At 41.2% G+C, this 65,060-nt stretch overlaps 1 protein-coding gene across 1 annotated transcript; it reads right to left on the reverse strand.

Moving 5' to 3' along the window:
* Positions 1-5,539: 5,539 nt before the first annotated feature.
* LOC115860046 (protein argonaute-4) lies at positions 5,540-48,403 on the reverse strand. Its single transcript, XM_030869431.3, has 18 exons — positions 48,336-48,403; positions 41,897-42,062; positions 29,213-29,333; positions 27,246-27,427; positions 26,935-27,071; positions 26,707-26,841; positions 25,928-26,015; positions 23,595-23,742; positions 23,233-23,352; positions 22,957-23,085; positions 22,581-22,714; positions 21,294-21,478; positions 20,065-20,224; positions 16,434-16,749; positions 16,149-16,283; positions 9,210-9,311; positions 8,756-8,955; positions 5,540-6,673 (listed from the first exon to the last, which is right to left on the reverse strand). Exons 1-18 carry the CDS (start codon positions 48,352-48,354, stop codon positions 6,565-6,567), a joined length of 2,586 nt encoding a protein of 861 aa, XP_030725291.1. The 5' UTR covers positions 48,355-48,403; the 3' UTR covers positions 5,540-6,564.
* Between the last annotated feature and the right edge of the window lie 16,657 nt (positions 48,404-65,060).

The raw sequence follows: 65,060 nt of genomic DNA on the forward strand, positions 1-65,060 counted from the left end.
AGAAAGCCTGCACACAGCAACGAAGACCCAATGCAGCCAAATAAATAAATAAATAAAATTTAAAATCTTAAAATAAATAAATATTTTTTAAAAGACCCAATGTAGCCAAATAAATTTTTAAAATTTAAAAAAAAGGGTCTTCCCTGGTGGCGCAGTGGTTGAGAGTCCGCCTGCCGATGCAGGGGACATGGGTTCCTGCCCTGGTCTGGGAGGATCCCACATGCCGCGGAGCGGCTAGGCCCATAAGCCATGGCCGCTGAGCCTGCGCGTCCGGAGCCTGAGCTCTGCAACAGGAGAGGCCACAGCAGTGAGAGGCAAAAATAAATAAATAAATAAATAAAACAATTTGGGGGGGGAAGTTTTCTTCTGCTCCCTTTGCATGGTCTCTATTTTCTTTGAGTTATGTTTACTGTTTGTTTTGTTCTCTGACTTTTGTGTTGGGGAATTTCCTCAAATAATGATATTAGCTAACATTTATTGAACATCTACTATATGCCAGACCCTGTGTGCTGGTTTCACAAAGATGAATAAGACAAAGTTCTAAGCAGGATAAATATAAAGATTCCTAGGCCTATTAAAGTGTTGCAAATCAAAAACAAAGAGAAGATACTAAGAGCAGCCTGTACTGGTCAGTGTTCCCCAGAGAAACAGAACGAATAGGATATAGACATAGCTATAGTTAGATATATAGATATATATACTGATGGCTTCCAAATCCCCTTCTCCAGTCCATATATACCACCCTCAAATCAAATCCATCCAAAATTCAACTCACCACATTCCTACTTCCCACAAATCACAAATCTGCTTCTTCTGTGTTCATTTTCTCAGTGGCACTATTACCTCCCAGCTACCCAAGCCAGAAATCTGAGAGCCCTCCTAATGAGTCTTCCTTCCCTGCACTCTCTATATCCACTTTCCCCAAGTTCTGCTTCTTCTAAATTCTGAATATCTCGTGTTCATTCGTTCTCTCCAATTGCACTATCACTGCTCAAGTTCAAGCCTCATCATCTTTAGCTTGAGCTCCACAGTAAAACTCTCAGAACTTCAGCTTCAAACTACCCACAACACTACTGACAGCCTAAGTAACACAAATCAGACTGTGCTATTGTACCTGTGGACAAACTCTAAACTCCTTAGAATGCCATGCAAGTCCTGTCTGTCAGGAACTGATGCTTGCCTCTGTGGTTCAGCCTTATCATTTCCACTTCCCTTATAATCCAAGAGTACTGAAATTACTTGTAATTTTTCCCAACAAGTCATGATCTTTGTTTTCCTCTCTGTGCCTTTGCCCATGAAAAGAATCCTTAGAATGACTTCTTCCACCTTGTTCATTTATAAAACTCTTATTTATTCTTTTTTTTTTTTTTTTTTTTGCGGTACGCAGGCCTCTCACTGTTGTGGCCTCTCCCATTGCGGAGCACAGGCTCCGGACACGCAGGCTCAGCGGCCATGGCTCACGGGCCCAGCCGCTCCGCGGCATGTGGGATCTTCCCGGACCGGGACACGAACCTGCATCCCCTAGCATCGGCAGGCAGACTCCCAACCACTGCGCCACCAGGGAAGCCCTCTTATTTATTCTTTATAAGACATCTCAGTCATCATTTCTTCTAAGAAGCCTTCCTTGATCTCCCCAAGCTGGGTTAGCAGCCTCTCTAAGTGGTCCCATGGTTATGTGTATATATTTCTCATAATACTTAACCCTTAAAGCTACCTTGTTACATATGTGGCCCCCAAGTTTACAAGTGAACCTTTCAATGACCAGAACTTGTGTCTTTCATCTTTATATTTCTTAGCACATAATAGGAGCTCCAAAAATGTTTGTTAAACTAAAATAATTTCTTTCCTTCTCCAGTCAATTTGCAATATAGTTGCTAGTTTTCCCATCTGATTTTGTCCCTCTTCTCCTTAAAGATTTGCCAATAGCTTCTGGAGAATAAAGTCAACATAGAGGAAATCAGAGCCAAGAGATAGAGAAAAAGAGACGGAGGAGGAACATGCCTTGTTTGTGACATGCCTACTTGCTAGCCACTCCCTGACACAGGAGTCATTATGTGACACATCCCCCAGGGACTGATTCAAGGATGGACATGAACAGGACACAAATGGAGGGGGAAGAAGTGTGAGGAAGGCCATTTGGACTCACTTGAAACACACAAAATAATGGGGTTCCCGTAAGAAAGAGGGATTCTATCACCCAAAGAAGTAATAAAGGAAAGAATTGGAGTAGATAAAAATTATAGCTAATCTACTGTGAGGGAACGGTGTGTCTAGAATCCCCTTGTTCCCCACTTATCCACCTGGCAAAGTCTGACGTGTGCTTCATGATCTATCCCAAAATTCATGACTCTGTAGTGTTTCCTGACTCCCCATGACAAAAATTGTTTCCCTTTTTAAGTTCCTATAATTTCACCCTCAGTAGCAGGTATAATGAAGTTAGATAGGCCTGGCTTCAACTCTTCAAACTTTGACTCTGTGCTTTCACTGCCGAAGGTGTGGGTTCAATTCCTGGTTGAGAAACAAAGATCCCACAAGCTGTGCGGTGTGGCCAAAAAAAAAAAAAAAAGTAACCATGTGTATTGCTATTACAGTATACACTATATTTATTAGACAATTGACAAGAAAAACAATGTTTGGCACAAGAATGCCAATTTATTCTTTTATGGACACATAAACACAAAATATCCCTGCAGGCCAAAAAAAAATTGCAAAATTTAAACAACCATCATCTCATCTCAACTCGGAGATACCACCCCTCCCTTAATAGTTTAGAAAGTACCTCGTATTGCTAGAGACATACATCCAGTCCAAATTTAATAAAATACATTTTAGAACATTACAGGCCTAACAATATAGAAACAAAAATGACACCATTAGTCAAATGAACAAATGCAAACATTTTTCAGCTACTAGACATAGAAAGAGCATGAATATGTCAATAGCAAGTGGTACGAAAATGGTTAATCGATAACAAGATCTTCCCTTTAATTTTACAAGGAAAAATCCTTGGAGTTGAAGCAGTATTGATACAATGCCCTCAGCCTCCACTTTCTTAAAATGAAAGCAGAGCTACCACCTTGCTATTGAGCAAGAAAATCTTACAGCACATCCACAAAGGGTTGCTAGGGCAGGGCGGAGAGGGTGAGCCTGGTTAAACAGTGGATTACCTTTTCCCACAGGAAGGGTAGGTAGCTGAGCCAGGTAGGTAAGCTCTGATATAGGCTGGGCACCAGATCCTAAAATACAGACCATATAGAATATGTCTGCTTGTAAATCATCACCTTTGGAAGCAGCAAATAGAATTTACAGTAAGAATGAATATGTTCTGCCTGCCCAGACAGCTGGGCAGCTTGTTCACTCTACAGCTAACAACAACAACAAAACATAATTGGTTCAACATTTGGATTTTCACCACTCTTTTAATGTCCCCGTGCCTTATCCCAAAATTGTTAACTCTTTAGCATTGCTACATTTAAATCTTTCACACCACATGACAGTGCCTGAACAGGCTGCATTAAAAAAAAACCAAACAGCCTACACCTACTTCTAGAGAATGCACACCTCCCATTGATTGACACATGCATAATGATTCAGTCAGTCCCAAGGGGTTAACGTGTTCAAATTGTCAAGCCGAATTAAAACTATGCATTCAGACCTGCTTGCAATGAGTATTGCTGCAACTCGGATTCTGCAGTAATTACCTCTTAAAGATTCACCGCTCAGCAAGTTTTTTCCAACAATCCTAATTCTTCTATATTTCTTTCCTTTTGTCCAAAACGGCAGCATTAAACCCTCAAAGGTACTGTTTTCCTATAAAAATAGGCCTCCCGGCTTTTCCTCCACCACTACACTGATTTGCCCCAGTGTACTAGGACTGACTGAGGTCTTACAAACTACAGTTCAAGGTCAAGTGTATAGCCCATCTGCAAGCACGTCAGGGCTTCCTGGCACTCCGCCTTGCTCCCTGCTCCATACATGCCAGGAGATGGTGAGAAGTGACGCTTCTTCTGTGCATTGTTAACAAGCAAGTCCGAGGCACTCAAGTGCAGATGGGGTGCCCACTGGCCAGCCAGCCAGCCACTAAGAGTTCTTCACATCCTGGACTCCAGCAAGTCATCCTTTTCCTAGAGGAAACTTCCGTTTTTCCTCCTCTTGTATCCAGGGTGGCCAAGCTGAAGGGTATTTTCTGTGCTCTCCCTGAACAAGTGTGAATAAAAAGCAGCAGCCAGCCCCTCACCAACGTGTCCTGATTTGTGTGTCCAAGTGAGGTATTTGCAAAAAAGGAAAATCTTAAGAAATTAACATCTGCCATCTTCTTCACTCCTGCCTCTGTTGTGCCTCAATTACAGAGCTTGCTTTCATCCCACTCTATGAAGAGAACAAGGACGTCTGCACTTGTATCTTAATGAGCTTTAGGACTCCATATACATTATAAAACTCTCAGAGACCAGTCTCAGCAAACACTGGTGGCGCTGCTGATCAACAGCACATGGAAATGTAAACTTTAACGTATTTACAAGCTTGTTTACAAGACTGAAGAAAAACAGTGCTTTATATTGCTGGGATTTTGAGAAGGCTAGTTTAAGAGATTTGGACCAGCTAATGAGTTCAAGCAACATCCTTCACCATTAGATCCAGTGTTTCCCCCACCAGCAGTTTCCAGACAGAGGTGGCAAAACCGTTTTACCACACTGCATCTATCTCTTCCCCCAGCACCTTCCTCAGCCATGTGGAGTGGCTCTGGGCCTTTTATTCCTCCTTTCAGCTCTCACTCCTGAGGTTCCAGGACAGAGAATTCCAAGTCAGTAAAATTTGGGCTGGGAAACACTGGCTGGAACTATCAAGACTCTATGTAACTGTTGTCCATTCACAAAGTATTATCTACACTAAATACAAAATACCTTTTCCCCCACATTTTAACTGATGCTTGCTTTAGATCAACTCCCTTTGTTTGGACAAGAAAGGAATCCTCTCTCCCTGTGAACGCAATCCAGAATCTATTAAGAAAAAGCAACCTTTTCTATGCAGTTTTAGTTTAATAAAAGGAAGGAAACCCCACCAAGTACATTTCAGGTTGAAAGAGAAGCAAAAAATTTCCATTACAAGTAATTGTGTGAGTAACCTTGATTCCCAGGGAATAAAGTTTTAAATGCTGGTACATTTTTGCAAGTTGCAGCATCACTCAAGGTACCTTAAGGACTGGCAAAGCCTATTCAATAAGGAAGCATCCTGGTTCTAGCTTAGTTTAAAACAAAGTGACAGGACACCAACTGTGACTATAAAACAGATAAAAAGAATTCTTTAAAAAGGCATGGAGGGCTTCCCTGGTAGCGCAGTGGTTGAGAGTCCGCCTGCCGATGCAGGGGACACAGGTTCGTGCCCCGGTCTGGGAAGATCCCACATGCCGCGGAGCGGCTGGGCCCGTGAGCCATGGCCGCTGAGCCTGCGCGTCCGGAGCCTGTGCTCCGCAACGGGAGAGGCCACAACAGTGAGAGGCCCGCGTACTGCAAAAAAAAAAAAAAAAAAAAAAAAAAAAAAAAAAAGGCATGGAAATATATGCCTTTTCTGACCAGTTTCAAAAATTGTCAGATTATGATCTATAAGAAATAGCTGATAAAAATCATACCGAAATCTCATCTAAAAAACTACACTGTCAGGGGGAGGAAGAGGAGGGACTTTAAAAAATGTTTATTGCCAAAGTTAACTTGCTATGAGAAAAGTTAAAAAATCATTTAGATCTAACAAACCACACAGCAGCATAAAATGGGCATTTTTGAAAACTCTGAAAAATACTAAAAGCTAATTTTTTTCAAAGAGGGGGAAATATGAGTACTTTTTACCATGGCAGTGTTATCTGTCACCATGACATGCATCACATGTGTTACACATTCACAAAAGTCAACCAAATAAGAGAACTGCCTGTCTGAATCTGCAGCCAAATATAGTGCAATTGCCTGGCAGCCTGTACTTGCACCAGCACAAGTCTGTAGAGATCAATACATAAAGTAGTAAAACTAATAAAACTCTGTAAAACTTTCAAAAATTAATGCTCGTTAAAGGCATTTACAGTGGCGAAGTCAGAAATCTCCATTAAAAAGCCTATTGACCCACACAATTAAATAGTTACACTGAACTGAAGTAGATTGGTTTTTCTCTCCCATTTATGCATATACCCCACTCGACGAATACAGGAAAAAGGAATAAGCTTCTCTTGTAAGACTAGAGGGATGCGGTGAACACCACAGCTAGCAAAATAGTCCATAGAAACCTTTCTCATAAAGTCCTTTAGAAAGTTCAGGCTGATTAGCCTTTGCATGATGAGGTAAAAATTCAGTCCAGTGCATCAGAAAAGATAATCAATGAGTATCTATTACTTTAAAAAAATGGCTCAATTTTGTTGATGCATCAGACAGTGCTGCGAAGTATAGATTCAGTGCAACTATTCTGAGTTGCTGGTAGAGGACCACCTGAAGTCAACTTGGCTCTCTCTAGAGGCAGTAGGCGTTTGAAACATTTTGAGCCTGCATGGTGTGCCAAACTGGTTGAGTTCTTTTTCTGAGACTCTCAAGCAAAATACATCGTGTGCTGGGTATCATGGTGGATCTGCACAGCTTTAGCCAAGGCCTGAGGATCTCGGCCATTGCTCTGTCCTGACACATGACTGCCTTCCGCACTGTAAAGAAAAGAAAGCAAAAAAACCAAGAGTGACAAAAGACCACTTCAAACTCCACATGTTTCAAATAGCATGAATAGTACTAGAGTCAAGATCTTGGGCTCAAGGTGTGGCTCCTTAAATAATTTGTAACGTCTCTCTAAACACCAGTTTGCTCAACTGAAAATGCAATACAACTTATTTAATGGGCTGCTGCAATTAATTAGAATAATGTCTGCAAAGACCAAATCTTCAACAGTGCCTACACAAGGACTTCCATTTGTCTGCTATGTCTGGTTAATGCCTACTTGTCCTTTAGGCTTCAGTCAAATGTCATTTCCCCCAAAGAAATCTTCCCTGATTCTGAAGTTCAGGTCAGAGCCACCTGGAATATACTTTCACAGAATCCTCTACATTTATTTTATTTGAAAGATTATTATTTGGATAATTATTTATTTCCCTTACTGGGATGTAACCTCCAAGAAAGCAGCAACTTTGTCTGTCTTACTCACCACTAAATCCCTAGTGCCTGCCACATAGCATTGCCTCAATAACCATTTGTTGAATGGATGAATGAATGAATGAATGAATGTGCTTAGCACAGTGCTGCAACATAACAGATACTCAGCAAATGTTACTATGCCACCAGCCTTTCTTGTCTTTCCCTCACTAGCTATATGACCCTGGACAAGTAACAACTCCTCTGAACTTGATCTTTTAGGGTAACAGTAACAACTTCTGAACATACCTTTTAAGGGCACCATGTGATAAAAAGCTTAGTAAATAGGAAATCACCATCCCTCTTCTGACTTCTCTACTTAAATTATTATTACCCTTATCATCTAGGCTCAAAATCTTAGTCATTTTTTACTTCATCCCCTTCTCTGTCACTCACATCCAATTAACTGTTGAGTAATGTCTATTTTATCCCAGGATTAGCCTTTTACGTTAAACAAAGGTAATCTTGCTCTAACATATTCTTCCGGCTTCATGCCTGCTATTCCCCTTTCAAATGCTCCAACCAAAGAAAACTTGCTATTGTTCAAACATGTCACTTGTCTTCTCTTCTTTGTGTCCATTATTCCCTCTGCCTGGAAAATTCTTTTCTCTTCTTTGTAGAGCCAAATCCTACCCATCCAGCTATGAAATCTCTAACAGACTTTCCTCTGATGTCCAATTGCACTTTCATCTATACTGCTATGGGCTAATTGTCAGTTTTACGTTTGCGTGTATTGTATCCCATACTGAAGCATAAAATCCCAGGAAACATGTCTTCCTCAACTTACAGTTTTTAGTACCTAGTACAGTGTTGGGCACACAGGCAATACCTAGTAAATGTGTTGAATGAATATGTATATTACAGAATGGAAGGTACAAAGCCACAGATGGGCATTTTCCATCATAGCGTACTTTCAACCCGTACAGAAATAGACTTGCAGTGGAATGTCTACTATTTAGCAGCTGAATTCGGACTTGGGGAAGAGCCCAGAAACAACTACACTTCACAGATGGCCATTTGGGAAAAAAAATTTAACGCAGAAAGCTTGCTTAGTTATTTAATAGTAGCTCAATAACAGGTCAATATGTCTGATTCTCCTGAGATCCTTATTTGGGGGTGAGAATGGTCTGGTACCCTACCTGTTCCCGACACAAACCCAGGTTCCCTCTGATACATCCTCCAAGACTGTACTGAAAGTAAAGTGAACTGGTCAGGACTTCCCCCTTGCATGAAGTGGAATCCACAGACCTGTGACTGCTCTGACTGGAGCCAGGGCACTGGGCTGGACATCTTTTGAGGCTGCTTAGGACCTGAGCAGAACTGAAATGCATTTGGCTCTATGGGAAATCCACAGGCAGTTTCAAATGAGACTGCTTTTTGGGGCAGACTTTAGACACATCATACAAGTATGAACAAGCCTGGGCAATTTTTGGACCAAAAGTCACATTATCAGCTCTTAAAGGCATATGCAATTTTATCTGCTCCTTGAAATGTAAACCCTAAAAGGAAGTTTAACTCTTCCTAAAGGTTTTCTATAGTAGCTCATTTTTTTTAATATGCTGCTAAACACAGACAGAAAGATTTTATTTGCCTGAGAAACTTGCCTGTCATGATCTTTATCCACCAGATGATACCTTGCTCTGAATGCTACAAGGCGGGCATAATAGGCAGGGGCTGGAATAGAGACTGAGCGTGTGCACCGCACATAGGTATGACATAGCTGGTAAGTTAGTAACTGGAGCTCATCTGCGGTGAAGCAGTTGTCATCCCACAAGACCTGGTAATGTGAAGGACGGCTGGTTCCCTGGAGAAAGAGTTTTATGATTAATGTCTCTGACATGGGTTGATGACCTGAGAGAATTGAAACCTACTTAAATTCAGAAATATTCCTGCCTAGCACACCTACAAGCAGATACCTAGACCAAAAGATAACAGTTCTAGGATACAAGCATTAACAAAGTTATGTACAGTGTTTAATAACAAGTCTACTCAAGCTAGTTGCTGAATTTGCAAACACCTCCCTATCAAATCAAAGACCTGGACTAGCTTCCAAATTACCTGAATTCCTGCATGACTACAGAGGTAAAAGTCAAACTCAGATGGATGTGTGATGGTGCTATCCACGGTAGTGCCTGCTGGTACATTGCCACTTTTCCCCACCTTAAAAAAAAAAAAAAAAAAAGTGTCATTAGTCATCAAAGTGCTAAATTGAGCTCAAGCCATTAGTAAGAAGTTAGTATACTGCTCTTAAGGGAACTCTTGAAAATCAGTTTAATTCAAGATGTTGAATTTTCTGTAACTTTCCGTTAGCCCAACTATTTCAACCTTAGATATTTTCTCAAATATACTCCACTGCTTCTCTAAGGGAATCCAGACAAAGAATTATTTTACCTGTGGCTTTGGGCTACATTATTGTCATCTGTTTTACAGATGACACTTCGGTGTGTTCACAGAGGTGGAAAAGAAGACATTTAAGATGGATAAGCTTCCTGAGGGGGAAAAAAATCAGTTTTATTCCTTATTTGGAGTAAAAAAAAAAACAACCTACAACTTTCAGTAAAAGTTAAGATGAAGGGGCTTCCCTGGTGGCGCAGTGGTTGAGAGTCCGCCTGCCGATGCAGGGGACACGGGTTCGTGCCCCAGTCCGGGAGGATCCCACATGCTGCGGAGCGGCTGGGCCCATGAGCCATGGCCGCTGAGCCTGCGCGTCCGCAACGGGAGAGGCCACAACAGTGAGAGGCCCGCGTACCACAAAAAAAAAAAAAAAAAGTTAAGATGAAGGAATCTGTGAACTGGTTCACCAGGTTCAACAAAATTAATACTTTTACAGGATCAATAAAAGAATTCACTGGCACATGTATTGTCAGGAAGAGTGCATTGAAATGAGAATTAGGAAAGCCACAGTTTCTGTTCTAAGCCCAGCCTTGTAACTACATACCTTGAACAAAGCCTCAATCTAATCATCCATAAAATTAGGTGATGATTTCTGATACTTTTAAAATTCTAAAGTTCTTCTAGAGCCAAATTCTAAAATCAAACTTCTAGAAAAGCAGAGAGGAGAACTTCAAGGAAAGGAATTAAATCTTGCTATTTGGTCAGTTTTCATCCACTTCTGCTGTACACATGGGTTCCACACGAGGTAGTACATTTAGCATATTGGCACAGATTTGATGGGAATTTATTTGGCTCCATTCTAACTATTGTTAACTTCAGCTGAAGACCATGCACCAATGCATATAATAACAACATACATGAGTATAGAAAAGTCTCATTCCATGAAATTCATATGTGACCTGGGGTACTTAGCTGGACAAGAGGAAATGTAACTGAGCTACAATCATTCTAGTATTGTTTCCCAAAGTGTATGCTTTAGAAATATTAGTTCTGCAGGATGTGTTTAGGTGTTTCATGGTCAAATAAATTTGAGTGATATGGGGTTAAACCACAGTTGAAAGGTTTTTCTATTGTATGACTTCTCAGAACCTTTATCTAGTAACGTATAATCTTTAAGAGGGAGATGGAGTATACAGCACTTCCCAAACTTATTTGACCATAGAATCCCTTTTTAAAAATCTCTTGGAATCTACAGATGAGAACCTAAAGAGGTGCTGCCCTGGGGAAAAGGGGGTCCAGGCATGTTCATTTCAATAATTATTGCTTGAGCACCACGTGCAAGGCTCTGCAACAGATGCTGGGGATGAGAGACAGAGTCACAGAGAGAACTAAAGAACCTGCCCTCCTGCTCTTCATGAAAGTCACAGGCAATGCACTGCAATGCAATGTAATAAGGGCCTTATGGAAGGCACTGGGAAAAGCTGGTGGGAGGAAATGGTTGAGCCATGCCTTATAGGATAAGTACAGGTTGGATGGAGGGGATAGAATGAAAATGGAAACATTCCAATACCCCTTGCAGTCAGGAATGGATAAACAAACTGTGGTTCATCTACATCACAAAATACTACTCAGCAATAAAAAAGGAACAAACTACTGATACACACAATAACGTGGATGAATCCCAAATGCATTATGCTAAGTAAAAGAAGCCAGACCAAAGGCTATGACTTCTTTTCATATGACATACTGGGAAAAACAAAACTATAGGGACGGAATATACATCAGTGGTTGTCAGGGGCTGTAGGTAAGGGAAAGGGTTGACTACAAAAGGGCATAAGAGAGTTTTTATGTGTGACAGAATCATTCTATATATTAAGGTGGTAGTTTTACACAACTGTATGCATTTGTCAAGACATGCAGAACAGTATGCTAAAAATAGTGAATTTTACTGTGTCTATATTATATCTTATTATAAAAATAATGGGGAAAAAAAGGTGGGATGGATGTGGTCATTCCAGGGATAAAAATACACAATGTATATGGGAAATGGAAATAGTCACATTGCTAATGGAAGGTGTATGGGGGCATGGTGAAAGATCAAACTAAATGTGTTTTGGCTACCGTGGGAAAACACCGAGCACCATAAGGAAGCATCTGGTAGGCAACAGGGGTAACATGAAGATTTTTGAGCAGTGGAGTGGCAGGATAAGATCTGTATTTTAAAAACTTAGCCCTCAGAATGGCCATCATCAAAAAATCTAGAAACAATAAATGCTGGAGAGGGTGTGGAGAAAAGGGAACACTCTTGTACTGATGGTGGGAATGTAAATTGATACAGCCACTGTGGAGAACAGTATGGAGGTTCCTTTAAAAACTACAAATAGAACTACCATACGACCCAGGAATCCCACTACTGGGCATATACCCTGAGAAAACCATAATTCAAAAAGACACATGTACCACAATGTTCATTGCAGTTCTATTTACAATAGCCCGGAGATGGAAACAACCTAAGTGTCCATTATTGGATGAATGGATGAAGAAGATGTGGCACATATATACAATGGAATATTACTCAGCCATAAAAAGAAACGAAATTGAGCTATTTATAATATGGTGGATAGACCTAGAGTCTGTCATACAGAGTGAAGTAAGTCAGAAAGAGAAAGACAAATACCGTATGCTAACACATATATATGGAATTTAAGGAAAAAAAATGTCATGAAGAACCTAGGGGTAAGACAGGAATAAAGACACAGACCTACTAGAGAATGGACTTGAGGATATGGGGAGGGGGAAGGGTAAGCTGTGACAAAGCGAGAGAGAGGCATGGACATATATACACTACCAAACGTAAGGTAGATAGCTAGTGGGAAGCAGCTGCATAGCACAGGGAGATCAGGTCGGTGCTTTGTGACCGCCTGGAGGGGTGGGATAGGAAGGGTGGGAGGGAGGGAGACGCAAGAGGGAAAAAAAAAAAAAGAAAGATCTAATTTAAAACAAACAAACAAACAAACAAAAAAAACCTAGCCCTGACAGTAGGTGGAGGATGCATTTGTGAAGGAGGAATGGAGACAGGGAGACTGCGAGGAGTCTCCTGCAGTACTGAAGAGTTCTGCCTAGGGCAGATGGAACACACAAGAGGAAGAGTTGAGCCAAGAGATTTCAGGGCAGAACACAGAGAATTGTTTGACCCACTGAACATGGGAAGCGGGGACAGGAAGAGAGGAGAAGAATTTAAAGACAACTCTGAAGTTTCTCACTTGGCTGACTAATATATAGTGATGCCAAGCAATAGAAGAATAGTAAAATTGGGGGAGGAATAGCTTTTAGTTGTGGATAAAACAATAAGGAGAAGGTTTAGATGTGCTTTGCTTGAAATGCCTGTGGTAGATTGTATCACTGGTGCCAAATATTCCCATGCCCCTCCCTGGGTGAGGATTATACATCCCTACCCAATTAACTCAGAAGTGGCCATGTAACTTCCTTTGGCTAATAAAATGTGATGTGAAATGTGCTACTTCTGGGCAGAAGCTTTAACAGCCAGCATATGGCTTGTCATGTATCTTTTTTCCCCTCTACTACAATGACTGGTGAAGTTCCAGACAGATGCTTCCTCTCTGTCAGCCTAGGTTCCAGAGGGAGGACAGCGAGGTCCCAGCCGTAGCAGTGCCACAATGAATGTGTAATGTGAACAAGAAATAAATCTTAGTAAGCCACTAAGACTTTGGAGTCTTTTGTTACCACAGCATAGCCTAGCCTATCTTGACTGATACAATGCCTACAGAGCATCTAAGTAAACTGGTAGACAGAAGTGCAGATCAGGAGCTGCATAGAAAATCTGGGGCTGGAAATACAGATTTAGGAATCTATAAGCAAGTACGTGAATCTGGAAAAGTCGGTGAGACTAAGGGAGTTGAAATTGAGAAGAGAAGAGAGAAATATGAAATGCCAGGAAGCATCAATGTTTAATGGACAGAGGAAGAAGAGGAGTCAAAGAAAGCCTAATTACAGAGGTAGGTAGTGAGCCTGGAAAATCATATTGCTAAGGCCAAAGAAGGCAAACATCCATAAGTGCTTCAAAGAGGTCAGTGTGGGAATTTGACAAGATATCGCTGGATTCAAAATGAGCAAGTCATTGAGAGAACGACCTCAGTGGAGTCAGTGAAATAAAAGTCAGGCAACAGAGAACTGAAGTATTATGTGAGAAGATACAAAAAGAAAATCAAATCTTTTTTTCCTATAAGTTTGGTCATGAAAGGGAGGAAAGAAAAAATGGCAGGTAGATTGAGGGAGAAGGGAAGTTTTGAGAGAGACTGAGGAAGAGTTGAGAAACTTTAAAAGGTGAGGAGAGGGAAGCAACGGAATGGGGAAAACTGAAATTTTGAAAAAAAATGGATAATTGATGAAGTGAAGCTCTAAAGAAGGCAGAAAGCATTAAAAACAAAAGCATAGGTGGAGGGAAAAAAAGCATAGGTGGAGAGATTAGCCTCTGAGATTCAAGGAAGAAAATAAGAAAACACAGATTTAGCTAAATTTGAAAGTAAAGGGGAGGAAACCAAGAAAATTCATGCCTTCTCCATTTTGTTTTCTGGAGGAAACAGAAGGTTATTCTATTGTTGGCAATGTAAATTGTTGGCAACGAATGCTTCATGGATGGGGTTGGGGACTTGAGAAGAGTATAAAGGTTTAGAACAGATGTTATGGGGAATACGATAAATGAAAAGAAATTGCAGCATCAAAGGCCTGGCTGAGATTTGCTGTCAAGAACTTGTATTATGGTTCATTATTAAATAAATGACTTTTTTCCTCAGCAACCTCAATCAGCCTAAGACTAGCAGCAAAAGAAATGGGCAAGTACACTAATTCAGAGTTGGAGACTGGCAAGAGGCATGTTTAGAGAATTGAAGATGCTGGTGTCAGTGGTGCAAAGTAGACCAAGGATTGGGACTGTCAATCTTCAAAGGTCAGGAGTGACACTGGATGGTCAAGAACAAAGCTATGAGATAGCTTGGGGGTTTAGAAAGAGAGTCCAGGTCCTAAAGTTACATGATAGCAAGTCAACAGCGGGATGGGGTATGACTATGCAGTTAAGGAGGGGATGGCAGGATGTTTTGTGCCCAGAGCTCGGTCAAGAACTCAGAGAATTTGAATTAGCAGAATTTAAGAAGTATTACCAAGTCAGAGTTTGGCAATTTGGAAGACAGTATTTTGAATCTGAGCTGATTGGTGGACCTGTGGCCCAAGGGTAAAACCTTAGTTCTCTAATGATTCAGAAAACAAGAAGAAACAGCTCAGCCTTGGATTAGAGACAGAAACTCTAATGTGGGAGCATGTGGGACTTCCCTGGTGGTGCAGTGGTTAAGAATCCGCCTGCCAATGCAGGGGACACAGGTTTGAGCCCTAGTCCAGGAAGATCCCACATGCCGCGGAGCAACTAAGCCTGTGCGCCACAACTACTGAAGTCCGCGCACCTAGACCTCGTGTTCCGCAACAAGAGAAGCCACTGCAATGAGAAGCCCACACACTGCCACGAAGAGAAGCCCCCACTCACCGCAACTAGAGAGAACCCGCGTGCAGCAACAAAGACCCAACGCAGCCAAAAAGTAATTAATTAAAAAGAAAAATCTAATCCTTAAAAAAATAAAACAAACTAAGCGTGTACTAGAAAACAGTGGGAGTGACCCACAAGGCGACAAGATCAGGAAACAGAAAGAACTGGTCTCTCTGGGAGTGGATCAGGGAGGGCCTGAAAAAGTTGAAGTAATGTCATAGAAAAGATCATAGAAGTAAAGTCATCCAACACTGTGTACCTAAAATTTACCTAGTTTACACATTAATAACAGATTATAAAAAGGTTACACAAAATGCCTTTTATCAAATGCTGGAAATTGTACCCAAAATTAACATTCATTTACTAAGTTAATCCTTAACAACAACCCTGTGAAATAGGTATTGTTCTTACCACACTTTACAGTTAGAACATTACGGCTTAGAGAAGTTAACCTGCCCATGGTTAGTAAATGTGACATCACAGGCATTCAAAGTGTGTACCCTAAGAATCCCCTGCACTGATGTAAAATCATTTGGAAGAGAAATTTTCTTTATACCCTAGAACCATGCCTTAGGCGCTGGTAGCAAAAAATAGCAAATGGCAATAAAGTCCAAGTAGTAAACCTTCCCTTTGGAGGTTTCCTGTATCACCATAGTGTACATAGCTTTTTTTAACTTCTCCCTCTAAAAACTCCAGAAACCAGTATTGTTGTCACATAAGAGAAATATTCAGTCTTGAAACCTGTATCATTCAAAATTGCTCATCTAAGCTCAACTGGAGTTAGTATGCTTATTAAATTATTATTAGGCACTTCTGCTTTAAAAAAAAAAAACTATATGTATGCCTACTCAAAAACACATTCACAGGACTTCCCTGGTGGTCCAGTCAGTAAGACTCTGCGCTCCCAATGCAGGGGGGCTGGGTTCAATCCCTGGACGGGGAACTAGATCCTGCATGCATGTGCAACTAAGAGTTCGCATGCTGCAATGAAGATCCTGCATGCCGCAACAAAGATCCGGCACAGCCAAAATAAATAAATAAATATTTTTTAAAAACCGAAAACATATTCACTTGCATCAGATAATAAAGCTTATCCTATGTGTTCTTACCCTCTCTGTTTTATCTGCACAGAAGAGTCGTGTGTGATGTCTTTTCTGCACCACAATATAGGTTATTCCTGGCCGGTAATCTTCTTCCAAACTAATACATGCCTTTCGAATTGCTATTAGTTCTGGCCAAGCTACCTAGGAGTTAGAAATAAAATGATGTTTAATTGAGAACTTGCCAATCTCTCAGGCATCTCTCAGATCTGATTTACTTGGAGTGGCAGATGGGAGGAAACTCCATCAGATACCTAGAAGCCCCAGAAGGCAACTATGGGATTAAGAGAGTACCTGTTTCATCTGTCCCTCGGATACCCCTCCACGGTAATAGATGATTCGAGTGGGTTTGAAGCGTGTGGATTTGTAGAACTGGATCAGCAGCTCTCGAACCATGTTAGTAAGGTCCTGGATTACCTCCTGACTATAGAGGAGCTCCTGGGAGATCTCCTGGCGGGACGTCTGCACCCGCACAGTGGCACAGTACCGACTGGGGTGGCCGTCCATACTGCCAACGACAGCAGCAATGGAAGGCTTCTTCCCATCCCCTGCTGGGGGGTGCGTGACATCCGCTCCCAGGAAGATGACAGGCTGCTGGAACACCGAGGGCCTGCTCAGATTTAAGGAGACATTGCCACTCAGACATATGGATGAAAATGTTTTTGTTTAGCAAGATCACCAGACATAATCACAGGCATAATCTTATGAGAATAAAGACGTGCCCATTGGGAGAGAACTCTAATGCCCACTGAGTATCTGTGCCACCCAGTACAATGAATCTGAACTGACTAAAGAAGCCAACATGGTTCTTCTGCAATAGTGGGAAGGGTAGAGTCAAGAAGAGGATCCAACCCAAATTTAACAAAATCTCTATGTGTAAAGGGAAAACTTTCCCAGAACAGGCTTTCTCGGGATCCTGGGATTTCTACAATGGATACTGAATTGCACAATGTACATGGAACTGGGACAAACCCCCCAATATATGAGACTTAGGGAAGAGAATAAAGTCTATCTCCTTCCCTATTTTATTTTCTCCATGTATTTATCACTTTTACCACATATTTTACTTATTTATTTTATTTATTGTGTATACACACACACACACACATGTAAGCTCCATGAAGGCAGGAATTTTGTTTTGCTTTGTCTTGTTCACTGCTGTATCCCTGGTGCCTAAAACACTGCCTTGCTCACAGCTGGCACTCAACTAATATTTGCTAAAATAATGAATTCATTTATTTGGTACTAATTTATCTATGGAATTAAGGAGAAAAATATCATGCATATATTACTTCTCTGGTAAATTCTTTTTTTTTTTTTTTTTTTTTTTTGCGGTACGCAGGCCTCTCACTGTTGTGGCCTCTCCCGTTGCGGAGCACAGGCTCTGACGCGCAGGCTCAGCGGTCATGGCTCCTGGGCCCAGCCGCTCCGCGGCATGTGGGATCTTCCCGGATCGGGGCACGAACCCGTGTCCCCTGCATCGGCAGGCGGACTCTCAACCACTGCGCCACCAAGGAAGTCTGATTTTTAAAGTATATCTAGGAGGCATCCCAAATCTGACAATCTCATGTAATAGGTACTAAAGATGAGGTTCCATGTGGGCAGAGCCTGGGTTGTATTTCTCTCTATATATATCATCATACAACATGGGTTTGGCATAGTAGGGTATAAGAGCAAATGTATATACATAAGATACATACACAGAACATAATAACAGCTTACATATATTATGTACCAACCACTGTGCTAAGGACTTTACACGTATGAATTCATTTAGTCCTCACAACAATTCTATGAGGGTAGTACAATTATTATCTCAGATTTCCAGGTTTAAAAAATGAGATATAAGAGGATAAGGAACTTGCTCAAGATTACACAGTTAGGAAGTGATAAAGCTGGAATCCAAACCCAGGAAGCCAGACAAAAAGGTCTGTACTCTATGCCACTATGCTACATTGTTTGGGGTAAAATTAAATCATGCTTTAGGTTAACTTCCCCCATGGTCTGTATACCTCATCTACCAATGTTGCAGGAAGGATTTATTTACCTAGAAGTTTCATTCAAGGACAAAAATGAGAACTGTGATACAACTGTATAAGAGTAAAGCACTCAAATTCACCTTCTTCTCAAGTATGAAAATGACTAATATCACAGACAAAATTTAACTTCCCAAATCACTTCCACATACAGGTTTTCACATAAAAACATCGTAGAGTAGACAAGTCAGATATTATCTCAACAGACAAGGAAACTACAAATTAACAAGGAGCCGCCCAATCTAAGAAATGGGCAAAGGACTGAACAGGCCCATCACAAAAGAGGATGTCCACTTAGCCAATAAACATATGAAAATGTGCTTAACATGATTAGTCATCAGAGGATTGCAAATTAAAATCATCATGAGATACTATTACCCCCGGCCAAAATGGCTAAAATTAAAAGGACTGATACCACCAAGTGTTGGCAAGAATATGAGAACTAGAACTCTCAGTGGAAATATAAATTGGTATAACCACTTTGGAAAACTACAGTAGTCCCCCCTTATCTGCAGGGTATGTGTTCCAAGATGCCCAGTGGATATACCAAATCCTATATCTACTGGTTTTCTTTCCTATACTAATGGATGGGTAGCATAAACAGCCTAAATACACTGGACAAAGGGATAATTCATGTCCAGGGCTGGATGGAGAGGGAGAGTTCGAGATTTCATCGGGCTACGCAGAATGGCATGCAATTTAAAACTTAAGAATTGGGACTTCCCTGGTGGTGCAGTGGTTAAGAATCCACCTGCCAATGCAGGGGACACGGGTTTGAACCCTGGTCCAGGAAGATCCCACATGCCGTGGAGCAACCAAGCCCACGTGCCACAACTACTGAGCCTGTGCTCTAGAGCCCACGAGCCACAACTACGGAGCCCACGTGCCACAACTACTGAGCCCACGTGCCACAACTACTGAAGCCCGTGCACCTAGACCTCGTGTTCCACAAGAGAAGTCACTGCAATGAGAAGCCCACACACCACAATGAAGAGTAGCCCCTGCTCGCCGCAACTAGAGAAAGCCCATGCTCAGCAACGAAGACCCAACTCAGCCATAAATAAATAAATAAATAAATTAATTAATTAATTAATTAAAACTGAAGAATTGTTTATTTATGGAATTTTTCCACTTAATATTTTCGGACAGAGGTTGACTGCAGGTAACTGAAACCAGGGAAAGTGAAACTGCAGATAAGGGGGGACTACTGTATTTGATAGTATCTATCAATGCTAAATACATATATTTTCTATAAGTCAGCAATTCCACTCTTGCAAGAGAAAGAGTACTTAATTCCACCAAAAATGTAGAAGACTTGTATAATAAATGTATAAGAATATCTAAAATTTTGTAGTATATTCATAAAATGAAATAATACACAACAAAAAATAAACTTCTACTTAAAATAGCAACAGGAATGAATCTCATAGACATGATATTCAGCAAAAGAAGACAGACACAAAATAGTACATACTGTATGGTTCCATTTATATGAAGTTCAAAAACAGGCAAAACTAGGGAACTCCCTGGCGGACCAGTGGTTAGGACTCTGAGCTTTCACTGCCAAGGGCGCAGGTTCAATCCCTGCTCGGGGGAACTAAGATCCCACAAGCCGCGGGGTGTAGCCAGAAGAAAAACAGGCAAAACTAATCTATGATGCTGGAAGTCAGAACAGTCAGAACTTTTGGGGGTTATCTATTGGGAAGGGCCACGAGGAAGCCTGATGAGGTGCTGGATGTGTTCTATATTTAACCTGGGTGGTGGTTACATGAGTGCATACGTATATAAGAAAAAGTAACCAAGATGTATATTTGAGATTTGTGTGCTTTATTGTAAATTATGTAAGTTAGAGCTTAAGAAACATATGGAAAAAGAGTTCAGGATCTTACCTTTGATGAGGTACAAGCACGTTGTTAATTCCTCCGAGCTTTGCATTTATCTTCAGGCAAAGGTTGGAAAGGGTTTGAGGTGAGGTCTTCACTACATTTTTTACCTGGACACACTGTGTAGCCATACCCAGGAGGGTATCTCCAACACGTTTCACCTCCGCTACAAAAATAAGTTTATTAATTAATTTTAAAATGTTGATATATTCTCCTGATTACTAAAAGTAGAGGGAAACACCCCCCCACACACATTAACATTTACAGAGTGCCAACTATATACTGTACGTTGTGCTAGATGCTTTTCCTGTGTGGTCCTTTCATCTGCTAAACCCCCAGGGCAATTTTTTTGAGTTTGGAAGGCTCTCTCCCTACCCTTTTCTTCCCTCCTGCAGGCTTTGAAGCCAGTCCACTTCCTTTATTCTAACATGCAGCCTGCCACCACTCACCACTCACTCAAGTCCCTTGAGGTTCCTTTTCCCACAGGACTGGTCTGGCAAAGAAATCAATCTCCCCAGCTCCTCCCTCTCAGTACACACACCAGCCCTCTGAATTCTAAGGGATTTTTTTTTCCTTCCTTCCCCTCCTCCCCCAAACACTACAGATAAAGAGAAGCTAACAAAAGAAACAAATATAGAGAGGCTTGAAGGCATTTTACAAAGTTCAAATGGTTGGTCTACATAGTTTCCAAATCCTTCACTTAGATGATAGCCAAAAGAACTTTGTATCATTCTTCTTATAAGAGATACAAACTAAGCAGCTCCTATTCTGGAAGTGGTAGGCTCCCCCCACTCTGATATTCCTAAATGCTTTTCACCAGACATTCCAGTTCTCCCCGTTTTGGGGACGACGGTAAAATGGCACTACCCTCATTACCACTGCATTTCCTGCCCACCATCCCACTTCCCCCACATAGGTTGGGTGGGCCATATAGCTGGTTGTGACCAAGAAATTGCAGAAGTTAAGAACCCTCCAGGCTCTCTTTTCTCTCTGCCATGGAGCCAGCAACATTCCAAATAGTGACTGGGTTCCAGAGTGAAAATGATATGATGACATGGAGCAGAGGCTGCAGTCCACCCTCAATGGACACATAGCAAAAGCAAAAAATAAAACTTTGTTGCTTTGAGCCACTGAGAGTTCGGGATTGTTTGTGACTGCAGCATAACCTAGTTTATCCTGACTGCTACAACTACTACTTGAAATCATCCCTCATTCAACATTAAAGGGGTCCATACCATATACTGGCGTCTTCCCAGGCAAGATAACCACTATTAGCTGTAGGCCCACATATGTCATTTTCAGGTGTTTAAACATGGGCTCCACGCTGTCTGCACCTTGTGCATACTTGCAAAAACATGGCTGACCCTGGATGGGCATTCCTGCATCCTTAGAGATTTTACGGAGCTGGTCAGTGAAACTCCTGTTAAAATAGAACCGGTGGCACAGTGCTTTCATTTCAGGGCACATTCTTAGCATTTATTTCCCTCTAAGATATTTCTTTCAGTTCGGTAAATTCTTAGCCAAATTTAGAAACAAATAAACAAACAAACAAAAAAACCCCATCTTTAACTGGTTGCCAAAAATAGCCTGGAAGTTGTATCACTGTAATTATAAGGCAGAAGACTCTGTATTATTAAACTATCAGATTATCATTTTGAATTTTTAAATAATTGTGCCTCAGCTGGGCCTCAGGGCCTAGAATAGCATTCCTGTTCAAAGCTTTTTTTAAACATTCAAGTCAGTAATTCCAGACTGAAGAAAAAAGCAAGGTCAAAATTTCAGGTAACGTGTATTTTGGTAAGCCAGGTACAAGAATAGTTGGGTAAGCTTGTGTTCAACTGAGAACACAGAAACACACTGTCACAAAATCACCATATTTAGGATGACATTCAAACTTGTAATAGATTTGATTCAATAACAATGTCAAAAGAAATCATCACTTTAAGAAAAAGCAAAACTCATGGTCAAGTTTTAAATTTTGGATTTGTAGAAAGCTTTCAGAATGATTTGTTTTCTGCATTTGCCAATGTTTTGTAGGATTCCTTTCTTTCACCCCAGTTCCCTTTTCCCGTCGTGATTTTTCCACCCTTTTCACTAACTTCCTGTATATAGATAACTGCATCTGTAAGATGTGAACAAATGATCTTAGTCAGTGACCCTGCAGTAAAACAAGCTCTCTAGTACACTGTAATGATTAAAAATGAACTAGTTTTTATCTTAGCTGAAAAGATACAATTAACCCCAAAGGAAGCTTCTCTAAGAACTCAAGAATTTGCCAATCGGCACTGCTTCAGCCTTGTTAGTCACAAATTTCTGCTCTAAATGTAGGAAGCTGAGTCAGATTCTTAACATAATTCCCAAGTCTGCGATTTACTATAAGAACAAGGTCTTTTTCCTATAGCCAGATGGTGTCACTATAGGAGTCTGGGATTCAGTGCCAGTGTACACAGCACATTCACATAAAGATGATATTTTCATATCTGGAAGGGATATTACTAAGCTGAAAATATGAAGATACTCACTTTAGTAAATCTTCCCTACATTGTTTCTGAGGCGCAAAACAAGCAACTGCCCAAACTTTAATTTCAATGCCAGCATAAAACTGCTTTCCTCGCATGTCCCAGACACCCTGGTTGGGTGTGGCTACCGTTTTATTCTTTAAAAAAAAAAACACACAAAAAAAGAAACAAAAGAAAAGAGAAAAGACATTACAATCTAAGGCCATTTTAAAGTTGATGAGGGGATAAACAAAACTCTATTTGATATTAGCCAAAAGACAAAAAGCAGTAATGAGCAAAGCTATGAGTAAATTCAGTGTGGTGTAGTGGAAAAACCCTGGATTCATCCCTTTTTGATTGGTTGTTGGAAGAAGCTTGCTGAATAAAATAAAAAGCTTACCCGGCCTCCGTATTGCAGCATTGGTGCTGGAAGTACCCTGCCTGTGAGCTCAGTCATTTCATTGTGGACAACAATACCAAATTCTTTAAGATATGGATCAGGTCCGCCCACCATGCTGTTACTCTTCACCTAAAGAACAGGAAAGCCTGCATATATAAAAACCAAAGAGTAACTGTGTCCCATCAGGCATTTTCTATTGTTTTTTTTGTTTTGTTTTGTTTTTTGTTTTTTTCCCATCTGAAAGCTAGCTTATCTTAAAGACCATGCCTTACTGACCAGTCTACTGATTTCTTCTTGTCTGTCAGGAGCAGATCTTGCTGTGGCTTTGATCATCGTGGAAGTCTGATTGTCTGTGAGCTTCTTTATACATCGTTGTCCTGCCACTATATTACAAACCTACCAAGAGGCAAAGAGGAATTAGTTTGTGTAACGGGCTTCTACATCTTAAGCCTTTGCTGAACTGTACCTTACATCTTGCATTCCCAAAAAAATGAAAATTCTGTTATATGGTGAAGTTATCTGTCCAAAGTATTTTAGAGATTAATATTAAATTCTATCACTAGTTTAGAACATTTCTTTTTTAAAACACACATTCAAGAGATTGGCAGATTGGCAAAAGAAAATTTAGTTTAGCTTACCTCAAGTGGCAAGTATGTATGCTTTTGTTCTTGTCCCACCTGGAGACAGGGAAGATGGGGGTATTTCAGTTGCAGACTATACTTTTGCTTAAAATATTGAGCTACTGTACATTCCATTGCTTGCCCATTTTCTAGCTGTAAGGGAAAACTATAAAAGAGAATGTCTTTTTAGAAATTTCTTCAAGTTCTTTGTGTTTTTTTTCAAATAAGCAAACAAACAAAAGCCTACTAACATTTTCTACCTTGACCAGTCACTTAAAAAAAAAGGTCAATCTTTATTTGGCCATTTTCACTTAAGGGTTTAATCAGGATAGCGATTTTGTTGGAATTTTACATGTTTGTTTGTTGAAGCTAAGATGAGAAAATTTTTAATTAAAATGGAAAAAGAATTTAAATCAAGAAGAAGCCGCAGAACCAGAAAATACACAGACTTACTAGAGAGGTCAGTTAACACCTACAGATACAAATACAATCTCTTGCTGGCTTCTTAGAGATGAGTAAATTCAAATAAGGTCCTGGGTCATCCACAGATGATAACTTACGATAACTTTTGATAAAATGAATGTAGCACAGTTACTGGGGCCACATCTTCAGATCCCCAAACCAGGACAAACATATGTGGATTTGGAGGTCACAAGACCAGATACATGAACTTGAGACTGTGTCAAGATATTTGGTATAAACTGGGGAGCATGATTTAAGAGACTCTCCTGATTTCGCTCTTCCAGTGGACAAATTATCTCAAACACTTGGCACAATAATTACTTTAATCTTGCTTTCTTAGCTGTTAATGGCCCACAAAGTAATAATGCAGTGAGGATCACATATGTGATATTTAAATCTATGTGCTTTTAATTTTCATGCAAAGATTATATAGTTCTATAAGTCTAGTTATTCTTACAGGGTACTGTGAAGTAATTAAATAATGAGAAAGATAGTTCTTTTTGAAACAAATGCTATAATTCTCAACAGTGACTTCACTTTTTTCCTTAGAGAATGAAGTCAATGGTATAACATGAGGAGTATATGGAACACCACTTTACAAGTCAAGAAATTCATGTGATGTGTACATGAGTTCATACTGAAGAATTCATCCAAATCAGACTGAATTTATATACTACATTTATCCAGAGGCCACCCCAAATTTTCAGTTATCTAGAACAAAGCGCTCCAGGTGATTCTGATGTACACTTGTTTGAAAAAGTCTTCTGAGTGAGGAAAATAATGTAAAGTTAATATAGTTAAGTTTATGCTCTTTACTTAGAAAAGCCAATATTCATATTTATGTCAGACATGAGTTTAATGATCTTGATTACAAGAATAAAACTTACATATATGGTAATTTAAAAAGTACTTTAATATATATTTTCTCATTAGGTATAGCTCACAGTGGACTACAAGCTGGGTGATTAGAAAACTGAGATTGCGTAAGCATAAATAAATGTGCTGCTGGAGGCATACCATACACACTGACAGCTGGAAGAAGTGACAGCTAGCTACAAAAGGGGGGAGAAAAATCCACATAAAGCACAAGGCAATATGTATCTTCCCATGACAGCTTTCATGACTTACAGGCCTTAATAGATCCTTCAGGCCATGCATTGAGAATTACAACACTATAATAAATGATGTTCATAATGATGACTCTGCATCATTATATAAAAGTTGATCTATGTTTAGCATACTCTGTTTAATAGGTGAAATGACTTCCCTGGTGGCACAGTGGATAAGACTCTGTGCTCCCGATGCAGGGGGCCCAGGTTCGATCCTTGGTTAGGGAACTAGATCCCACATGCATGCCACAACTAAGAGTTCACAGGCCACAACTAAGGAGCCCGTGTGCCACAACTAAAGAAGCCGGCGAGCTGCAACTAAGACCCGATGCAACCAAATAGAGAAATAAATATTTTTTAAAAAAAAGAAAGAAAAATTGGCTGGATCATAATTACATTTACAAAAAAAAAAAAAGAGGTGAAATGAATTAAAGGCATGAAATATGTTTTATAAATATTTCTATCAAAAATATTTAAAACATTTTCTATTTTTTTTATTTTTTATTTTATTGACCGCGCTGTGTGTGGCAGGTGGCATGCAGGCTCTTAGTTCCTTGACCAGAGATTGAACCTGAGATCCCTGCAGTGGAAGCGTGGAGTCTTAACCAATGGACCACCAGGGAAGTCCCTTAAAACATTTTTAAAGCTTCGGTGCTTTAAAGTGAAGATCTAGGTGATTTTTTTAAATTACAATATGGGATGCCAATTTCTCAAATTATTATAGTAGCTTCCTTTGTTACAAAAAATATAATGGTACAATTTTAGATGTGGTTAACATACGTCTGATGACTGGCTGGCCGCCTAGTCACATTACACACTCGATATTTTCGTTTCATCTGTCCACAGTGGGTCACCTCAACTTTAAGACCTGAAGTCAAAACAGTCAAAAGAGCAGTATTAATTAAAATCACAGTGACAAGAAAATACTCGAAGGTTGTCTTCAGAAAGGCATAGCATTGTACAGGACAAAAGTTGCAAGGATATGGGAACAATTTCATCATGCATAGGCAAAAAAGCCTCAGCCAAGCAGAAAAAATTAGAACCCAGACGACTTAAGACTTGCAACCTACTTTGATGTATTACTTCATTCAATAAGTATCTATCAAGCATCAACTACGTTTTGGTGCTTATTCTTGGGTCTGGAGATAGCCCTAATGAAGCTTCTGGTATAATGAGAGAAGATAGCTAACAACAGGTAAAGAAGCAAAGAAATTCTGATAATAAATGAACTTGTGTTATTTTATTAAAATGGAAGTTTTCAAGTAAGTAAAAGTAACAGTTACTAAGTTCCTGACATGTACCAGGTACTGTGCTACTGTATAAAGAAGATTTATACACTTAGTTGCATTTAATTCTCACAACAATCTTACAAGATACACATTATCTTTATCTTAGAGATGAATAAACTAAGGCTCACAGTGGTTAAATAACTTGCCCAAGGTCCCAATGATAGAACTGGCAGGAATGGGATGGAAGCCCAGGTGTGTCTGACTGCAAGACCGTGCTCCTTGCACCATGCTGAGCTGCCTCTCCAAGACCACAGTAATGCAAATACCTACCTCTGATTTCTTTGGTAAACTTGACACGCTGGGAGTCTGTTAGGGGTTTGGTCTGTTCATTGATGTTCTGAATGTCTAAAACCTCACACATGAACTCAATGATAGGCTGAGCCCGGTAGAAAGCAGTTGCAGACACTAACAAACAGAGAAGGATACTTAGCTTCAGGGAAAGAGGAAAGACCAAAAAACCAGCCAAAAGAGTAAAGGGTAAAGAGAGTTCCACCTTACCATCAATATTCAGCATCATATTCCACATGGCAGGTCTCACAGACTGATGAAAGCCAAACCAAACCTCCCTTCCCCCTCCCAGAGGGTGATAGTAACCTTCAGGAGGTGAGAAAAAGGAGCGACCCACTGGAGTGTACCTGAAGAAACAAGAGTTTGCATGTTTCACAGTAAAAACTTGAGTCTTTCATTTCACTCTCAATTTTGTAAACTGAAACCAAGTTTGAACTATGACTTGTGCAGAAACCTTTCAATGTCTCCAATGCAACCTAGCAAAAAAAGTCTGACATTTGTGGCAAGGAATTCAAACTAACCTCATGGAGGGAAGGTGTCTTGTGATAACATCAAGTGCTTGAACTGAGTCATCTGGGACTTCATTCAAGTGCCCGGCCAAAGCTTCTAAAAGCAACTGAAGGCTCACAACTGATACCCACTGAACAGACACTTTAAAGGTCTGGTCTTTACCCTCACCTGGAAGGGTCACTTCCATATCAACCTAAGGAAAAATACATAAAATACATACACATACATATTTACAAAGGCTGAGACATCCCAGGAATATTCATATGGTATATGCATAAGGATGTTTAACACTTTCTATAATTGCAAAACACTGGAAACAACCTATGTTCCATCAGTAGGGGAATAATTTAATATTGAATATTATGTAATAGTTAAAAATAAGGTAGATGCTACAACATGGATGAACCTTGAAAACATTATGCTAAGTGAAATAAATAGCCAGACATAAAATGACAAATACTATATGATTCCACTTATATGAGGTACCTAGAATAGTTAAATTCATAAATACAGAAAGTAGAATAGTGGTTACCAGGGATAGGGGAGGAGAAAATGGGGAGTAATTGTTTAATGGGCACAGAGTTTGAGTTTGGGATGATGAAAAGTTCTAGAGATGGCTAGTGGTCACAGTTGCATAACAATGTGAATATATTTAATGCCATTGAATTGTACACTTAAAAATGGTTAAAATAGTAAATTTTATGTTATATATATTTTACCACAATAAAAAAATTGAATTAAAAAAATAAGGTAGGGCTTCCCTGGTGGCTCAGTTGTTGAGAGTCCGCCTGCCGATGCAGGGGACACAGGTTCACGCCCCGGTCCGGGAAGATCCCACATGCTGCGGAGCGGCTAGGCCCGTGAGCCATGGCCGGTGAGCCTGCGCGTCCGGAGTCTGTGCTCCGCAATGGGAGAGGCCACAACAGCGAGAGGCCCGCGTAACGCAAAAAAATAAAAAATAAAAAATAAGGTAGACTTAAATGTACAGAAATGGAAAGATCTCCCAGACATATTGTTAAATGAAAAAATAAATCATAGAACAATATCAAACAAATAAGAATATATATAGGGGACTTCCCTGGTGGCGCAGTGGTTAAGAATCCGCCTGCCAATGCAGGGGACATGGGTTCGAGCCCTGGTCCGGGAAGACCCCACATGCCATGGAGCAACCAAGCCCATGCACCACAACTACTGAGCCTGCACTCTAGAGCCCGCAAGCCACAACTACTGAGCCCGAGTGCCACAACTACTGAAGCCCACATGCCTAGAGCCCATGCTCTGCAACAAGAGAAGCCACCACAATGAGAAGCCCACACACCAAAACGAAGAGTAGCCCCAGCTCACTGCAACTAGAGAAAGCCCGCGCACAGCCAAAAACATAAATAAATAAATATTTTTTTTTAAAAAAAAGAATATATATAAATATGCATAAATAGCTAAGGCACAAAAAAAATATGAAAGGATATATACTGAACTATTATAGCAGTTTCCTCGGAAAGTGAAAATGGGATTGAGGGTACAGGCAAGTTGGGAGGCGGGAAACCATAGCATTTCTAGATTGTCTGAATAAGGTTATAATGAGTATATATTTATGTATTGCTTTTAAATTTTTAAAACAAATGTCTTAGGTTATTGTGGTATTAAAAATATTTTCATAAGTGGGTGTTATATAATATTCTACAAGTTGGCAGGCAAATTCGACAAGTTATAAAAATTCCACTCTTCAGATTCAGGTGGCACTTTAACACTGTGAGAAATCTGGAATATATGTAAAGATGACATAATCAACCTAAATTCTAATGCTCAGTTATTGGTTAACTAAGGGACAAGAGAATATGGACAGAATAACAAATCTATCATCAGCATGAGAAACAACTTTAAGTGTTGAATTGTTATTAGAAAGGGAAACACTGTTGTCCTATGTAATTACTACTAAATGACATAAGTCTAATCAATATTTCTTGCCGTTAACACTTACCCTCTCCCGTCCAATTGGCAGTGGATGTGCTGTGTACATGTTTCTTTTGCCATCATAGCCAGGCTGCCGATCACCAAATACCTGCATCTTGAAGTGCCGCACCATTGTATCTACTACGTCCCTTAACAGTAATGGAGATAGTGTAGGTTAGCTCTGAGAAGCGGTGGTGAACAGTAAGGAAACTATCACCATACCTTAATCAACTAAATTCAGTTCAAAACTCCTTGGAAAAAATAAGAGTTAAAGTTACAACTGACTCAAGTAATTAGAAAAATAGTTAACTAAAGAAAGGTAGGCAAGTGAACAAAAGCAATCATGAGATGACAACAAAAAGGAGGGAATAAAAGGAAAAAGAGCATAAACTATAGCATCCTCTCAAATTCTTGCTTTCCAAAATCCTCTCCTATGATAAATAGAGGCTTATAAGAATAACCTGTCTTAGGTATCTAAGTTTGGCATGTTCATAACTGAACAATGATAAGTGTGTTATCAAATAAACATCCTTATTCAAGTATACTGGTTTTGGAAAAGAGAGTGAGCAGAATTCAGAAATCTGGGGATCAATAAATCTAAGATGCATCAAAATCAAAGGACTAAGTCAACCCCTTTGATAATGCTAGAAATTTATTATTCTTCATACTGTCTTGTTATATTCCAAACTGCTTCCAAGCAGTAGAGAAAAGGGAATGTCGTAAAATGTCCTCATTCTGTAAAGATTACCAATGTAGTTTCTTTCTGTTTAGAAAGAAAGTCTTTCTCTCAATAGAGCATGAATAGCTTTATTTAAATGTTTCTTCATATACGCCGGATCACACTGTATGCAGGCTCTGAAACAAATGCAGCTGTGGGGGAACCAGAGTCTACAGTTTAAGATGGACAGATCTGGGTCTGTGCGATTTTGGAATGCTAGCGTCAATGAAAAGTCAGGTGCTATGTCTTACCAACATTACTGAGCCCCATGTAGGGGAACTGTACCTTAAAATACATCACAACAAAGTTCTTTATCAAATAAATATACCCATGTTTCTATAAAAAAAAAATACATCACAACTCGCTAAGGCATTAATATTACTACAAATGAAATCTGTGGGAAAGTCATATGTTTTCAAACCAAATCATGCAACTGAAAAAAACTGATGGAGAAATACAGTCTCATACATTCCCAATTTTAAAAAGCTGACTTAAGAACAGTATATTTGGGGCTTCCCTGATGGCGCAGTGGTTGAGAATCTGCCTGCCAATGTAGGGGACACGGGTTCGAGCCCTGGTCTGGGAAGATCCCACATGCCGCGAAGCAACTGGACCCGTGAGCCACAACTACTGAGCCTGGGCGTCTGGAGCCTATGGTCCACAACAAGAGAGGCTGCGACAGTGAGAGGCCCGCGCACCGCGATGAAGAGTGGCCCACACTTGCCGCAACTAGAGAAAGCCCTCGCACAGAAACGAAGACCCAATACAGCCAAAAATAATAAATAAATAAATATTTAATAAATAAATACGGGCTGTTGTTAACTCACAAGAGGCTTGTGCTTATTTATTAAAAAAAAAAAAAGAACAGTATATTTTCAGACTGGAAGGGTAATTTCTTATCTTACTTTCTTAAAATGTAACCATAAAGTTTTACAGTAAAAAACATATTTTCACCTCTATTCTCACTTAACCTTCAAAACAACCTTGTGAGACAAGCAGGGCAATAATTATTGAATTCAGAATGGGCAAGTAAACTGCCCCTGGTCACACAATGATTAAGTGGCAGAGCTGTATGACGTTGGACAAGTTACTTAATCTCTCACATCTGTTTCTTCATTTGTAAAATTATGGTAATCATAACACCCACCACAAAAGTTGTCATATTAAGTGAATAAATAGACACAGAATATTTAGAACAGTGCTTGTCATGCAATAAGCCTACTGCTTGCAGGACATTTGGTCCTGTCCAAAACATTCATAAGACATTTGGTCCATCCTAAAAGGTCCTCGATATTTGGTGATATTTGGTCATATTTGGTCCTGTCCAAAACGTCCATAGGGACATTTGGTCCACACCAAAAGGTCCTTGATATTCACTTCTGTCCAAAACAAAAATTTGGCATGGGCCAAATACGCTCATGGACGTTTTGAATAGGACCAAATTTCAGGGACCTTTTGACTTAGACCAAATGTCTTGTGGATGCTCTGGACAAGACTAAATGGCTGCTAACTAGCCTGCTTAACTCTGGTATGCTCAAGGATAACACTCCAGGAATCTTCCTCTCTCCTGAATCATCAAATTTTTCCACTATACTGAATTACTGCCTTCAGCAAATAAATATGCTATAATTTCTTCATCTTAAAAAAAATTTGAAATTTCCTGATCCCACTTCCTCCTCGTCTGAACATTCCATTTCTCTGCTCCCCATTGCATCAAAATCCCTTGACAGAGCTGTCTCTAATTGCTCTTCTCCTTTCTCTCTTCAATATTCTCTAGTGAGGCTTTTCCTCCACCAAAGCTACTCTTATCAAGGTCCCCAGTGAGCTCCACATTGCGAAATTCAATGCTCCTCGAACATTAGACGATCAATTCTTTCAGCTTAAAACATCTTCTTCCCTTGCCTCCTCACTCTGCCCTGGTTATCTCTCATCCCAGTGGCCTCTCCATGCCAGTCTCCTTGCTGATCCTTCCTCATCTCCCCATTTATAAGTATTGAGTTACCTCAGGACTCAGTCTTGAAATCTTATTTTCTTTAACCACTCACTTCCTACATGATCTCACCCGGTCTCATGGCTTTACCACCAATATGCTGATGACTTTCAAATGTTTGTCTCCAGCCTGGACCTTTCTGCTGAGTCCAACCTCATGTATCCCATTTCCTGCTCAACATCTTCACTGGGATGTCCAATAGACATCTCAATCCTAACATGGCCAAAAAACAGATCTCCTGATCTGTCAACCCTGTTGGCCTCTCCCATAGTTTTCCCCATCCCGATAAATGGCAACTCCATCTTTCCATCCACTCAGGACAAAAACCCTGGAATCAATGATGATTCATTTCTTTCATACCTCCTGTTCAATCCATCAACAAATCTTGCTGACACTACCTTTAAAATATTTGTAGTATCTGACCAGTTTTTTTTTTTTTTTTTTTTGGCGGTACGCGGGCCTCTCACTGTGTGGCCTCTCCCGTTGCGGAGCACAGGCTCCGGACGCGCAGGCTCAGCGGCCATGGCTCGCGGGCCCAGCCGTTCTGCGGCATGTGGGATCTTCCCGGACCGGGGCACAAACCCGTGTCCCCTGCATCGGCAGGCGGACTCTCAACCACTGTGCCACCAGGGAAGCCCTCTGACCAGTTTTTAATCACTATCACTTTTACTACCCAAGTTCAAGCCACCATCATTTTTCACCTGAATCATTACACATGCCTCCTAATTGATTTCCCTGCTTTTCACCCTTACCTGCTAGGGTTCGTTTTCAACACAGCAGCCAAAATGATCCATTAAAAATCTAAGTTAGGGCTTCCCTGGTGGCGCAGTGGTTGAGAGTCCGCCTTCCGATGCAGGGGACACGGGTTCGTGCCCCGGTCCGAGAGGAGCCCACATGCCGCGGAGCGGCTGGGCCCGTGAGCCATGGCCGCTGAGCCTGCGCGTCCGGAGCCTGTGCTCCGCAACAGGAGAGGCCACAACAGTGAGAGGCCCGCGTACCGCAATAAAAAAAAAAAAAGATCAAAAATCTAAGTTAATCATACCAAATGTCTACTCAAACCCCATCTAATCAGAGTAAACACTAAAGTTCTATGACCACCTACAAGACTCTGCATGATAGGGTCCTTTGGAGTTTCTCTATCACTCTCCCCCTCACTCACTCCAGCAATACAGGCTTTATCTGCTATTCCTTGAATATACCATGCAAGCTGCTGCCTCTGCCTGGGACTCTCGTCATGTAGATATCCCTCACCTCCTCTAGGTTTCTCCTCAAATGTCACTTTTCAGTGAGCTCTTCCCTAACTATACTATTAAAATATTACATTATGTGTGTGCGCATACCCATATATATACACACATGTGCGTTCACACAAACATCTTACATAATATATATGTAACATATACACAAAATATATACGTATTTACAGTATACATAAATACTATATATACTATATGTATATGTGTGTGTGTGTGTATATATATACATATATATGTAAAATCAGTGGCCCATCCTCCATCCCTATCTTCGATCCCTGTTTTATTTTTCTTCACAACAGTTATCATCAACTAACAAATAATATGTTTTCTTTGCTTATTCATTTATTTTTGGACTTTTCCCCCATTAGAATATAAGTTCCTCAAGGGTAGGAGCTTTTGCCTGTTTGTTCATGTTGTATTCCCAGAACATAGAACAATACCTGATACACAATGAGCACCCAACAGAATATATGTCAAATGGATCAATATTAGCCATTGCCACCGCTTCTGTTATTATTGATTTCAGTTATACAACAGCCAAACAATTAAGGGCTTGCAGGAGACTGAACTACACCAGAAAGCCAAATAATTGATCTATAATGAGAAAAAAACCCAAGCCACAAAGAAATACTTCACTTTACAGCAAAAGCATCCTTGGAAAGGCAAGAACTATAATATTAAGGACTGCCTGAATATCACAGCGTGAAAACAGAGAAAAGTAAAGTGGGTGATCTCAGCACACTGTAAAAATATCTGCTATAGGGCTATATTCACTATTAGTAAATTCCTGTCATACAGACAACAATGCTTAAATCATCTTATCTAGACCCCTCCTGGATAATGCTAGAATTAAACAGAGCTTCTCAGTTTATGTTCTTCAATACCCCAAGATGATTCTTCTGTCTTTACACTTATATTTTTCTCATGTCCAATACCAACACATGATAATAAAATTTGAATTTCCACATAGTTCTATTTTCCATAGACACCAGTGGCTTCACCTATTTTTACAAATTTCTGCTACCTTTGGACAGTGAAAAAGTGACCTTTCTTCTTCATTCATTAAGTATTTACTGACTGAACAATGATGTATCCTGCATTCTGCTAGAATCTGTGGAGGACAACCAAGTATGAGACAGCAAACCTGCTATCAAGAAACTTAACATCTTAGAGAAAAAAAAAAGGCTACATGTTAAAAGAGTTTAGAGAACAATACGATTCATGATAAACAAAATACATGTATTTAAATGTATAAGAGGGGACAAGGGGAAGATGGCGGAAGAGTAAGACGCGGAGATCACCTGCCTCCCAACAGATACACCAGAAATACATCTACACGTGGAACAACTCGTACAGAACACCTACTGAACGCTAGCAGAAGACCTCAGACCTCCCCAAAGGCAAGAAACTCCCCACGTACCTGGGTAGGGCAAAAGAAAAAAGAATAAAAAGAGACAAAAGGATAGGGACGTGTCCTGCACCAGTGGGAGGGAGCTGTGAAGGAGGAAAGGTTTCCACACACTAGGAAGCCCCTTCGCGGGCGGAGACTGCGGGTGGCGGAAGGGGGAAGCTTCGGAGCCACGGAGGAGAACGCAGCCACTGGGGTGCGGAGGGCAAAGCGGAGAGATTCCCGCACAGAGGATCCGTGCCGACCGGCACTCACCAGCCCGAGAGGCTTGTCTGCTCACCCGCCGGGGCGGGCGGGGCTGGGAGCTGAAGCTCGGGCTTCGGTTGGAGCGCAGGGAGAGGACTGGGGTTGGCGTGAACACAGCCTGCAGGGGGTTAGTGCACCACGGCTGTCTGGGAGGGAGTCCGGGAAAAGTCTGGACATGCCGAAGAGGCAAGAGACTTTTTCTTCCCTCTTTGTTTCCTGGTGCGCGACAAGAGGGGATTAAGAGCGCTGCTTAAAGGAGCTCCAGAGACGGGCGCGAGCCGCGACCCCAGAGACGGGCTTGAGACGCTAAAGCTGCTGCTGCCGCCACCAAGAAGCCTGTGTGCGAGCACAGGTTACTATCCACACCCCCCTTCCGGGGAGCCTGTGCAGCCCGCCACTGCCAGGGTCCCGGGATCCAGGGACAACTTCCCCGGGAGAACGCACGGCGCGCCTCAGGCTGGTGCAACGTCACGCCAGCCTCTGCAGCCGCAGGCCCACCCCGCACTCCGTGCCCCTCCCTCCCCCCCACCCCCGGCCTGAGTTAGTCAGAGTCCCCGAAGCAGCTGCTCCTTTAACCCCGTCCTGTCTGAGCGGAAAAACAGACGCCCTCCAGCGACCTACACGCAGAGGCGGGGCCAAATCCAAAACTGAGCACCTGGGAGCTGTGAGACCAAAGAAGAGAAAGGGAAATCTCTCCCAGCAGCCTCAGAAGCAGCGGATTAAAGCTCCACAATCAACTTGACGTACCCTGCATCTGTGGAATACCTGAATAGACAACGAATCATCCCAAAATTGACGAGGTGGACTTCGAGAGCAAAATCTATGATTTTTTTCCCCTTTTCCTCTTTTTGTGAATGTGTATGTGTATGCTTCTGTGTGAGATCTTGTCTGTATAGCTTTGCTTCCACCATTTGTCCTAGGGGTCTATCCGTCCATTGTTTTTTTTAAATTTTTTTCTTAATAATTAATTTTAATAACTTTATTATACTTTACCTTCGTTCTTTCTTTCTTTCTTTCCTTCCTTCCCTCCTTTAGACAACGAATCATCCCAAATTGAGGAGGTGGACTTTGAGTGCAAGATTTATGATTTTTTCCCCTTTACCTCTTTTTGTGAGGGTGTATGTGTAAGCTTCTGTGTCAGATTTTGTCTGTATAGCTTTGCTTCTAACATTTGTCCTAAGGTACTATCCGTCCCTTTATTTTTTCTAAATAATTATTTTTTAATTCAATAACTTTATTATACTTTATTTTACTGTATCTTCTTTCTTTCTGTCTTTTTTCCTTCCTTCCTTCCTCCCTCCCTCCCTCCTTTCTTTCCTTCTTGCCTTCTTTCCTTCTTTTCTTCTTTCTTTCTTCCTTCCTTCCTTCCCTCCTTTCTTTCTTTCTTTCTTTCTTCATACTTCTACTAATTCTTTCTTTCTACTTTTTCTCCCTTTTACTCTGAGCCATGTGGATGAAAGGCTCTTGGTGCTACAGCCAGGAGTCAGTGCTGTGCCTCTGAGGTGGGAGAGCCAACTTCAGGACACTGGTCCACAAGAGACCTCCCAGATTCACATAATATCAAATGGCGAAAATCTCCCAGAGATCTCCATCTCAACACCAGCACCCAACTTCACTCAACGACCAGCGAGCTACAGTGCTGGACACCCTATGCCAAACAGCTAGCAAGACAGGAACACAACCCCACCCATTAGCAGAGAGGCTGCCTAAAATCATAATAAGTCCACAACACCCCAAAACACCACCAGACGTGGACCTGCCCACCAGAAAGACAAGATTCAGCCTCATCCACCAGAACACAGGCACTAGTCCCCTCCACCAGGAAGCCTACACAACCCACTGAACCAACTTTAGCCCCTGGGGACAGACACCAAAAACAATGGGAACTACGAACCTGCAGCCTGCAAAAAGGAGACCCTAAACACAGTAAGATAAGCAAAATGAGAAGACAGAAAAACACACAGCAGATGAAGGAGCAAGATAAAAACCCACCAGACCTAACAAATGAAGAGGAAATAGGCAGTCTATCTGAAAAAGAATTCAGAATAATGATAGTAAACATGATCCAAAATCTTGGAAATAGAATGGACAAAATGCAAGAAACATTTAACAAGGACCTAGAAGAACTAAAGATGAAACAAGCAACGATGAACAACACAATAAATGAAATTAAAAAGACTCTAGATGGGATCAATAGCAGAATAACTGAGGCAGAAGAATGGATAAGTGACCTGGAAGATAAAATAGTGGAAATAACTACTGCAGAGCAGAATAAAGAAAAAAGAATGAAAAGAACTGAGGACAGTCTCAGAGACCTCTGGGACAACATTAAACACACCAACATTCGAATTATAGGGGTTCCAGAAGAAGAAGAGAAAAAGAAAGAGACTGAGAAAATATTTGAAGAGATTATAGTTGAAAACTTCCCTAATATGGGAAAGGAAATAGTTAATCAAGTCCAGGAAGCACAGAGAGTCCCATACAGGATAAATCCAAGGAGAAATATGCCAAGACACATATTAATCAAACTGTCAAAAATTAAATACAAAGAAAACATATTAAAAGCAGCAAGGGAAAAACAACAAATAACATACAAGGGAATCCCCATAAGGTTAACAGCTGATCTTTCAGCAGAAACTCTGCAAGCCAGAAGGGACTGGCAGGACATATTTAAAGTGCTGAAGGAGAAAAATCTGCAACCAAGATTACTCTACTCAGCAAGGATCTCATTCAGATTTGATGGAGAAATTAAAACCTTTACAGACAAGCAAAAGCTGAGAGAGTTCAGCACCACCAAACCAGCTTTACAACAAATGCTAAAGGAACTTCTCTAGGCAAGAAACACAAGAGAAGGAAAAGACCTACAATAACAAACCCAAAACAATTAAGAAAATGGGAATAGGAACATACATATCGATAATTACCTTAAATGTAAATGGACTAAATGCTCCCACCAAAAGACACAGATTGGCTGAATGGATACAAAAACAAGACCAATATATATGCTGTCTACAAGAGACCCACTTCGGACCTAGAGACACATACAGACTGAAAGTAAGGGGATGGAAAAAGATTCCATGCAGATGGAAACCAAAAGAAAGCTGGAGTAGCAATTCTCATATCAGACAAAATAGACTTTAAAATAAAGACTATTAGAAGAGACAAAGAAGGACACTACATAATGATCAAGGGATCGATCCAAGAAGAATATATAACAATTGTAAATATTTATGCACCCAACATAGGAGCACCTCAATACATAAGGCAAATACTAACAGCCATAAAAGGGGAAATCGACAGTAACACATTCATAGTAGGGGACTTTAACACCCCACTTACACCCATGGACAGATCATCCAAAATGAAAATCAATAAGGAAACACAAGCTTTAAATAATACATTAAACAAGATGCACTTAATTGATATTTATAGGACATTCCATCCAAAAACAACAGAATACACATTTTTCTCAAGTGCTCATGGAACATTCTCCAGGATAGATCATATCTTGGGTCACAAATCAAGCCTTGGTAAATTTAAGACAATTGAAATTGTATCAAGTATCTTTTCCGACCACAACGCTATGTGACTAGATATCAATTACAGGAAAAGATCTGTAAAAAATACAAACACATGGAGGCTAAACAATACACTACTTAATAACGAAGTGATCACTGAAGAAATCAAAGAGGAAATAAAAAAATACCTGGAAACAAATGACAATGGAGACACGACGACCCAAAACCTATGGGATGCAGCAAAAGCAGTTCTAAGAGGGAAGTTTATAGCAATACAATCCTACCTTAAGAAACAGGAAACATCTCGAATAAACAACCTAACCTTGCACCTAAAGGAATTAGAGAAAGAAGAACAAAAAAAAACCCAAAGTTATCAGAAGGAAAGAAATCATAAAAATCAGATCAGAAATAAATGAAAAAGAAATGAAGGAAATGATAGCAAAGATCAATAAAACTAAAAGCTGGTTCTTTGAGAAGATAAACAAAATTGATAAACCATTATCCAGACTCATCAAGAAAAAAAGGGAGAAGACTCAAATCAATATAATTAGAAATGAAAAAGGAGAAGTAACAACTGACACTGCAGAAATACAAAAGATCATGAGAGATTACTACAAGCAACTCTATGCCAATAAAATGGACAAACTGGAAGAAATGGACAAATTCTTAGAAAGGCACAACCTGCCAAGACTGAATCAGGAAGAAATAGAAAATATGAACAGACCAATCACAAGCACTGAAATTGAAACTGTGATTAAAAATCTTCCAACAAACAAAAGCCCAGGACCAGATGGCTTCACAGGCGAATTCTATCAAACATTTAGAGAAGAGCTAACACCTATCCTTCTCAAACTCTTCCAAAATGTAGCAGAGGGAGGAACACTCCCAAACTCATTCTACGAGGCCGCCATCACCCTGATACCAAAACCAGGCAAGGATGTCACAAAGAAAGAAAATTACAGGCCAATATCACTGATGAACATAGATGCAAAATTCCTCAACAAAATACTAGCAAACAGAATCCAACAGCACATTAAAAGGATCATACACCATGATCAAGTGGGGTTTATTCCAGGAATGCAAGGATTCTTCAATATACGCAAATCAATCAACATGATACACCATATTAACAAATTGAAGGAGAAAAACCATATGATCAACTCAATAGATGCAGAGAAAGCTTTCGACAAAATTCAACACCCATTTATGATAAAAACCCTGCAGAAAGTAGGCACAGAGGGAACTTTCCTCAACATAATAAAGGCCATATAAGACAAACCCACAGCCAACATTGTCCTCAATGGTGAAAAACTGAAAGCATTTCCATTAAGATCAGGAACAAGACAAGGTTGCCCACTCTCACCACTCTTATTCAACATAGTTTTGGAAGTTTTAGCCACAGCAATCAGAGAACAAAAGGAAATAAAAGGAATCCAAATTGGAAAAGAAGAAGTAAAGCTGTCACTGTTTGCAGATGACATGATACTATACATAGAGAATCCTAAAGATGCTACCAGAAAACTACTAGAGCTAATCAATGAATTTGGTAAAGTAGCAGGATACAAAATTAATGCACAGAAATCTTTGACATTCCTATACACTAATGATGAAAAATCTGAAAATGAAATCAAGAAAACACTCCCATTTACCACTGCAACAACAACAAAAAAATATCTAGGAATAAACCTACCTAAGGAGACAAAAGACCTGTATGCAGAAAATTATAAGACACTGATGAAAGAAATTAAAGATAATACAAATAGATGGAGAGATATACCATGTTCTTGGATTGGAAGAATCAACATTGTGAAAATGACTCTACTACCCAAAGCAATCTACAGATTCAATGCAATCCCTATCAAACTACCACTGGCATTTTTCACAGAACTAGAACAAAAAATTTCACAATTTGTATGGAAACACAAAAGACCCCAAATAGCCAAAGCAATCTTGAGAACGAAAAACGGAGCTGGAGGAATCAGGCTCCCTGACTTCAGACTATACTACAAAGCTACAGTAATCAAGACAGTATGGTACTGGCACAAAAACAGAAAGATAGATCAATGGAACAGGATAGAAAGCCCAGATATAAACCCACGCACATATGGTCACCTTATCTTTGATAAAGGAGGCAGGAATGTACAGTGGAGAAAGGACAGCCTCTTCAATAAGTGGTGCTGGGAAAACTGGACAGGTACATGTAAAAGTATGAGACAGATCACTCCCTAACACCATACACAAAAATAAGCTCAAAATGGATTAAAGACCTAAATGTAAGGCCAGAAACTATCAAACTCTTAGAGGAAAACAAAGGCAGAACACTCTATGACATAAATCACAGCGAGATCCTTTTTGACCCACCTCCTAGAGAAATGGAAATAAAAACAAAAATAAACAAATGGGACCTAATGAAACTTCAAAGCTTTTGCACAGCAAAGGAGACCATAAACAAGACCAAAAGACAACCCTCAGAATGGGAGAAAATAATTGCAAATGAAGCAACTGACAAAGGATTAATCTCCAAAATTTATAAGCAGCTCATGCAACCCAATTCAAAAATGGTCAGAAGACCTAAATAGACATTTCTCCAAAGAAGATATACAGACTGCCAACAAACACATGAAAGAATGCTCAACATCATTAATCATTAGAGAAATGCAAATCAAAACTACAATGAGACATCACCTCACACCAGTCAGAATGGCCATCATCAAAAAATCTAGAAACAATAAATGCTGGAGAGGGTGTGGAGAAAAGGGAACCCTCTTGCACTGCTGGTGGGAATGTGAATTGGTGCAGCCACTATGGAGAACAGTATGGAGGTTCCATAAAAAACTACAAATAGAACTACCATATGACCCAGCAATCCCACTACTGGGCATATACCCTGAGAAAACCATAATTCAAAAAGAGTCATGTACCAAAATGTTCATTGCAGCTCTATTTACAATAGCCCGGAGATGGAAACAACCTAAGTGTCCATCATCAGATGAATGGATAAAGAAGATGTGGCACATATATACAATGGAATATTACTCAGCCATAAAAAAACCGAAATTGAGCTATTTGTAATGAGGTGTGTAGACCTAGAGTCTGTCATACAAAGTGAAGTAAGTCAGAAAGAGAAAGACAAATACCGTATGCTAACACATACATATGGAATTTAAGAAAAAAAAAATGTCATGAAGAACCTAGCCGTAAGACAGGAATAAAGACACAGACCTACTAGAGAATGGACTTGAGGATATGGGGAGGGGGAAGGGTAAGCTGTGACAAAGTGAGAGAGAGGCATGGACATATATACACTACCAAACATAAGGTAGATAGCTAGTGGGAAGCAGCCGCATAGCACAGAGAGATCAGCTCAGTGCTTTGTGACCGCCTGGAGGGGTGGGATAGGGAGGGTGGGAGGGAGGGAGATGCAAGAGGGAAGAGATATGGGAACATATGTATGTGTAAAACTGATTCACTTTGTTATAAAGCGGAAACTAACACACCATTGTAAAGCAATTATACTCCAATAAAGATGTAAAAAAAAAATTAATGTATAAGAAGCCTACTCTTCCTAATCCTTACCTGTTGACTCTACGAGGCCGTTTTTCTGGTTTAATATCCACGTCATAGTGATACACATCTATTTTAGGAATCTGAACCTGAAAATGATTGGCTAACAGTCGAATTGGTTTTCCAACAGTTCCAAGGCCAGGACGACGAGGCGGCTGAAACAGGCTGGTTGGAGGTCCTGAAGAGAATGAAAGATATTTGATGTGCCATTTGTTTGTGAAGGATAATATTCCCCTCATGATCATGATGATGATGATAATAGCTACAATTGGAAATTCCCTGGTGGTCCAGTGGTTAGGACTCTGCACTCTTACTGCCAAGAACCCGGGTTCAATCCCTGGTCCAGGAACTAAATTCCCACAAGCCATGTGGCATGACCAAAACAAAATAAAAATAGCTACAATTATTGAGATCTTATTATTCACTGAACATACTCTGATATACAAAGATCAAAAGTTTTTTGACCTAAGACTCTCTAGATTTCTAAATATTTTGCCATGTTGCTATTATTCTGAATATGGGGGATGTCAACATTAGACACAGTATGATGAACCCTCTGAGGCAATCTACTGTCTAAAACCTTTTATCAGCATCAGTAGATCTACAGCTAGGCTTACAAAATTATATGCATTTTAAAATAAAACCATCTCGGACTTCCCTGGTGGCGTGGTGATTAAGAATCCGCCTGCCAATGCAGGGGACACAGGTTGGAGACCTGGTCTGGGAAGATCCCACATGCAGTGGAGCAACTAAGCCCGTGCACCACAACTGAGCCTGCACTCTAGAGCCCATGTGCCACAACTACTGAAGCCCGCATGCCTAGAGCCCGTGCTCTCAACAAGAGAAGCCACCACAATAAGTAGCCTGCACACCGCAATGAAGAGTAGCCCCCACTCGCCACAAGTAGAGAAAGCCCGTGCGCAGCAAAGAAGACCCAACACAGCCAAAAATAAATAAATTTTAAAAAATAAAATAAAAAAAAAAACAGTACTGAGGCTGAGAAACCTTGGTCTAGATACGGCAGTCATTCCAAATTATTCCATTGATGGTTCACAAGATATTCCATAAAAAGAAAGGATTCCATAAGCTAAAGAAACTGCATATTCCCTCCCCTGCTTAAAATTCCAATGTATATTATCGTGTTAAATTCTCTAAGAAGTCATGTAATAAATAAACCTGTTAAACTTTAACTCATCATTTACCTAACTTGTTTTTCCCTAGAATACACCTGCACACACACACTCTTTCTCTCTCTGTTTTTATTTATTTATTTAGATTTTTTTTTATGTGGGCCATTTTTTAAATATAAATTTATTTATTTTATTTATTTATTTGTGGCTGTGTTGGGTCTTCATTGCTGTGCGCAGGCTTTCTCTAGTTGCAGCGAGTAGGGGCTACCCTTCGTTGCGGTGCACAGGCTTCTCGTTGTGGCAGCTTCTCTTGTTGCGGATCACGGGCTCTAGGTGCGCAGGCTTCAGTAGTTGTGGCTCGCGAGCTCTAGAGCGCAGGCTCAGTAGTTGTGGCACATGGGTGGCACATGGGCTTAGTTGCTCCACGGCATGTAGGATCTTCCTCGACAAGGGCTCGAACCCATGTCCCCTGCGTTGGCAGGTGGATTCTTAACCACTGCGCCACCAGGAAGCCCCTGATGTGGGCCATTTTTTAAGTCTTTATTGAATTTGTTACAATATTGCTTCTGTTTTATGTTTTTTTTTTTTTGGCCGCTAGGCATGTGGGATCCTAGCTCCCGACCAGGGATCAAAGCCGCACCCCCTGCACTGGAAGGCGAAGTCTTAACCACTGGACCACCAGGGAAGTCCCTCTCTCTGTTTTTAAAATCAAACATCTATCAATACTCAGTAGATAAGGATTTAGGGAAACACAGTCTGGGAAATATCTGTCTACAGAAAATCTTACTCCTTTTTGATTATAATGTCAAATGGACACTGGCCTAAAAAATAAACATCTTTTCTGCTATGCATAGGTGTTGAGTAAAGTTAGCTGTGTTTACAAAGGAAAGTTACAACAGGTTTTCTTGTTGCAATGGTATTTCACCAAGAACAAAGACAATTCAGTAAGGAGAGAAAACTTTGCAGCAAGAAGCTGTTCTGGTCCAACATCACTTCGGAAAATCAAAGCAAACACTTTAATGAAATTTGTGTTGACAGATCACCACATACTAATTCTTAAAGTACTGAAAATCTTTTCACGTATTAAATTCACTGTTCCTTCTTCCCCTAAATTATACTCATCCTTCAAAACTCAGGTTGAGTGCAACCTCCTTGGAAAGCCTTTCCAGAATCTCCCAGGCTGGAGGATGCATCTTCTGTGTTCCCAAGAACTTCTGTATAAGGGAGCACTTAGGACAAGTACCTAGAAACAACTTGTTAAATTACTGTCTCCTTCACTAGACTGTAAACTCTTAGAAGAAATGGACTTCCAGTTCGTTGTTATCTCAATACCTAATTCAATGATGAGCACATTGTAGGAATTCAATAAATGTTAAACAGAACAGTACCAATAATCCCTGTAGCAGATCCAGGTAGAAACTAAACAGAAACCTAGTCATTTCTAAAACAAAAGAATTGACGATTATCTTTTCATTAAAACAAAAAAGCACTTAATTTATACTAAAAATATTATTATTCCTTGGAGTTGAGTTCCACTTCTAGTGAACAAGGGGATCTACTCTTGGTGTGATATGGCATTTATAAACAAGGTAAGAAGTAGATAATAAATAATATCAGAGGTAGACAGGCATACTGAATTAACCCAATTAAATCACATAAAAAAGTCAGCCCTTTATATTCCAAGATATGCTTAAGCAATCTTTGTATCGCAAATCCAGCTTTATGACAGAAATTTGCAAACAGAAATTTGGATCAAGTGACTTGCCCAAGGACGTATGACTAGACTAGGTCTCCTTACTCCCAGTTCAGGGCTCTTTCTTCTCCAATTTACTTCACAATCCTATGGCATCTATACCTCTCTAAAGTACTTGATGCCCTTTAAAGAGGCAGAGGCAGAAGAAATGAAGGAAAGGGATTAAGAAGTGGAGAAAAGCAGAGTGTGTGTCTTTTCCATGGCAAGAGAGAAAAGTTAGAAGGTGAGTGATCATTCCTTTTAATAAGTTTAGAAGACTTACTCAGAAAGATATATTCTAAAATTGTTCATCCCCAAAGCTGGTTTCTTTGAATTTATCAAACGACTTACGAAGAAATAAATCACAGTGGCTGAGGCTCTGGAACTCCTGGTTTTACCACTCCCTAACTGCATGACGTAGGGCCAGTTTCTTAGCCGATCTGTGCATCAGCTTCCTTATCTATAACATGGAGGAGGTATGATAATAATAGCATCCATCTCATAAGGCTACTGTGAGGATCTCATGAGACAATGTATATAAAAGGCTTAACACAGTGCCTCACAATGGTAAGCACTCGATAAATGTTAGTTATTATGACTGAGCTTGCATAAATGTTATAGTTATTGCTCAAAGGTCTTCATGTGGGGAGCATCTCCAAAATTTAGTGACAAAGTCAGAGAATGACATCTTCCAAAAAGGTAACAAATATGACTCAATATAGATTAGATGAAGTCAGCTTAATAGAAGAGGAGGGCATTAGACGAGGAGTCAGGTGACCCAGACTCATCCTCACCACTCAGCCTTGAGACCTTGATAAAGTCACTTAAGCTCTCTGAACCTATTTTCTCATCTGTAAAATGGGGATCACACCTGCCTTGCCTACCTCACAGACAATTAAATGAGCTAACAGCTAAGAAAGCACTTTCCAAACTGTAAAGCACTGTAAAAATCAATATTAATGTAAGCAAAATAAATGGTAATATAATTAAATATATTTATTTCCAAGTTATTGTTGTCAGAAATCGAAATTGGGTGAGGGAGAGCAGAGCAAGACTAAACATGCTTCAATGATTGTTCAAGCTAGGAGGGAACAGAGCACTAGATTCATGTGCTTTAACAAAGAAGCAGGAAAGCTTCTCTAGGTTCTTAGCCTGGATGAAACATTCCACAAGACTATCAACTCCCTTTGCTCTAATTCCATGCTCAGCAAGCAGCTTCTTGTTTTTAACTGGGTTTCCAAGGTACTGTGACACCAGAAAAGGAGTCTGCTAGACAGCAGGCAAGAAAATATTCCAGTCAACGGAAAAGATCTACGTGACATCATGGCTTATTCATTAGTGTCTTATGAATGTGGTTAGTGAGAATTAATTTTCCTCAATCCTGGGTGAAATGATAAGTCCTGCAAAATCTAAAATCAAACCAAAAAGAGAGTCCCTGGGATGTTCCTAACACCACCAGGTTGATCTTTTCCATGAAATTTGGTTTGTATACACAGTTACATAGTCTCTTTCAATATCAGCTCATAAATGCAACAGTTGATTCAATTATGACTTTCCAGTAGGGGAGGGAGGGAAGAAACATTTGTTGAGTATCTCCAATGCATTGCTATCTACAAGACTTCCCACATACATTACCTTATTTCATTCTCACAACAATCTTGCAGCACATAATTATTATTACCCTTTTTTATAGATGCGGAAATGAAAGTTCAAAGGAATTAAGTAATTTGCCCAAGGTTATACAACTATTAAATTACTAGATTGGATTGGAACAGAAGTCTGTTACATTCCTAAAGACCTGATCATGCCTTTAGCCGGGGGACATAGCTGAAGTAACCCTGTGTAATACACTGAGGTTTATCAAATAATATTAATGTGACAAAACCAATTTATTTTTAAAAGGCATATGAAATTTGACTACAAAGTCCTTTAAAAAATACTCTAAGGGGCTTCCCTGGTGGCGCAGTGGTTAAGAATCCGCCTGCCAACGCAGGGGACACGGGTTCGAGCCCTGGTACGGGAAGATCCTACATGCCTCGGAGCAACTAAGCCCGTGCGCCATGACTACTGAGCCTGTGCTCTAGAGACCGCGAGCCACAACTACTGAAGCCCGAGTGCCTAGAGCCCATGTTCCGCAACAAGAGAAGCCACCGCAACGAGAAGCCTACACACCACAACGAAGAGTAGCCCCTGCTCGCTGCAACTAGAGAAAGCCATGCACAGCAACGAAGAACCAAAGCAGCCAAAATAAATTAATTAATTAAAAAGAATCCCAAAACTCTAGGGACTTCCCGGGCAGTCCAGTGGTTAAGACTTCGCCTTCCAGTGCAGGGGGTGGGGGGTTGGATCCCTGGTCCAGGAGCTAAGATCCCACATGCCTCGTGGCCAAAAAAACCAAAACATAAAACAAAAGCAATACTGTAATAAATTCAATAAAGACTTAAAAAAAAATACTCCAAGCAGCAAATTAAAGTGGAGTTGAATCATTCAGCTATGTAAACAAGTTTCAAGTAAACAAACTTGCAAAGTTTCCAAACTCAAATGGTAGACTGAGTTTTCTATGCACTAAAAAAATGAAATGCTCTACAACTAAGACTACTATGTAGATAAGGTATGATATTAAAGTTAATTCTAACACAGCCCCTAAACCCTGCCCTACTTAGCCAAGACATCAGAAACTTGTTGGGGTTCCAGGTGGGAGCAGCAGACTCCAATCTGCAGGGCATTTGTTACAACTTGGAATGGTTCTTCTTGTTTGCGCAGAGTCGAGGAGATAACCAGAGGCCATTCATAATACAGTTTCCAAAGCACTTTCTCCTTCATTTGATCCTCACAACTACTTCTAACCCAATTAGAAGATACTCAGAGTATTAAAGCCGGAGCTGGAGCCTCTGGCTGGTAACTCGTCTGTCACTGAGGAGCCACGACAGACCACTCTGGGTCTCTTGCACAGACTGACAGGTAGACAGAGGCCAAAGGCCACATTCCCCAAGACTTCAGGGCCTTTGCGAAAGGGTGGACACTTTGCCCCTTGGCCTTCGGGGCTAATGAGAAGTGTTTAGGGGAAGTTCTCTTTCTTCCTTATCTGAGGGCTCTGGACTGTCTTTCAGTGCAAAGAAAAATAGGGGTGCGGCCCCAAGCCAAGAATACCCCTGGTAGTAGATGGTGGAGTCCTTGCTGGTCTGGTCCGGTCAGGGCCAGGCCTCCACTGCGCACCTGGCACAGATCGCGTCCCTTCTGAAGCCCAAACTGGCCTCGCCTCCACCCTGGAGCACAAACCACCTCCCTGAGGTTGGGTCAGGTCTCCCTGAGACCTGGGGACGCGGGTCACCTTCCTCCGTGACCTCGTTCCTTCCTTAGACCTCGAGAACTGGCTCAGATCTCCAGGCTGGGGCGCGGAACCCCCCCCACCCCGCCGAGGCCAGGGTCAGCTCCCTCCGCCTTGTGCAATGGGGTCCCCCTCCCCCAGGCCTGACGGCCCAACCCAGGTACGCACAAGCCGATGGGGGCCACGGGGAGCTGCCAGCCCGTCCGCCCGCCCACCCGTCCCCGGGTCCGGTCCTGGTCCCGGCCCGAGCGTCCTCCTCACCGGGTCCCAGAGCCTCCATGGCGGCGGCGGGGGCCGCCTCGCCGCGGTCCCCGGCGCCTCCCGCTCCGGGCCCCGCCGCCGCCGCCGCCGCCGCCGCCGCCGCCGCCGCCGCGTAACGCTTGATCTCCGGAATATTGGCGCTATGGGGGCGCCGCGGAGACGCGGGCGCTGAGCAAGGGGCGGCGGCGGCGCCCGGCCCGGGGACAGGGACCCGGCTCCCGCGGCTCTTCCGGCCTCAGCGACAACAAAAACAATCCCCGCCGCCGCCGCCAGCGGGAGCGGGAGCGGGAGCGGGAGCCAGCGCGCGCGCCCGTCGGACGGGGAGAGGGCGCGGGGCGCGCGCGGCCAGGGGTCCCGGCTCACGGAGGGGGCGTGCACAGCCCCGGAAGCCGGGTCCACCCGGCCCGGCGTGGGGCAGAGGCGGGGTGGGCGGGGGTGGGCGCGCGCGCCCTGAGGGGGCAGCGCCCAGAGGACGTGTCGGGGGCGCGCCCGCCCGCCCGCACTGCCCTGTAGCCCAGGGAGGCCTGGCGAAGGGCTCTGGGGGGGTCTACATGCTGTCCTCCCAGAGAATTCCAATACACAAGTGCCCGGAGAAAGATCGGGATTGCAGACCCCACTGATCCAGACACAGCACTCCACTTCCGCCCGTGGAAAGTGTCCTGAGATGCACGTCGGACACCTCTCCTCCTTCCTCCCACCTCAGACCACTTCTTTCTCCTCTGTCTCCTCTTTCTCCACTGTCCCGGGACTGAGAACACCGGGGTCACCACGGACGCAGCATTTTCCTTCCACTTCTTCATCCAAGACTGTACACCCAGGTGCTCTTCCCAACCCATGCAGCCGAAAGCACCACGGGAATGGACTATGATGAATGATGTGTTCTCTCTGTCTATGACCTCTGCTCAGTAAGTCACCAGTCACTTCAAAGAGAAAAGTTTTGCTTTCTTGGAAGCCTTCACTGTAGCAGCCAAGAGCCAAAGGAGCAACACCCCACTCCAGGGTGGTGCGGTCAGCCCAGTAGACCCAGCATCCTCGGGGCTTTCAGTTGGGACTTTGAGTTGGAGAACATAGGCCAAGAAGGAGTTTCTAGTCTTCAGAATGAGGCAGCTCTGTGCCCACCAGTTAAAAAGGGACAATGTGTATATGTTGTACTCGTTTGCTAGAGCTGCCATTACAGAGTACCACAGATTGAGTGGTTTAAACAACAGAAATTAATTTTATTACAGTTATGGAGGATAAACATCCAGGATCAAGGATTGGTTTCTTCTGAGATCTCTCTCTTTTGCTTGTAGATGGCATCTTCTCCCTGTGTCTTCGCATGGTTTTTCCTCTATACACATCTGTGTCCAAATGTCCTCTTCTTATAAGGACACTAGTCATCCTGGATTAAGGCCCACCTTACAGGCTTCATTTTAATTTAATTGCCTCTCTAAAGACCCTGTCTCCAAATACAGTGAATTCTGAAGTAATGAGGCTTAGGATTTCAAGGTGTGAATTTTGAGGGGACACAATTCAGCCCATGACACGTGTAGTGTGATAGTTATTTGAGCACCTACAATGTGCAGCCATAGAGCCAAATAATTTTTGTATCATAAAAATGATTTTAAAAAATATTTGGGGCACACCATGGCCAGGCACTTTGTTATGGGCTTCACATGTCATCTAATCTTCACAACCACCTATAAGGTAGATATTATTAAGAAAGGTATTTGTGTAGATGAGGAAACAACCTCAGAGGAGCTAAGAAAATCAGGCTCTGCATTACATGATATGGCTGAGAAGCACGGAAAAATTGGAGTTCTAAATCCTGCATTTTAGTCCTGGCTGATTCCATCCCCGCCTGGCTATAGAACTAAGACTTTTAATCAAGTAACTGGACTCTAGTCTACTGATGACATACTCCAACTTCTTTCCGTAGTGCCATGCTGCTTCTCCGTTAAGCCAGATATTCACTGGAAACAATGATAGGGGACAGAAAGTTTGAAGGGGAGGAAGTATTCACTAAAAGAACAGACTGGTTGACAGTTAAGAGGATAAAAGGATAAGGAAAGCCAACTAAAGGCCAAGTTTTTTTTTTAATTTTTTATAAATTTATTTATTTTTGGCTGTGTTGGGTCTTTGTTGCTGCGCGCGGGCTTTCTCCAGCTGTGGCGAACAGTGGCTACTCTTCGTTGCGGTGCGTGGGCTTCTCATTGCGGTGGCTTCTCTTGTTGTGGAGCACGGGCTCTAGAGCGCAGGCTCAGTAGTTGTGGTGCACAGGCTTAGTTGCCCTGCGGCATGTGGGATCTTCCCGGACCAGGGCCCGACCCGTGTCCCCTGCATTGACAGGTGGATTCCTAACCACTGTGCCACCAGGGAAGCCCCCAAAGGTCAAGTTTTGAGTTAAGCCTAGTAACCACCTCCCTTCTCCACTCCAGGCTAAGTTCTTCCCATTCACACAGTGCTGGTGGCTTCCAGCCTGGTTTGAGGCTGACTTTCCCCCTCTCACTTTCTAACAGATTTCCTCCCATATTTTATTTGGTACACTGAGCAGAAACCATAGCTTGTTTCCTGTACTGAAAATAGCTTCAGAAACCTGAGTATGAAATGTATTTAGGCCATAGTCATGACTGCAACGCCTCAATTCCTCAGTCTCTCACCCCTGCCATTCTCGACTGCTCTGATGATCTACATTCTTCCAAAACTCACTCCTACTCAGGCACCCACTGCCCGCTTTCCAACTGAGCCCTTCTGAGCCCTGCCAAACCAATGTTCTATAGTCAATAAACTCTCCTAAACCTCAGTCTGTTCGACAAGCTCTCCTTCCACTTCCTGCTGTGTCTGAGAGGAAGCTCTGCCCCAGAATACCACTTCCCCCTCAGCTCTCTCTGATGTTGTCTGCTCATTCTCCCACAGCCCACACATCTACAGGACAACGTGGGGAATGGACAGAGAATTGGCAATCTATTTGCACCCCCATGACACCAAACCTTGAATTCTCATTCTCATGTTAAAGCTTCTTGCCCTCTGGCCAGACTACCACAGGGCCTCCCTTGGTGGTATAATTAGCTCAGCTCCTGGTCTTCTGTCTCAGTTCAGGCCTGGCTCCCATTGCATTATAAATCCTTGAAAGCAGGGCTTATGCCTTATTCAGGAATTCAGGTTTGTGTTTCTGTTGCCTAACATGTTACTTGGCACCAAATGCCTACTCAGGGAAATGTATGGAATGAATGAATGAATGAATGAGCAATTAATGTGTAAACCATGGGAACTAGAAATGGTCCAGTGGAGGGGCCTAGGTAAAAAACTCTGGGTGAATCCCCAGCTTCTCCAGAGTGCAGACTTTCCAATCAGGTGGTCCTGGGTTCAAATCCCAGTTCCACAACATACTAGCTCTAAGGACCTGGGACCAGTCCCTTCACCTACTGCTCAAGGATGTTGTGAGGAGGAAGTTAAACCATATATGTGCATGTTCCTGCGTGTCTGGCACAGAGTAAGTGCCCAATAGTAAATAATTCTCCTCCCTTCCCTCCTTTCCCCCAGCTAAAAGCTGCTCCCCTGCTGCTGTCTTGCTGTCCTTTGAGAGACAGAGAGCTCACGATCTCGGCTTAGTCCAAGAGAGGGAAGCAGAGTTGTCAGGGACCAAGCACGTTTACACAGCCTTTGTCTGAGCCACCTGAGGACAGGGACTTGGCGCACTCGTCTGAGGGTGAGAGCCAGAACACGCTCAGTTGAGGTTTATGAATGGAACTGGACTTTTTGAATGTGTCGATGCTCCCCTGAGACCAGATTGTGTCAGAGGGAGCCTTGCTAGTGGACCTTGTGCCAGATGGCAGGGCTCCAGCCACCCATGCTGCTTGTGACACTCCAACCCTTGTGTGGGCTGCTGGTCTCTGTTGGTGTTTTGACTTCCCAGCCTCTCTTCATACAATCTTTCCACAAGTCTGGAGCTTAGAAGTTGAGGACGAACTTCTTTGCAGTCGATCAGCTGGGCTAGGGACTTAAACTCTTCTTTAGCTGGGGACCCCCTTATTCAAACAAAAATCTTAAGTGGGAGCTGAAGTGGAGCCACTCTGTCTGAGGAAAGAGACCTGCATTGCACACTACTGAACTAGACTAGCTTGCCAAGAGACACCACCTGGCATCCCAACGGAATTTCTGCCCCCCCTCCTCCTACTCCATCAGCAGCCTTGCTCCTTTACAATTTTTTAAAATAAATTTATTTATTTATTTTTGGCTGCATTGGGTCTTCATTGCTGCGCGCGGGCTTTCCCTAGTTGCAGCAAGCAGGGGCTACTCTTCATTGTGGTGCGCGGGCTTCTCACTGCAGTAGCTTCTCTTGTTGTGGAGCACAGGCTCTAGGCGCACGGGCTTCATTAGTTGTGGCATGTGGGCTCAGTAGCTGTGGCGCATGGGCTCAGTTGCTCCATGGCATGTGGGATCCTCCCGGACTAGGGCTTGAACCCATGTCCCCTGCATTGGCAGGATTCTTAAACACTGCGCCACCAGGGAAGTCCCAGGAAGGCATTCTTAGCAAGACATAAAATTTAGAAACCACAAAGAAAACTACTGATAGATTTAATTACATGAAAAATTAAAACTTCTCACAAAAACCACCATAAAATTAAATATAAAGAGTTCCTACAGGGCCTCCCTGGTGGCGCAGTTGTTAAGAATCCGCCTCCCAATGCAGGAGACATGGATTCGGTCCCTGGTCCGGGGAGATCCCACATGCCATGGAGCAACTGAGCCCATGCGCCACAACTTCTGAGCCTGCGCTCTAGAGCCCGCGAGCCACAACTACTGAGCCCACGTGCCACAACTACTGAAGCCCGCACACCTAGAGCCCGTGCTCCACAACAAGAGAAGCCACCACAGTGAGAAGCCCGTGCACTGCAAAAGAGCAGCCCGGCTGGCTGCAACTAGAGAAAGCCCGCGCACAGCAACGAAGACCCAATGCAGCCAAAGATAAATACATAAATAAACTTATATTTAAAAAAAGACTTCCTACAAATTCATAAGTAGAAAAATTGGCAATTCACAGAAAAAATACAAATGCTAACAAACATGAACAGGTGTGCAATCATTAACAATCAGAAAAGCAAAGTACAAAAATGAGCCATTTTAAAAATTCATTGCTTGAAAAATATTTTTAAGTTGAGTAAATCCAGATGGTAAAGATGAGGGAAATTAATACTCTCACACAGTATTGGTGGGATTGTAAATTGGGACAACTTTCTTTGAAAATAGTCTGTCAGTGTCTATCAAAAATTTAATTGTGCCTCCCTTCAAACCCTTAATTCCATTCTTGGTCTCTGTCTTAAGAATCTTGAACTTCTGTACACACATAACATATAACAAGGACGTTTGTTCATTATAGGATTGATTGCAATAGGAAAAAAATAGAATTGACCTTAACATTCATCAAAAGGGAATGGTTTAAAAAGTAGATTACATTCATATTATGGAATAATAAGTAAAATGTACGTATTAAATGTATGAGATGCTTCTATATGTACTGACATGGAAGGATCCCTAAAATACACTGTTAAATTGAAAAAAAAAATCCAGTACAATAGAATAAGATGCACAGTGATCTCACTGAAATTGTGTATCAAGGAGATAAAACGTACAGTTCTCTTTAGGCTGCCTCCCAATTCCCTCATTAGAGGTGACTACTATTAATATTTTATATGTATAATCCCTAATTTTTTTCTGTGCATTTATAGTTGCACATATATAAGTCCATACCATATGATCTCATACACAGACATGCACAGGGGAAAGACTATGTAAATTGATACAGGGAAAACACCATGTAAAGATGGAGGATGGGAGTGTTGCATCCACAAGCTAGGGAACACCAAAGATTGCCCACAAACCACCTGAAGCTAGGAAGAGGCAATGATGGATTTCCCCTACAGGTTTCAGAGGGAACATAGCCCTGCCAGTACCTTGATTTTTGGACGTCTATCCTCTAGAACTGCAAGATGATAAATTTCTATTGTTTTAATCATCCAGTTTTTGGTATTTTGTTATAGCTGCCCTAGGAAACTAAAATAGGGAGTAAAGGTGGAAATAGGGAGACCAAGAAGTGAACTATTGCAATGATGCAGGTGAATATTGGTGGCTTGAGTCAAGGTTGTAGCTGTGGATGCTGGATATGTTTTGAAGACAGACTTTGATGATGGACTGAGTATGAGGTATAAAAAAAAGGAGAGGCATTAAGGGTAATTCTAAAGTTGCAGTGCTGTTAGTGCCCCAGGTGTCTGCATCTTTGTGCCTGAGGCCTTTCCCAGAAGTGCAAAAGGAAAGCCCATCTAACAATTCCTACCTTAGACTGGAAGTGCTGGGAAATTAACCCCACCTAGGGGAAGCCCTCAACCAGTGATTCTCAGGAGTTGGTGTATAAATATCCCAGCTCCTTTGCCCCTCAGATGGGATAATTTTGACACGTGTGTTTTACACTATTTCTCACAAGATTAAGCTCCAATCAATCAGTGGTAGCTGGCTTACCAACACATCTTTATTGGCTGCCTTCTCTTCCATGTATCTCTCCTACTGGTGACCCTTGTTTCTCCAAGATAAATTATTTGCACTTGAATCTTTATCTCAGAGTCTGCTTTTGGAGAAACCCAGACTAATACACGAGATTTTCAGCTTGAGCAACTGGGAAGATATTTATTCATATTTATTAATTAATAAATTGACATTTATGAAGATGGAGAAGACTTTGACAGGTACAGATTCTTGGAGAGGGGAAGATCAGTAGAACATTTTGAACACAATAGTTTTGAGGTGCTTGTTAGGTCACCAGATGGAGAGGTTGAATAGGCTTAGAGATATACAGTCTGGAGTCAGGAGAGAGATTGGTCTAGAGAGATACATTTGGGAGTCAACAACATAGAGATAATATTTAAAGAAAGCCATGAGTCTGGATGAAATCACTAAAGGAATTAGTGTAGCTGGAGAAGAAAAGAGGTCCCAGGATTAGTAGGGTTCTTGGCACTGTAACATTTAAAGGTCAAGGAAATGAGGAAGATCCCACAAAGCAGATTGAGAAGGAATGGCCAGTGAAGTTGGAGGAAAAGAAGAGTGTGTGAAATCCCAGAAACCAAGGGAGGCAAGTGTAACATCAGTCCCTTCTTTTGATCTGTTTTAGTATCCTTCATTTATTTTGGAGGCTTTCCTCCAAAATGTGTCTTTTCACATTGAAGAGTTGGGTTTTAAAAGATTGATTTGAATTCTTTATCCATGTATGGGTTTTGTCTTTTGGTGGCTTTCACAGTAGAAGCTGAAACTCTAGGTCATTTCTCTGAGGCTGTTCAGTTTCTCCAGAGAATTCCCTGTTTTCAAGCCGAGGGAGGGAATACCCTAGTCACCAGATAAGGAGATTATGGGGTGGGGGAGGGAGTGAGAGTGGATAGAGAAGTGTGTGGCCTCTTCGTTCGGTACGTAGACTTCCAATGACTCTCCCTTTTTCTAGTAAGGTACCTCTCTGTCTCAATTACTGCACAGACAAAGCCTCCAGATTCCTGCCAGGGAGGAGTAGTAGTCATCTGACAGGTGCAAGGTTATAGAAGGGACCTGAAGGCTAATGGATCCTTACAGACACTTTCATCCAATCCTCTTGTCTTGAACCCATTCTTCTCCCTGGTTCTTTCTTTCTGGGTTTCTGGGTCCTCTAGTACTTGAGCTTAGCTGGAGTTCTGTGGCAGGAAATGGCTTGCTTCTCATTAGCACCACCTCTGTAGACAGTTGGTATGTAGCTTTTTCAGCCCTGCTAATTTTTCCACTTGGATTTCCACCTTCTCATCCTCTCATGTCTCCTCTCCCACTCTCTTTATCCTTGTGGGTTTATTTTGGTCTTATTCACTTGCTTTCATTTTTGTGGGGCTCGAAGAACTAGAAGAGATAAACACATGTGTTCATTTTTCCTTCTCAACAACAGTATTTTTTTTTTTTTTGCGCTACGCGGGCCTCTCACTGCTGCGACCTCTCCCGCCGCGGAGCACAGGCTCCGGACGCGCAGGCTCAGCGGCCATGGCTCACGGGCCCAGCCGCTCCGCGGCACGCGGGATCCCCCCGGACCGGGGCACGAACCCGCGTCCCCTGAATCGGCAGGCGGACTCCCAACCACTGCGCCACCAGGGAAGCCCTCAACAACAGTATTTTGAGGTCATCAAATGTAGAGCAATTTTCTAGTGTCTGGGGCCAGAAATTCAAGAGAGACGTGAGTTCTTCCCTGGAGAAGCCACATTCCTTGAATTCTCGGTGCCTCTGGTCTTCCAGAGTATCTCTTATTTTCTTTTTCCCAGAGGCTAGAACTCGGCCAGAAGTATTTCTGCCTGGTCAATTCATCTATTTTCCAGTTACCTAACTGTGGAGGCATTTCCTACTTGCCAAGGAGCCAACTCAGGTTGACTCCTTCCTTTTGTCTATCCTTCTATGTCCATAATATCCACACAGGAGGAATGTATATGCATAACTCGACTAAGTCCGGAAAGTAATGGTAAGTTATGAAAGGGAATCTCCAAGTTATATGGGGAAAATGTTTGGAAACTTTGGGCCGAGAGAATGTATGTGGAGTGGGTGGGGGTGATTTAGACCATAAATCTTATTTTATTTCACTATCCACACATCCCGGTGTTTCTGAATATGCCAAAGTTAATGCTAGTAATAGTTGGAAACATTTCTATAATGCTTGTTATACGTCAGTACTATTCTAAATGTTGATCTCTTAACTTGTAAAATAAATCATTATATATTAACTGCATACCTGGCAACAACCCTGTGAGGTAGATACTACCATTATCTCCAATTTACCACTAAAGAAACTAAAGTACACAGGAGTTAAATACAAGGCTACGGTGAAGGAATTGAACCTAGGTGTTCAAACTCCAGAGTTCAGATGCTTAACCACTAGCCTATGCTGCCTCTCTTCTTCGGGCTAGATCATATTTTGCTTCCTTTAACTCATTAGATGAAAATTTTAGGATACCAAGTGTCAGAAACCAGTCAAAGTTTTCCCATACCATTTAGTTATAATTACACTTAACACCTAGACCACATCTTGATGGTACCCTCACTAATTTTGGCCTTCTGTTTTTAATTGGGATTCTTCAACCATCTGGATACTTCTGGCCCCCAGAGGTGGTATTGCTTCCCTATAGTTGGAGTCAGTGATGGAATGGATGTCTGCAACCTTACAACAGAGTCTCTGAGTACCTAAGCGCTTGGTTTGGGTTGCAGTTCCAACAGGAAGGGTCATTCTGATCATTTTTATTCTTTTCCCAGGGACAAGTATGGGCTCATACTAAAATTCGATTACAGTTCCTTTTTTTCTTATTTAAGATATAAAAGGAAAAATCTTTTCTTCATCTATTTATGGATGCATGCCTTGGAGGAGGAGGAAGGATGAGCTGGGGCACTGCAGGCTGAGCCAAAGATACCACAGTCATTTTGCAAAAGCTGGAAGCAGAGCAGCAGGGTGGAAAGAGATATCCTGAGGGACAGAAAACCAGGCATGAGACTAAATATCCAGTAACTCCCAAAGCTAACATCTAAACTGTGAAGTAGAAAGAGATGGGAGCATGTTTCAGAAAGCTGGGAACTGGCTTAAAGCATAAAGAGTTTACTAAAATATTGCTGATACTCAAGAGTCCAAGTCTTGCTGAAGGGAAAGCCCTGATCCACCTTCAAAATATTTGAAAACAGTAGTGAACTGAATGTAATTAGAGCTGAAGCAAAGCTGAGATCCAGCTCAACTACAGGTTAGATTGACTAATTTCCCCATACTAGTGACCTGACAAAAAGGGGCTTGCCCTTTTTAATCTGTGATGGTTTCTACAGTCCTTTTTCACAAAAACATGTAATTAAAAACTATCAGATACACAATGAACCAAAAAAAAAAAAAAGACCCATGTTCAATAGTGGAAATAGTGCTAGAAGCAGATGAAGTGATAGCTCAGATTTTAAATGATCAGACAAGGACTTTAAAATAGTTATGATAAATATGTAAATGCTCTAGTGGAAAGGTGGATAAAATGCATGAACAGATGGAGAATTTTAGTAGAGAAGTGTAAACTATGAAAACAGAATCAAATGGAAGTGCTAGAAATAAAAAATAAGATATAAGAAGTGAAGAATGTTTTTTGATGGGCTTAACAGCTGACTGAACACAGCAGAAGAAAGAATCAGATGCTTGAAGACAGGTCAGTATAAATTATCCAAACTAAAATACAAACAGGAAAAAAAAAAGGAGCAAAAAGTATGGAACAGAGTGCCCCAAAACAGAGACAAAATGAAATGTTCTAACATATGTGTAACTGGAGTGTCAGACAAAGAGGGGAGAGAAAATCAACAACAACAAAAAAGTATTTGAGGAGATAATAGCTGAGATTTTTTCTAAAATAGATGAGAGGTAAAAAGTACAGATCCAAGAAGTTTAGTAAATCCTAAGCAGAATAAATACATATAAAACCACACCTAGACATATCCTACTCAGACGACTGAAAACCAAAGATAAAGATAACATTTTAAAAGGAACCAGAGGAGGAAAAAGACATATTACATACAGGGGAGTAATGATACAAAGAATGGGGCTTCCCTGGTGGCGCAGTGGTTGAGAGTCCGCCTGCTGATGCAGGGGACACGGGTTCGTGCCCCGGTCCGGGAAGATCCCACATGCCGCGGAGCGGCTGCGCCCGTGAGCCATGGCCGCTGAGCCTGTGCGTCTGGAGCCTGTTGCTCCGCAACGGGAGAGGCCACAACAGTGAGAGGCCCTCGTACCGCAAAAAAAAAAAAAAAAAAAAAAAAAAAAAATGGATGATTTATCAGAAATGAAAGCAGAAGACAATGTGTGACATCTTTAAAGTACTAGAAACAAAAACCATAAATATCCTTCAAAAAAGAAAATGAAATAAAAACATTTGCAGGTAGACAAAGCTGAGATAGTTTGTTTCAGACAGACCTGCATTATAAGAAATGCTAAAAGAAGTTCTAGAAGCTGATAAAAATTCGAATCTGCAGGGAAAAATGAAGAGTACCAGAAATGGTAAATATATGGATAAATATAGAAGACCTTTTCAAAAATAATATCTAATTTTATTTATATATAATGTATATATATAAAATTTATATATATATATAATGTGTGTATAATATATTGTGGGATGTATAAATATACAACAAGGACTCAAAGGGCAGAGGTGGGTAAATGAAATTATACTATTGTAAGTTTTCTTACATTATTCATAAAAGAGTACAATATCATTTGAAGGTTAGATTGTGCTAAGTAAAAAATGCATGTTAAAAGAATTATAGCTAACAGTAGAGGAAATAAATGGGATAATAAATTAACCCAAGAGAAAGCAGGAAATGAGGAACAAGTGAGACCAAGAGAAAACAAATATCAAGATGAAAAACTCAAACCCAAGCACACTGACAATTATATTAAATGTAAACGGATCAAGCACTCCAATTAAAAAATTTTCCATATTGGAAAAAAAAATAACAAGCAGGGAATTCCCTGGCGGTCCAGTGGTTAGGACTCCGCGCTCTCACTGCAGAGGGCCTGGATTCAATCCCTGGTTGGAGCTAAGGTCCCATAAACCGCGTGGCAAGGCCAAACAAACAAAAAACCAAGCAAGGATTTTTAAATAAAGGAGCTTTAAGAAGGGTATTTGTATTTGTTCATCTTTTTTCTCTTAATTCAAACATGCAGCTGTCTTGTAAGGAACGGCAGAGGGGTTGTGATAGCCATACCTTGATCAATGGTCATAATGTACATCTCATTTCTTCCATGAGAAGAAAAAATTATAGCATTGCTGTGCCAGACATTTCATTTGGTGATTTAGTCGATTGTTACTAGTAGTATCTGGCCTTATTGATCAAACGCATATCCTTATATTGAGAACTTATATCTAACAGCCTCCTAAAAACTTGGCATTTCTAACAGAGTTGATATCTGACTTTTAATAAGATATCGAGGTCATGCTTCTGTAAATACAGAAAAGAAACATCCTGGAGCCATGGAAAGAGCATTGGACTTGGAGTTAGAGGGACTAGATTCAAATCCTAGCTAGATTAAAATCCTAATCCTACATGTTAATGAACTATGTGACCCTGGATAATAAACCCTCTTTCCTTCTCTGGATCTTAGTTTCTATCTATAAAAATAGGGATAATAGGGCTTCCCTGGTGGCGCAGTGGTTGAGAGTCCGCCTGCCGATGCAGGGGACACGGGTTCGTGCTCCAGTCCGGGAAGATCCCACATGCCGCGGAGCGGCTGAGCCCGTGAGCCATGGCCGCTGAGCCTGCGCATCCGGAGCCTGTGCTCCACAACGGGAGAGGCCACAACAGTAAGAGGCCCGCGTACTGCAAAAAAAAAAAAAAAAAAATAGGGATAATAATAATAATACAGGCCTTATAGGTTTGTTGTGTTGATTAAACAATATATAGGAAGGGTCTAGTCTAGTGCCTGGCACATCAGTTCCTTCTAAAAAATAATAGTTGAATCTAATGTCACAGAATTTGGAAAGCTAGTGGTAGCTCAAATGGGAGAAATTAAAGCATTAATAGAAAGAGAATATTAAGACTAGAAGTTCTTTCAAAGCAGATGTCTTTAGTTCTTTATCTTCTCTGTACTTTGAATAAGATTAAGTGCTCTGCTTATTTGAAAGGTTTGCTTGCTTGAAATGATCCTGTCAAGCAAGAAGAGCAAGAGAATTCTAGCAGGTTATAGCCGCCATTTTTTTTTTTTTTTTTTTGGCCACGCCATGCGCCGTGTGAATCTTAGTTCCCCAACCGGGGACTAAGTGCGCTACCCTCTGCAGTGAATGCCCGGAGTCCTAATCACTGGACCACCAGGGAATTCCCAGCCCCAATTTTGCTTCTAATGTTTGGTGACAGGTAAGAGGTTAAGCCCTTGCTTCAGGCTTAGACTAGTCTTTCTGCAGCTGTTCCATCATTCCACTTTATGGTTTAACGGTGGTGAAAGGAATTAGCATTTATTTAATGCCTGCCACGTACCAATCAGTGAGTTAGGGGTCTTAACATATACCATCCCATTTTAATGGATTTTGTTTGGGGAAAACTGAACCTGGGAAAAAAGTGACTTCCCCACAGTTACATGGCTGATAAGTGGCAGAGCCAGCCTGTGAACAAAGAAAGATCTCTCTGATGCCAGTGTCCGGGCTTTTTCCATGGCACCATGCTGCACCTCTGGCCCTTGCCTCACCTGGGCTATACAGCAACAATCTCTTCACTGGTGTTCCTGTATCCAGTGTTTCTCTTCCCAACCCATTCTCCGGATGGCAGCAAGCTGAACTTCCTAAAACACTGCATCGTCTTGACTCAACACTGGTTGGCTTCTCTTTGGTACTGTGGGTCCATATTGTTTGTTTGGCATTTAATGGTGTCAAGAATCAATTTGCTACGTGACCTTAGGCAAATCATCTTCTGTCACAAACTGACCCAAGCCAACTTGCTATATTATATTAATAAACATTTATTTACTAATTATTGAGTGGTGTTTTGTTGTTATTGCAGGGGTGAGAGGAAGATATCAGTAGCCTTCAACAGGGAGAGATGGGCTACACGTTCTTTCTGGAAACCTTACTACCAAGTGGTGTGTTACAATGAAAGCAAGTCTCAGACTGAAATCTACTACATGCTCAACATATTTATTAACAAGCAGGCAAAACCAGTCATACAACTTGTAAGCTCAGTGAAGTCCCAGATCTTGATCCTTTTAGACACTTTGCCAACTCCCTTGCCTGAAAAGTTAACTTTAAGTAAATAAGACAATATTCTATTTAGCAGGATTCATCTAGCCTGCTAGTCAGAATCAGGTGACAGGATCTTCCACTAATGGGGAGAAAAATACTGAATAGGTCCCAGCCCATAACATCATTCTAAAGAATCTCGTTGCTGGGCTCACTAGATTCTTATATGTTGGTCAAGCAAGGGTGGAGGTACCTATATAATACAATGCTTCTAGCTAAATCACATATCTTGACACCATTTATTTCACCCATGAAAAAACATATCTAACATCTAACCCTATTTAATAGTCTTCTCATGCTGATTGACAGTAAAGATAATTGAAGTTCTTGATGTAAACTGCTACTGGAATGTGAGATATTGATTAGAATTTCTCAGGTACTAACTAACCACTCCTAGAGTGTTTATTTCTTATTAGGGTACTTCAGATGTTAACTAATAGCCTCCAAGCTTTACAGTAAAACTAGGTAACACGTATATAAAACTTTCTAGTCTGAAATATTTAAACATATATTAACATTATATATCATATATTTTATATGATATAATATTTAATATAAGTAAATTACAGACAACGAAACACCTTCACTGGGGTTCAGTTTGTTTATGTGAGGAAATAAGATGAGCTAACTTCTAAAGTTTCTTCCATGATTCTATAAGTGGATTTTAGTGCAGTTAGAAGGATCTGGGTTAGAATCATGGAAAAACTTACTGACAGTTATCATCAAGCATGAAAACCTCTTTTCTAGAACACTTTCATATTTTCTTCAAAGGATTTATTTTTCTAAATAAATACCCTTAGCCCCAACCACACCTGTCATCCTCTAACCCTCTTTTTTATTTTTTAAAATTTTTTAAAAATATTTATTTATTTATTTACTTACTTACTTACTTAGGCTGCACAGGGTCTTAGTTGTGGCACGTGGGATCTTAGACGCAGTGAGAACTTTAGTTGCGGCATGCATGTGGGATCTAGTTCCCAGACCAGGGATCGAACCTGGGCCCCCTGCATTGGGGCACAGAGTCTCACCCACTGGGCCACTGGGGAAGTCCCTAACTCCCTTTTAAAAATAAACATTTTTTTAAATTATTGAGGTATAATTGACATATAACTTTATATTAGTATCAGGTGTACAACATAATGATTTGATATTTGTAAATATTGCAAAATGATCATCACAATGACTCTAGTTAACATTCATCACCACACAGTTACAATTTTTTTTCTTGTGATGAGAACTTTTAAGATCTACTCTCTTAGAAACTTTTGGATATGCAATACAATATTACTACCTATAGTTCCCATGCTGAACATTACATTCTCATGACTTATTTATTTTATAACTGGAATTTTGTACCTTTTGACCCCTTTCACCCATTTCGCCTGTCCCCCACTCCCTGCCTCTGGCAACCATCAATCTGTTCTCTGTATCTATGAATTCGGTTTATTTTTTAGATTCCACATATTGGTGAGATCATGTGGTATTTGTTTTTCTCTGTCTGACTTATTTCACTGGAATAATGCCCTCAAGGTCCATCTGTGTTGTCACAAATGCCAATACTTCATTCTTTTATATATATATATATGTATATATATATATAACATTTTCTTTATCCATTCACCCTTCGATGGATTTTTAGATTGTTTCCATATTTTGGCTATTGTAAATAATGCTGCAATAAACATGGGGGTGCATATATCTTTTTAAGTTAGTGTTTTCATTTTCCTTGGTTAAATACCCAGAGGTGGAATTGATGGATCATATGGTAGTTCTATTTTTAATTTTTTTGAGGAATCACCATATTGTTTTCCATAGTGGCTGCACCAATTTCCATTCCCACCAACAGTGTACAAGTGTTCCCTTTTCTCCACATCCTCGACAGCACTTGTTACCTCTTGTGGTTTTGTGTTTTTTGGTTGCTTTGGTTCTTCATTACTGCAGGCGGGCTTTCTCTAGTTGCGGTGAGTGGGACTACTCTTCATTGTGGTGTGCGGACTTCTCATTGCCGTGGCTTCTCTTGTTGTGGAGCACGGGCTGTAGGTATGCAGGCTTAAGTAGTTGCAGCACTAGGGCTCAGTAGTTGTGGTGCACAGGCTTAGTTGCTCTCGGCATGTGGGATCTTCCCAGATTAGAGATTGAACCGTGTTCCCTGCATTGGCAGGCAGACTCTCAACCACTGCGCCACCAGGGAAGTCCACGTCTTGTCTTTTTGATAACAGGTGTGAGGTGTTATCTCATTGTGGTTTGATTTGCATTTCCCTGATGATTAGTGATATTGAGCACCTTTTCATGTACTTGTGGGCCATCTGTATGTCTTCTTTGGAAAAATATTCAGATCCTCTGCTCATTCTTTAAAAATCAAATTGTTTTTGTTTTTGCTGTTGAGTTATATGAGTTCTTTATATTTTGGATATTAACCTTTTCTCAGATATATGATCTGCAAATATTTTTTCTCATTCGGTAGATTGTCTTTTCATTTTGTTGGTGGTTTTCTTTGCTGTGCAGAAGCTTTTAGTTTGATGTAGTCTCACCTGTCTATTTTTACTTTTGTTGCCTTTGCTTTTGGTGTCAAACCCCCAAAAATTATCACCAAAATTGCTGTCAAGGAGCTTACCACCTTCGTTTTCTTCTAGGAGGTTTAAGGTTTCAGGTCTTATGCTCAAGTTGTTGATTCATTTTGAGTCAATTTTTATGTATGGTGTAAGATAGTGGGCCAGTTTTGTTCTTTTGCATGTGGCTGTCCAGTTTTCCCAACACCATTATTGAAGAGATGTCCTTTCCCCATTGTGTATTCATGACTCCTTTGTTGTAGATTAATTGACCATATATACATGGGTCTATTTCTGGGCTCTCTATTCTGTTCCATTGATCTATGTGTCTGCTTTTATGACAATATCATACTGTTTTGATTGTCATAGCTTTGTAATATAGTTTGAAATCAGAACGTGTGATGCCTTAA

This window comes from Globicephala melas, chromosome 1 (assembly GCF_963455315.2).
Source record: "Globicephala melas chromosome 1, mGloMel1.2, whole genome shotgun sequence".
NCBI classification, from domain to species: domain Eukaryota; kingdom Metazoa; phylum Chordata; class Mammalia; order Artiodactyla; family Delphinidae; genus Globicephala; species Globicephala melas.

Excerpts from the sequence above, each read along its gene's own strand:
- LOC115860046 (XM_030869431.3), bottom strand. Across the intron at positions 23,743-25,927 it reads CGGCCAGCCAGTCATCAGAC|TTTTCCCTTACAGCTAGAAA; the intron begins GTATGTTAACCA and ends TCTCTTTTATAG. Across the intron at positions 8,956-9,209 it reads GTAGTCATGCAGGAATTCAG|GGAACCAGCCGTCCTTCACA; the intron begins GTAATTTGGAAG and ends CTCTTTCTCCAG.